The 52,165-nt window shown below is 36.9% G+C and overlaps 2 protein-coding genes across 2 annotated transcripts in view; both read left to right on the forward strand.

The window, feature by feature from the left end:
* Positions 1-15,447, forward strand: part of LOC140230698 (uncharacterized) — a 38,181-nt gene extending 22,734 nt beyond the window's left edge. Inside the window, exons 12-19 of the mRNA XM_072310839.1 lie at positions 28-177; positions 1,978-2,091; positions 6,067-6,160; positions 7,159-7,364; positions 7,906-8,049; positions 10,244-10,324; positions 11,349-11,420; positions 12,054-15,447. Of these exons, the coding sequence (XP_072166940.1) occupies positions 28-177; positions 1,978-2,091; positions 6,067-6,160; positions 7,159-7,364; positions 7,906-8,049; positions 10,244-10,324; positions 11,349-11,420; positions 12,054-12,104 (912 nt within the window). The 3' untranslated portion in view covers positions 12,105-15,447. The remainder of the gene's footprint in view (positions 1-27; positions 178-1,977; positions 2,092-6,066; positions 6,161-7,158; positions 7,365-7,905; positions 8,050-10,243; positions 10,325-11,348; positions 11,421-12,053) is intronic.
* An 8,790-nt stretch (positions 15,448-24,237) lies between these two features.
* Positions 24,238-36,078, forward strand: LOC140230701 (uncharacterized). Its single transcript, XM_072310841.1, has 3 exons — positions 24,238-24,595; positions 34,193-34,417; positions 35,714-36,078. The coding sequence occupies exons 1-3, from the start codon at positions 24,238-24,240 to the stop codon at positions 36,076-36,078; spliced, it is 948 nt and encodes a 315-aa protein (XP_072166942.1).
* The last annotated feature ends 16,087 nt before the right edge of the window (positions 36,079-52,165 follow it).

The raw sequence follows: 52,165 nt of genomic DNA on the forward strand, positions 1-52,165 counted from the left end.
TTTCATTTCTTCCAGGAATGACCAAAGTGGAAGATGTCCAAGTCGCAGGAACAGACCAACTCCATGGAGTTCATCGGCAAGAGGAGGGCGGCGCTGGAGCGGTTCCTCAATCGCACTGCGGCTCACCCCATCCTCTACACCGACTCTGACTTCAGAGAGTTCCTTGAAAAGGATGATGTAAGTCATGCTGGAATTCAGAGCTGCCAAGTATCCTGGAGTTTACAGGAGGTTCCCAGGGTTGGGGGGGGGGGGGGGGGGTGTAATTTCTTCATGTCCAGGCAAAAAAAAAAAATCTCTCTGACTTGGAAATTATTTTTGCCAATTGAGATTTACGTAGCATTCAAGTATCTCCATAGTTGTATTATTTTCAAATGTTAGCAACTATTGAATACTATTAGATTGGAATGTGAGTTGATACATGTATGTTATAGGGAAGTGTTCCCATGCTTTGAAAAAACTAAACATGTTCTGTCAGTAGTATAGAGTTCATGAGGGAGTATGCTGATAATGTCGTCACTCAGGGCGACAGACTTCATTGAAGACATGACTATATGCTCCAGGACTAGGTAGAAGTTTGCCAAAAAGCAGTTTCAGACCGATGTATAGCAAGACACTTTGAAATGCAAGGAATATAGTAAAACCAATGAAAACTCTTGTGTGTACATGTAGGAGCTGTTTTTGTGCAAATCAAAAACAAAACAAAACAAACCAAAACGAAACAAAAAATGGGGAAAAAAATGCCATTTGACGCATTTTATTAAAGCCTTCCCACTAATTTCAAATGCGAATAACGCAAGTGATATTTGATCATGATGGATCCTATGTGAATTGAGTTTACATAAATTGGATTTTGCACAGGTTTACAAGTAGGGTAACATGCAGACAGCAGTCAAGATATTTGTGTAAAGCAGCATGTGGCTTTGTAATACTAGGAATGGTTTGCTGTAATCAAATACCGTATGTGTGACCCTGCATCACAAAACCAACAAAAAGTTGCCAGACATGGATTTTTAGTTAAGGGCAGATTCTGAAAGAGCAGATTTTAAGCTTTAAAATGATGTATAACTCAATTGAAATTGACTCTCCTAACCTATCTAAATACTGGAAAGAAAGTACTCACTCTGGAAAAGTGTGTACTGAGAAAAGAGGTTCCAAATAAAGGGTCTATTTAAGCGTTTAATCCTCGCAAGCTGTGCTAGCTGTGCAATAAATGGGATTAAAAACAGGATGTAACACACCCTATCAACAACAATGAAGAGATTAGGTATCAGATTAAGCTGAAATTGGGCATGCTTTTACCACATTCCACATTCAATCCATTACTAATACCAACTTTCAAAGCAGTAGCTTCTTTTTTTTTTTTCAAAAGTTATTAAAGTTGAAAGTGAAGAGCGTATACAAGATTTTTAAGAAATGAAAAGGGGCCTTTAAGACATGTATACAATATTCTACAAAATAAGTGTTCTAGAAAAAACTGCTAGAAATGCAATTCCCATTCGTTTTATGATCCCAAACTGTAGAGCAATGTAGAAGAAGAATTGTTCTTTCTGAAAATATGAAAAACTCAAGATTGACTAGGTTGACCCATTTCACCTATTTTGAGTCTTCTTGTAAAACGAGGGTGTGCGACTTTTTGTTGGTTTTGTGATGCATAGTCACATTTGATCTTTATTGCTTGTTTGTATGTTTACTGAGAAAATAACTGAAATGTTTTACATATTCCTATGTCAAATATAGTGGCCAACATAAAAGAGGAGGAAAACTTAGCATATATGAGCCTGTGTAGACAAGTACACTGTACACAAATAAGATAAGAAAATTATTGAGGCTGAGAAAGAGGGAGAGAGAACATATAAGAGAGTATAATAAATAGTACAGCTTGTAAGTTCCTTTGGGAGAGAATCAGAAGTCTTTGTTCAGATGCTGTGGTGCATGGATCAAGTGATATCTCTCTTCTCTACTCTTTGTGATCCCCAGCTGCCCAAGGCCACCAGTACATCGGCTCTGAGCGGTGCTGGAGTCATGAGAGCTTTCACCAAGGTGGTCGACAGCGCCTCCAAGGTTGTCTCAAGGATGAACGAATCCGATCAGGCAAGCTTGCTCTAGAGAAGACTTTTGTGTTCATGGGTTATGTGGAACTTGTATTTATTACTATTACCTCCTCTTTAAGGTATTGTATAGTTTTGGTTGAGACCTAATGTCAGGTTTATAACATATTTTGGTGAGATAATGAGAAACCTCTTATGAAATGTGAAAGAGCATGTAATTCCAAGAGGGATTCAATGTTTATTTGATTGAAATTAGTATTGAAATGGCCAAGATATCCAAAAAAGGGATCCTAATAAAATCCAAGAGGCCACATCTTTTATTACGATCTCTTTGTTTCACCTTGTTTTTGAATATCTCAGTCAACTGAAAAACTGATTTTCAGCGAATAAACTTTTGACTCCTCTTAAAATTGTATGCTCTGTAACATTTCATAGAGTGGTTTCTAAATATCTCGCAAAACGTTATAAGCTGAATCCTCATCTGTGTAATCCCTTTATGGAGGTTAATGCTTTTGACAGCATTAAATTGTTTGTCTGTCTGCAAAATAACTCTAGACTTTTTTAAACAGATTTGAATGAAATTTTCAGGAAAGATTAATATTGACAAAAAGAACAAATGATTGCACTTTGGTATTGACCGGGATTACTATATGGATCCTGTTGGTGGAAATGAGCTCTTAGCGGAGGTCTGCACTTTTCAAGTGCTAAAGTCTTAGTGAGCACTTTGATAATGACCTATAATGTATATTTTACTTTGGGTGTATTGGAGTAGATTGTGTAGTAGAAAGAGATGTTATTTGGTTCTTTGTCAAAACATTTATCTAGAAGTACAACTGTATGTAACAAAGTTTTGATAATTATATCATTGACCTCAAAGTGAGTAGTTTAAAACAAATCAATGATTGAAATTTATTCCATGGACTAAAACAAGACAGTGTATGATAGGCATGCCTGGTACACACATTTGGCAGGGTGTCAGCATGCCTTGATTATCAGGGGTGGTATTCTGAGATCGTTTTATCTCTGTTGTAAGTCTGTTGTAACAAATCGGTATTCTGAACACCGTTTTATCTCTGTTGTAACTTCTGTTGTAACTTGCGTTTTATCTCGTGCTCTCTTTGCCTGCACATATCATTGTCTTGAGGTATCCGCACGCGCGTAATTTTGGGCGCAAACCTATGCACCCATTAGATTACACGGTATTCTGAAAACTGTTTTATCTTCTGTTGAAACTCTCACCACGTGCAAACTTATGCTTCTGAGATAAAACAGGGTGGAAGGTGTTGTAACTCTGTTGTAACTTTCATTTTAACTTCTACTAGATAGTGAGATTAATAGTTTATTTACTCAATGTTGTATGCGAGTTCAAAATAAGCAACAATTAACAAAATATAAACGCAATGTACAGTTCAGCTAGCGATCAAGTTCCCCCTAGATCGCGATCATGGGCGATCAGTGATCGCATACGCGATCATTGATTGTATGCAATTCGGCATACTATCAATTGATTGCGACATATCGCGTATGCGATCACTGATCGCCCTTGATCGCGATCTAGGGGGAACTTGATCGCTGGCTGAACTGTATGTACAAAATGGCAAAATGTAAACTCATTTTACAATACAAAATTTTGTAACAGTAAACTTGCATGTACACGCATAGCATTTATGCACATAGGTAAAAACACAAACACATGGATGCCTACAGAAAGGTTACAGGCATTGCCGGCAGTTTATCTTAATTATAAGCACTAAAACACAAGCTTATATGCAAAACTTCCGATACCATGCAAAAGACATTCTTTTAGAAAGTTTCCTGTGGATTATACTCAATTTTTATATAAAAAAGTAAAAGTCATTTAACTCTATTTATGAAACCGTTTATGATTATTCATCTTTCAAAATATTTAACAATTTTTACATGATTTCATAATACAGCTGTATTTACCAACACGAATTCATTTTCAGTACCCTTGGGTGTTTCAAAAGGTATTTAATAAGCGCTTGTTTTACGTGAAATTTCAAAAAGCGGACATTGGACATTTTCCCAATTATCAAGAACTTAAATCAATCTTCTGAATGCTGTGAGTGCCGTTAAGAAACAGTGAATAGTTAGCAAAACACAATAAGCGTGACAATTTCCCATCTGTCTAATGGACAAGCCTGTACAAAAAACAAAACAAAACAAAACATAGCATTGCAAGTGCCTGTTTTAATTTTGAAGCGTCTAGTTCCCCATAAACCATGAAATTTGGATTCCTCTCATGAGGAATATTTTATTATTATTTAAACAAAATTCCAAATTAAAAAAAAACAAACTCAATCTGAGATAGCTTTTCAATCCCCCCCCCCCCCCCCCACAGCAACAACCACATACGTGAAAACCGGTAAGAAGGCACGAATGATCAAGCTGTTGTAACTTTTTGTTATATTTTATCTCTGGCTCTCTTTACCTGCGCATGCCATTGTCCTATTGTGCGCACGCCAGAGAATGAGCGCTTGTTAGAACGCGCATAGTTAAGCAAGGCGCGTTTTGCCCAAGGGAGCAATCTTATTGGTTGACATGTCTCAGATGTCACTTGTAACAATATGTGACCCGCTACAACAAAAGGATCCTAAAGTCGCTGACAGGTGAGCAGAGAAAATCGAGTTTGAAGTCAGATCATCAAAATCCGTCAAAATGTTCAGATTTCTGTTTTTGACATAATTTTGTAGCCTAATGTATCTTCTATCATCTGCCAAAATTTGGAAGCTAAATGATTAAAGAAAAGGCAAGAAAATAGCATTTTTCTGGGCCATGATTTTCCGACTTTCAACGGAACAGAAACCCGTCCGAAGATTTGGATTTAGTGCTGCAGCTACAATTTGTAGGCTCCGCCCCTAGCAACGAGGGAGTGATCTCATTGGTCAGTGCGTGGCATCCTGGTTACTGATTGGTCGTGCGTAGACCGCTGGCGCTAAGCTTGAATGAACATCACGGCGGTTGCTAGGAGCGTACCTTCTATTGTCAAACGATGAAAACTGTCTAGCCTCCCCTTGATCATGATAGCGTCGGAAGGAAAACTTTGAAGGTGGTTTTCTCGAAACGCTGATTTCTTAAACCACTCGACATGCGCTGATAAATCATCAATATCTCCGCAACCAAGTACTTTTATTAGTCATGTTATATATGACATTAAAGTGGAAGAGTAAGGGAATAATGTCATGTCATTTTTAGAAAATTGTCCTCCCCCGACTTTTGGATCCTTTTGTTGCAGCGGGTCACATATTTCCTATTGGATATGATTATTGCGATGGGCGTGGTTATCATGACTTACAACACCATTAAAACAGTTTTCAGAATACCATTTTACAACTGTTTTAGCGGTGTTGTAACTCACAGACTTACAACACAAGTTACAACAGAGATAAAACGGTGTTCAGAATACCACCCCAGATGCTCTTTGCATAATATGTGAATTGCCACATGCATATATGTGATTGAAAGATTGATAGTCGAACTAGATATGATGTGTACATGCAACTACCTGTACCTTTGTGAATTGAAGAAAAACTTTCCTCATTGTTCTCTAGAGTCTGATCTTTAAAGATGTCCACTGTTTTACAATGCATTATCTTTTAAAGAGCTGTATGTGGCAAAATGACAAACTAGGAAGGTCACACATAAATAGATAGCTGTTGAAACTGGCACAATACAAAGGAGCAGAATACAGTAGATAATTATGACCATGTGAACATAGGGATGTTATGCAAGTTGTTTCCCATGTGCTTTTCAAAAGGGTATTCTAAGTTTTCAGACTGAGGGATTTATTCATCTCATTAGAACCTCTTTCATTCTTAAAAGGTCATCTTTAACCAAAGTAGACTCTTACGAAGTGCTTTATTTGTAGCTATGCTCAAGCTTAAGCTTTGTCACTGTACTGTATGAACGAAAGGAGCTCTGTGGTAGAAATTTTTGCTTTATATTCTATTTAGTGTAATCTGTAACTGTGTTTGTGTTTTGTGGTTTCAATTGTTAGTGGTTTGAAGAGAAGCAGCACATGATTGACAGCCTGGATGCCCAGCTAAAGAAGCTTCATGCCAGTGTGGAGAGCATGGTCAGCGGACGGAAAGGTGAGAAGTTCAACCAACTTTTCTGATCCTAATATGCCAGGTTTAACTAAAAGAAAAAACAAACAAAATCAAATCCATCTGGATTACAGGCATGCATGGAATTGGGAAATTAAGATCCATGTAATCATTTGAACAGAATGTGTGCCCACATGCTAATAAGAAAGTCCTACTAGTACCTGAATGGACTCCACCAGGCCATTTGACTGAAGTACAGAGATGTGTACAGAATAAAGTGCAGAGCAAGAAACTCTCTGTATTGTCAGGACAGTAGACTTTGTTGTGAGAGATATACAGTCTGCTTTTACTGATGGAGTTTGAATTTGTTCTTCATGTCCTTGGCAGTGTTGCAGCACCTTTGCTTGGAAATGAACATCCAAGCAAATCTGATTCCCCCCCCCCTTTTTTTTTCTATCAAGATCAGACTAAATGTATACCTGCTCAATCTTGCATTTGTGTAGAGTCATGTCCTCTCGTTCTACACGGTAGCTCTTTCTTTGTTTCATGAGCTGTTTGTGGTTGACCTCTTGCTGCACCTTAATTATTATAAAGGATGGCTTTGACCTGTTTACTATTACTATTATAAGTATCACATCAAGGGGTTCGAAAGGAGGGGAGAAGTTAGAGCTAGAGATAGCTAGATTGAACAGTCTCTCCAAAGCAATTCAGAGACATTTCTTTGAATGTTTTACATGATGATCCTCTCTTCTTTGATTGTGATGTAGGAATAAACTGCCTGAGCTAGAAGTGCAAAGATTTTTCTCATGACAATTGGAATGTTGCTCCAGTGAAGACAACATACGTGTATAATTTTCAAACTTATCCAAAGGTCAACTGGGGTTATGCCAGTGTGTATTATTTGTTTCATGCTGTCACATAGAGACGTGGAAATGAAAGGAGCAGTCAATATACAGTCTATGGCCCTTTCCTATGCTGAGAGGATTCCTTCTGTGATTACTTAATTTGCGATATCTCCCCCCCCCCTTCTCCATTTCTATCAGAGCTGGCCAACACCACCTCAAGCTTTGCCAAGAGTGCAGCCATGCTGGGCAACTCGGAGGAGCACACAGCCCTCTCCCGGGCCATCTCCCAGCTGGCCGAGACGGAGGAGAAGATTGAGGCGTTGCATAGCAACCAGGCGGCCACAGACTTCTACGTCCTCTCGGAGCTCCTCAAGGACTACATTGGACTTCTTGCAGCAGTGAGGGTGAGTATAAGGCTGTCCCTTTGAAATTTGCATACATGTAGCTTCCATTTGGTTCATACCTGCACCTTCTTTTAGGGGAGTTTATTTTGTTATGTAAAGAGGGGCCAACAGCGCATGAAGTATTTTGCTTGATTTCTGATTAGTAAAATTTGATTTGATTATCCCTGTTTTTCAATGCTGTGTTTGAGTATTTTTGCATTTTTTAATGATCTTGTAACATTGTCATATTACAATATCTGTCATTATTGTCGTGAGTTGTAATTGTTGTCATCGCTATAATTGTCTAAATGTTATTTTATGTCTTCTCTTTTCTGAATTTTGTATTTGATATATTCAAATGGTTATATGATTTATCATTGTGCTCATCTCTGGACAAGAGGAGCAATCAGTCATTCCTCATGCTGACATGAATTGCAAGAATGAAGAGAAAGCTCTTTCCATCATTTCTTTTATCTCTTCTATTTTTTTTTCTAAATCCAAAGTAAACATGTACCATTTCTGTGTGACTGAATCCAATCTCACTCATATTTGTAAATCTTAGGAGGCATTCCGTGAGCGTGAGAAGTCTTACCTGACATGGCAGAACGCCCAGACAACGCTGTCCAAGAAGCGAGATTTGGAGGCCAAGCTCAAGGTCAGCGGCAAACCTGAGAAGCTTCAGCAAGTCCAGGAAGAAATCAAAGATGTAAGTTTTTTTGTTTGTTTGTTTGTACATTTTTCCTTTCTTTCAGTACACAAACAAAAAATTTGAGATGAATACAAATTGTATCAGTACTTTCAATGTAAGTGTAATAGTGAAATAATTCAAAATGTTTGTTTTCACACTGTCTGAATACAAGTGATTCATTTGTACATATGTAACTTTCCAGGGATGTGATTTTTTCCCTTTTTTTTATGCCTCCGTCCGTACGTCCGCATTTGTTTATGCGATAACTTGAGTAATATTGACTGGAATTTTACCAAACTTGGTCCAAGTATAAAGTGTGATGGGGCAATTACTTGATTAGATTTTGGGTGAAATCGGCCAAAGGTCAAAGGTCATGGTCAAATCATGAAATTGTATCTGTTTACATGATAACTCAAGACTGGATTAAGCAAATTTCACCAAACTTTGTCCGAGGATGATGTATGGTGGGACAATTACTTGATTAATTTTTGAGTGAAATCGGACAAAGGTCAAGGTGAAATCATGAAATTGTATCTGTTTACGCGATAACTCAAGACTGGATCAAGCAAATTTCACCGAACTTTGTCTGAGGATGATGTATGGTGGGACAATTACTTGATTAATTTTTGAGTGAAATCAGACAGAGGTCAAAGGTCAAAGATCAAGGTCAAATCCGGAAATTTATCAGTGTACGTGATAACTCAAAACTGGATGAAGCAGCTTTCACCAAACTTGGTCCAAGGATGATGTATGATGGGGCAATTAGTTGAGTAGATTTTAGTGACATTGGCAAGAGGTCAAAGGTCAAAAGGTCAAGGTCAAATGCTAAAAATGTTGCTATTTTCCCCATATCCATGCAATGCCGGAAGGTATTTTCTTGAAACTTAGTGTAGACATGTACTAACTGCATACCAAACATTCTCCAGAGAGATTTTCGTGTCATAATTTCACTTTTCTCGCAAATGGTTCAATGTATTATCATGGAACTTGGTACATACGCATGTACTGACTGGCAGGGATTATCTAGGGAATTTAGGGGTCATGGGTCAATAGTCAGGGGTCAAGGGTCAAGGTCAACTCTTCAAAATTTTACTATTTCCCTTATTTACTAGTATATGCGATGCTTGCATTATTATTTTTAAAACTTTATATACATGTATTACCTAATGGAGATTCTCTTGGAAATTTCCTGCCAAAAAGTCAAAGGTTAAGGGTCAAGGCCAGTGGCCCGTTGCATAAAACTTACCATTGAATTTCAATGGTAACTACCGTCAAAATTAGGCGTCACAGCCAATCAGCATCAAGGATTATAAAATTTACCGCTAATTTGAAGACTTACCGCTAGAAAGGAGCGGTAAGTCCAGCGGTAAGGGTTTTATGCAACATGGCCCAGGTTTAAATGCAAAAAAAAAAAAAAAGAATCTATTTTACACTGTAATTACACTCTTTCTTCATACCTTGAAAATTACTCAATGCATAAACTTATAAAAGGGTCAGTCAGATTCAAGTAAAAATCCTCAATTCCCCAAATACATATACCTGCACTCTTTAATAGACAATTATAGCAAACCTAGTTCAAGGAAAGTGAACATTCAAGATATTTCTGACAAACCTGTCATTTCAATGTTTTGCCAGTTATTATGTGAAACTGTCATCACACATTGTGAAGACATTGCACTATACACCTATTGGGAGAATCATGCATTATGGCGGAGGCATCAGTCGCCATAGCGAGATTTCTAGTTTTCTTTTTGTTTTAACTCTGTCTGGAAAGGAGAGATGCAATCTGTGATGAAGCCTTTCTGAACAAATATCATAAATACTCTTGTATAATGTAGTCATATTTGTGTTTAGAGTGCTTTGTGATTTATGCCTTCATAAAGGTAAAAAAAAAAAATACTGAAGATGAGTCCATCAGAAAGAATGCTTTAGGGGATGATTGTAGCATTTATTTTATTGCAAGTCCCTTTTCGTATTGCTAAAAGGGAAATAAAATAAGAGAGAGTGCAATATGAGCAGGGGAAGTTCAGCAATAGTGCTCTAAAATCTATCATTATCTCTGTATGGCCCTGCCATTTTTTGAAAGGTTAGTATACCAGATGGCAGATGTCAATTGACTGTGTGATAAAAGAGATGACTGTCAACTAACACTTTGTGTGGCTGTTAGTAGTGTTCAAAATTCTTTTGCTATTGTTTTTTCTCTCACTTCCAGTGGACAAACAAGGAGGTGAAGGGTCAGGAAGACTTTGAAACGGTTTCCAAAACACTACGAAGAGAGATCAAGAGGTTTGAGGTAAGGTTGCCATGAACCAATCCATCAGCTGTGCCAAAACTCATTAAGTGATGTACAGTAAAGATTTTAGTTAATTTTGCTGTTATTTACAGAGAGCGTCCATTTACCAAAATCTGGGCCCAATATGCAATGCTTGAAAACTGAAATATGAAGTTACAAAGACTCTTGAACACATGCTCCTGACTTTTCAATGAATTAAAATCAGTAGCATTCGACTGAAGATTTGACCAAGGAAGAATTCTGATTTAGTATAATGAGTTTCTGTGAAAGCAGGTCAATTTCATCAGACCATAAATGTAGTGTTTTTGGAACCATTTTTGCTTTGGCTGAGTTTCTGCACCCTAGTTGTGCAATTGTCAGTCCATTGAGGATTGTTATTTATGCCCGAGATTACTTGACATATCCACTTAACATAATATCTTCATGTACATCTTGAGTACTAGCTGAAACTGTGTCACCTAGATGCCTTAAAAAGATGATGACTAGCATGGGAGAGAACACGTAGAGTGATGTATTGTAAAGGTGGATATTTTTTGTGTAAGTAATTTTTCGCGCTTTCAGGTATTTTTGATTTTGCAGAATCGAGAAATGAACATACTGGAGCATATAGCAAGCAAGAATATTTGCATGCTTTTACTTTCGGCAAGTTTCTGGTTGTGCAAATGCGATAAAATTCCAACACGGAGAAAATTTACACTATGAAAAGTATTTTTATATGCTATTGAGGAATGTTACAGTTGCAAAGTCCAGAGGTAATTACATGGGGTTTGCAATCTTCCCTGAATGTACTTTTCTTTCAGTAACCCATGTAATATGCATGTACCTACTTGTAATTTGACCTGTCATTGGCAACTTCATTTAGTACTAGGTATGGATAAATAATGTAGAATTAAGAATTCTAAGTAGACTCTGAACATGAAATTCACCCATGTCAGTCACACCTGATGGTATGACTTGAATGATGTGAATTACCTTGTGTACACTCCAAAAGTAACAATTCTTTTCTGTCTGCTTGCATCCTTAGAGCAACCGTGTGCGTGATTTCCGTACAGTGGTCATCAAGTACCTCGAATCACTGATGAACCATCAGCAACAGGTAGGTGGTTCAGATTGGTCTGAAGATGCAGCTCTACAGCATGTTCAAATTAGCTTGATGAAATAGTGTGAAGTAGAGCACTAAAATAATAGGTGCTTCCTCAAAATCAGGCTAAATGCAGAATTGATGGAATTTTAAAGCTGCTCATATATTTTCATGTGCTGATGTTAAAGTTAAGCACAGATCTTTAAAATTAGAAAAGGTTATAATGTCATTACCTAACAAGCCTGCCATTGAACTGCATGCAATCCCTACTGAATTGAAAACTTGACTTGTCACATCAAGCGTTTGTGAAATGCAAGAACTTTACAATGATAAGTTTTAAGGAGAATGGGTTACAACTGCTATATCAACCCAAAACATGAGTTTTGCTTCCAACAATCTCCCAACATGAAGTCTCATATTTACCATAGTGTGTGATACTGAATTTCTGCAGCCCGTGCTTCATTTGTCCTGTCTGTTCACAGTTTACTGGGGCATTTCGAATGGATTGATGTTCTGTGTGACAAAACTTTTATCATTTTGTTACAATGCAAATGTCAAAGTAGTTTGATATAATTTGGCCCAATACAGCTTTCTCATACTGTAAAACTCTTTTTTTTTTCTCTCTCTGTCTGTTAAATTCATCTCTAGCTCATCCAATATTGGGAAGCTTTCCTCCCTGAAGCCACAGCCATCGCATGATTGAGTCCCACCTGGCAAGGCCGAGTTGTGCACACCCTTTTTTCGTAATGGAAGAAGCCGGAGACAACTTTGCACAAAGTGGACAGGAGTGAAACTGGACACATCCATTTCTTTCATGGGGGAGGGAAGGGGGTGGGATTGCCATCATAGTGAGTAATATAATGCTCACAGCAGTGTTTTCAAGGACTGCACAGTGCAGAAAAAGCACCTCACTTTACCATCACCAATGTATGAAAGACAGGTTGCAAAAAGAAAAATGTTTCCAATAGAATTACATGTGTCTTTGTAGAATGATTCCAGGAAAGGGACATTGATTACTTGTGCTGTAACTCTTGAAAATCATTTCTGTGAAATTGCTGTGGAGGAAAATAACAGAAAACATATCCTATGTACATATCAGCATTGAAAGATAATTATATTCTTGCATTTTTTATTTACAAGTTTCATTTCGATTGTAGTCTCTTTTTTCCCCTCCATTTTTCTAAAAGTAGCTATGGTACCTTCCACACTCACACAAGTTGTCTATATTACCTGTGAAAATAATGTGTGGTATTTTGCCTTTCTGTAATGTAGAGGAAAATTAAATCTGCTCTGTAAATCACTTGAATATTTCTGAATTTGCATGGTCCAAGGAGAGGATGTGTATTTTGTGGAATAAATGTGAATCACTGAATAAAGAATTATTAGTATGTCACACATTTCGCCTTCAAGTTGGTGATACTGTTTGGTCACAAAATAGTATGGTAGGCAATATGTCATATACATAATTGTGGAAACACTTGTCACTGTTATGTGTTCTACAACAGTCATAAATTATTGCATAGTGGTTGTATATGCCAAGAAACTAATGTATGCTATGACTGTTAGGTGGATCACATATTCATAGCCTGACGTTTGGGAGGAAAAGTAGAACAGAAAACCTGTAGTTCAATTTCATATCTAATCTAAAGAGTAGCAAGTCTGTTTATTAGTTGATTTTTAAGATGTTGATAGCTTTTGGAGGAAGAACATGACCTATGTCCACCTTTAATTGATGAGTATCCATTCCAAGGCTGTAGCTGTCTGCAAGTGCTCTCTACCATGTTCTATTTCTTGCATACACCACTTGATTCACTCACCAGCATGCAAACTTTTTGAATAAAATGTCCTCTTAAAACCCTCATCATGAATGGATAGTGCATGATTCAGTAGCATGATGCACAATAATGATATTGCTTTGTATCAGTCCTGCGCTCTTTTCTCATTCCTTCAAGCGGAGCATGCGATTTGAGTTGACTGAATGCCAACTGCTTTTTCTGCAATAACTCGGCAGTTTGGGAAATTCATACATGTACACTGTACCCCATTATTCACGAGGTAATGTGGCTTATAAAAGAAATGAAGACGACAAACGAACGCACACATATGCACCACACTCACATGTATGTACACAAACTCTGATATGAAATCATGGTCATGCACCAATTACACATCAATAGTCCTGATCCACACAAAATGTTAGGGGGCAAACATTCTGAACTGACACTACACTGGTCAAATTGAGTGCAAGAGTGGAGATCGCATGAACCTAGGTGTAATGAAGTTCTCATGTGTTGGAGTTTCACTGACAAATACACTGAATATATCTCTTTGCCTATAAAGTGGAAGACGGAGATGTTTACATACGCCATATTTTTTTTTCTCAGACGTGTTTCCTTTGCATGTTTTGTGAGTGCATGTTTGTATGCATTATGTCTTTATTTTCATCTGATTTTCTTCCCTCAGTATGTTGCTGAGAGATGTTAAACAATCCTGTATGTGTTCATGTGAATGTGACCAGTTGGTGAACAATTATTAATCTGAACATGCTGTTACAATTCTGCTTGTAAGCAGTAGGGCACAGTGAGGCAAGCTTGTGTGGTAGATAACAGACCATTTCTGTCCTGTGTGCAGGCAGTGCTTGTTTGACAATTGTGCCGGGCTGTCTGCTCCAGTCTACTGTTATGTCTAAGAATTGCACTGAGATTTCCAATCTGGAAGTGCAAACGTAGCGTAAATGCATGAATAGATTCATTATGTAACATCAACCCTCCCACCCAGTTTTGATGAATAAGTGGAAAACGACCATGTGGTGTACTGTTCTCTTTGTGCAAAGTCTTTATGCATTTGTGAAAGATTTCTGTTTACACAGGTGGCAAGATAGTTGCTTCAGTCCAAACTGATTTATATATTCATACTTATTTGATGCACCTCACTATGAAGAATGAATTGAAAAATGAATGTTTCTTAAAGATTTCCACACCTCTTTTAAGGACACACACATATTCACGTGGTCTCATTTATAAGTCTAGGGAGAACCACTTCACACTTCAATATTCACACTGAATCACAATTTCTTTAATAGAAGTAAATCGTGTCCTTTGAAAGGCTACATTATTAACTGTGTGATATCCTGTATAAATCTAAAAGGTTCCTTATTGCCACACTGTCATGAAATTAGATCTAGATACATTTGTAGTTTTCTGTTTTAAAATAATTTTTTTTTTACCACATTCCATCATTATTCTCAGTCACATATTATTGAACACTGAATTCTGTGTTTTCTTAATTTCGTCTGCTGCCATCCTAGTTCTGTTCAAAACCCATTTTTGTTTTGATAAGACAAAAATGCATTATGATACATGTTTATATTGCATACTCTTGTCTGCTCATTTTGAATTTGATTTTATACAATTCATGTTTGTTTTTTTTTCCCACTGATGCATTCAGTTCCATGTATGTTCCATTCTGTGTATTTTTTTTTTTTTTTGTCTCTATTGCCTCAGAAATTTTCAGACACACAAAAAGGGAAGAGCAAAAGCCGTGTCAGTGTTTGTGCAAATAGGAACTTTTCATCCCTGTAACGTTGTAAGTAATGTCAAGGTGGAAGTGCTCAAAAGAATACAAATGTCAGATTGTTTTAAGAATTAGCTTTGCCCTTCTGATACTGGAATTGCAGACACATTTCAGGACATAATATTATGTCAAATTTATACTTTGTCTCAAGATTATGTCAAAGTGTTTTGTAGTTAAGTAGATAGTTATTGTATGGTTATTTTTTTTTTTAGTTTTATTTTGCACATATCTTGTAAAGGAAGAGGAAAATGTTTATGACAGAGATTGAAAACATGTTTTTGCTTATGTAGTAAACTTTGAATAAACTGTGGTAATACCAATGTTGTGCATTGATAGTTTAATTCATGCTTCCTTTCCTTTCCACATTATGGAAATCCCGTATTGCCTTCAATTGTGTATTTGCAATGGCATGTTGAATACATAATGTAGCAAGTTGGTAGACTAAATCAGATGTTGAACTGTTAAAATATCAATCAGTTTTAGTGTATTATTGATGTGTATCTTTTATGTAGCATGCATGTGTTGGGGTGCTTGTGAGGATGTGTATACATGTGTGTGTGTGTGTGTGTGTGTGTATGCGTGAGAGAGAGAGAAAGAGAAAGAGATAAATGCATATTGATTTCTTTCTTAAGAATTTGAACTTGAAATTGAGTAGATTTTCAGCATTGAAAGATAGCTATATTCTTCCATCTACACTCAGCCAAAAAAAAAAAAAAAAAAGCAAGAAAGAATGTATTGTAAACACTTTTCGAGTTCATAATTTTCTGCTTCATAGAAGATTTAATTGAAAAGTAATGTATTATATACCATATCAAAGGTAATTTTATAGGCTGTCAACCTAGTAGGTCAAAATAGGGCCTAAAGAGAAACTGTACGCATGAGGAAACACATTTGTTTTTGTCCTCCAAGGCACAAAAGTGAAAATTGCAAAAATTGACATACACTGTATTGTCTTTCATTTGCAAATCCTCTTTAAGATAATAAGAACACAAGCCCTGTTTAACACAATGAGAGACATGAATGAAATAGCAAAAATAAGATTTGGTTCTTTCTATCTCTTTATAACCTCAAACAAAATCAAAGTGGGAAACTTAAGGGGGGAAATAACATTCTGTCAACTCGAGCTTCAAATGACAGAGTAAGGGCACAAAGATGATTAAATAAACAATATCTTTACATCATGCTTCAATGTAGTAATTTAAGAATTCATTACACAAATTCAGGAACCAAGTATTTTTTGAACAATCTTCCTAGTTTGAGAAATCAATTTGAAATGCTAACGATTTTGTTAATATTGGTTCTTCTCTCATTTCATTCGAGTTTGGATTTGACAGATAATTCTTCATTTTCTTGCGTTATTTTTAGCCTTTGTTGATCTTTTGGACTTTAAAGATATAGTGATCATAGGTTAATTTTTGCCACTGGATTCATGTTTTTTTTTTATTGTCTTTTGTTCTTATTGTTAAATGGAAGAACAATTACGCATCAATGACTTGCTCATTTTAGCAATTTTTACTTTAGTGCCTCGGAAGACAAAGACAAAGGTCTTCACTCGTGCGTAAAGTTTCCCTTTTATTGAATTTAATACCCCAATCAAATTCCCTTAAATTTTGTATTATGTTATGTAATACATTAACATTTAGCCCGAAATTCTATAGTATAAACTTGAAAAGGTGTTTACTTTTTTATTTATTTATTTATTTATTTTTTTTTTTTTTTTGCTGAGTGTATTATGTACAAGTTTCATTTCATATGCGGTCTCTTTCCCCCCCCCCCCATTTTTCTAAAAGTATCCATTGTACCTTCCACACTCACACAAGTTGTCTATATTATCCATTAAAAATAATGTGTGGTATTTTGCATTTCTGTATTGTAGCGGAACAAAAGTTAAATCTGCTCTGTAAATCACTTGAACATTTTCTGAATTTGCATGATCAAAAATAAGGGATGTGTATTTTGTGGAATAAAGAATTCTGGCGAGAATTTTGGTCACAAAGAGTTTGGTTAGCATGGAAACACTGTCTTGTCACAGTTTGTGTCTTCTTCAACAACAATCATATTATCATAGTGAAGTTTTATATACCGAGAAATTCTGTGTGCTTTGGGTGTTTAGTAGTCTCATATTCAAAATCTGATGTTTGGAAGAAAAAAAAGCAGCAAAACAGAACACCTGTCATTCGCTTTCAAAATAATTTGAAGAGTAGCAAGCCTGTTAATTGGTTGTTGTTTTCATACCTCCACCACGAAATGTTCCTTGAGGCATTATGTTTTCGGGTTGTCCGTCTGTCCGTCCATATTTCCGTCTGTTCTTCCGTCTGTCCGACCGTCCTTCCGTCCGTAATCAATTTTGTGGATATCGTATCTTACTAAACTAGAAATGTTGCTATGGCGACTTGTATGCCCCGGCCATAATGAATGGTTCTCCTAATAGGTCTATAGTAGGCTACAATGTTTTGACAATGTGTGATAACAGTTTCACACAATTGGCAAAATATCAAAATAACAGGTTTATTGTCACAAATGTGTTGAATGTTCACTTTCCTCGAACTAGGTTTAATTGGATAAATGGCTACATTGTCTGAGAGTGCAGATATTTGGGAATTGAGAATTTTTATTTGGCTATTTACTAATTTAGTACATATATTCGGATATTTACAAGTTTAAGAAGTGAAATTTAGCACTTTCACTTGACCTTTGACCTTTGACATTATTTTGAGCTATTGGCAAGAAACTTCCAAGAGAATCTCTATTACATACTTGGATGCACTGAGTTTCAAGAAAAATCCTGCAGGCATTGCCAAGATAAGAGGGAAATAGGGAAATTTTGTGGAGTTGACCTTGAACTTTGACCCCATGACCTTTGACCCTTGTCCCCTAAATTCCCTAGATAATTACTGCCAGTCAGTACATGCATGTGTACTAAGTTCAATGAAGATACTTTTAACCATTTGTGAGATATGGAGAAAAGAATGAAATTTTAAGATTTTCACACAACCTTTGACCTTTGATCTCACGACCCGAAACTCTCTCTGGAGAATCTTAATTATTTGGTAGTTCATGTACACACTAAGTTTCAAGAAAATATCTTCAGGCACTGCATAGATATGGGGAAAACAGTGGAACTTCAAGCATTTCACCTTGACCTTTTAACCTTTGACCTTGAGCATGTGCGCTCTAAAGTTGATAGGCAGAACTTCACCCACTCATTATTATAAATGCTAAGATTCAATCGGATATCTCAAATTTTTTGTCGAGCCCACCGGAGGTGTGGGGAGACTAAGGCATCGCCTGCGGCGTCTGTCCGTTCGTCGTCCGTCCGTCCGTCGTCTGTCCATAATGCCACAAAAACTTGAATAACTCTCTACTGAGGATTTTAATTTCAATCAAACTTGGAGGGAAGAGTGGTTATACAAAGTTACACATTTTACCAAACTTGAAGGGCACCTCAAGGTCAAAGGTTACAGGCAGAGGTCAATGAACTTTAGGGCCCAATGTAAAGTTTTTAGGGCGCGTTTCGTTTAATTATGGCTCGTAACTTTTGATGTATCTGTCTGTTTGTGACCAAACTTAGATGGTAGATGTCCCTTGAGAAGTCGAAGGTTACCACAAGGTCAAAGGTCACAGACAGGGGTCAACGAACTTTTAGGGCCCAATGCTATTTTTTTTATGGCACGTTTTGATTATGGCTCATAACTTTTGATCCACGATCAAAACATGGCTCATAACTTTTGATGCCTTTGTCCGTTTGTGACCAAACTTGGATGGGAGATGTCCCTTGGGGAGGTGAAGGTCATCACAAGGTCAAAGGTCACAGACAGGGGTCAACGAACTTTTAGGGCCCAATGTTAAGTTTTTATGGCGCGTTTCAATTGTGGCTCATAACTTTTGATCCCTTTGTCCGTTTGTGACCAAACTTGGATGGTAGATGTCCCTTGGGGAGGTGAAGGTCATCACAAGTTCAAAGGTCACAGAAAGGGGTTAACAAACTTTTAGGGACCAATGTTAAGTTTTTATGGTGCATTTCGATTATGGCTCATAACTTTTAATCCCTTTGTCCGTTTGTGACCAAACTTGGATGGTAAATGTCCCTTGGGGAGTTGAAGGTCACCACAAGGTCAAAGGTCATAGGCGGGTCAATGAACTTCTGGGAGGTAGAAAAATATTAATTTCTTGTACGCGAATGGGCGAGACACAATTTGGCACTTGCCTTGTTTTAGTTACGCTGTCCACAAAATCGATTACAGACAGAAGGACGGACGGACGGACAGAAGGGCGGACGGAAGGGCGGAGGGACGGAAGGATGGACGGATGGACAGACAACCCGAAAACATAATGCGACACTTCGTAGCGGAGACCTAAAAACTGTTTGAGGTACCCTAATAAAACCTGGCATGTATATTTATGAGTGGGCAAAGTTGTGCCTATCAACTTATGAGCGCACATGCTCAAGGTCAAAGGTCAAGGTCAAATGCTCAAAATGTCTCTATTTCCCCGATATCTCTGCCATGCCGGAAGGTATTTTCTTGAAACTTAGTGTATACATGAAATACCAAATAAAAATATTCCGGAGAGAGTTTCGGTTCGTGAGATCAAAGGTCAAAGGTGAAGTGAAAATGTTCAAATTTCACTTTTTTTTTTCCAAATCTCACAAATAATTCAAGGTATCGTCATGGAACTTAGTTGTATATGCATGTAATGACTATGGCAGGGATTATCTAGCCTAAGGGAATTTAGGGGTCATGGGTCAAAGGTTAAGGACAACTCCTCAAAATGTCACTATTTTCCTCTTTTCTATGTAATGCCTTCAGGATTTTTCTTGAAACTTAAGAGTATGCATGTATTACCAAATAGAGATTATCATGGAAGTTTCTTGCCAGAGGTTCAAAGGTCACAGGGTGAAAGGTCAGGTGAAAGTGCCAAATTTCACTTCTTCCCTAAACTTATAAAAGGGTCAAGTGTCAAATAAAAATCTTCAAATCCCCAAATACCTGCACTCTCAGACAATGTAGCCATTCATCCAATTAAACCTAGTTCAAGGAAAGTGAACATTCAAAAAATTTGTGACAAACCTTTATGATTTTGATATTTGCCAATTATGTGAAACTGTTATCACACATTGTCAAGACATTTTACTATAGACCTATCAGGAGAACCATTGATTATGACCGAGGCATACCAGTCGCCATAGCGACATTTCTAGATTTTCATATGCTTATGACTATTGGAGGGAGAACATAATGGCCTATGTTCACCTTTAATTAACTATAGTGTCCTTTCCCAGGCTGTAGCTGTTGCTTGTGCACTTTACCATGTCCCTTTTCTTGCATACACCACTTGATTAACTCACCAGCATGTTATCTTTTTGAATGAAATGTCCTCTAAAACCCTCATCGTGAATGGATAGTGCATGATTTAGTAGCATTATGAACAACGATGATTATCAGTGCTTTGCTTCAGTCGTGCTCGTTGTGATGCGATCTTGACCGCCAACTGCTCTTTTCTGTAATAATAACTCGACAGTTTGATTTTTTTTTATCCGTTCGGTGTACTATGTTATTTAGTTTAATGTGGAATGCGAAAATAATAATGACAACAAACACACACAACACACTATACTCACATGCAAGTACACACACTCTGACATGAAGTCATGGTCATAGTCCTGTTACCATACATGTTTTATTGGCAAACATTCAAAAGCACTTGCCACTTTGAGTGTGAAAATCGACATTGTAGGTGTTTGAGATTACCATGTCTCGAGTTCTACACCCCCCCCCCCCCCCCACACACACACAGACCAGGGAGGTGGACCTCCCTGCACAGACATACATGTACATACACACAGGTCACACACACGCGCGCGCACTTCAGATGTCTCTTTGCCCAATTGGGAGAAGGAGATTGTTACATCTGGGCCCCATTTCATAAAGATGTTAGGACGTCAACTTCCAATAGCAACAACCAATCGAAAGCTTCATTCTTTATTGTTACCATGGCAATTACCATTCCAGCAAGAGTTTCTATCGTATCAACTTTTGATGACATGGGGCCCTGACATTCATATTTTCCTCATATGCAGACATAATTATTGTGTCTATTCGCACTTTTTGTATGTGCATATTTGAATGCATGCATGTATCTCTGTTCTCGTCTGATTTTCTTCTCTCAGTACCGTATATTGCTGAGAGAGATACAACAATCCAATTTTGATTGTGTGAATGTGTGTAATTGGTGGATAATTACTATTCTTCACATAATAGCACAATTTTGCTTATAACTGTATAACCATCTTCACGTGATAGCACAATTTTGCTTGTAAGCAGTAGGGTACAGAGAGGCAAACTTTAGTGGGAGATAACACAGACGTCCTGTATGCATGTAGTAATGGTAATGCTTGATGACAATAGTGCCCGGCAGTCTGCTCCAGTTGGGGGCTCCAGTCTTTTAATATGTCTGAATAGTACAGTGAAGCTTTCAATTTGGAAGTGCATTGAAGGCATTGGATATAAATGCATGAATGGTTGTGATATGTATCATCTACCCCCACCCAGCTTTCTATAGATGAATGAGTGACAATAATATGGTGTACCATTCCCTTTGTTCAAAGCATCACGCAGTGATTTGTGAAAGATTTCTTTGTGTACACAGGTTTACTCGAGTAAAAAATGCTTAACATATTAATTATTGTGAGCACCTTCGAACGAAGAATGAAGTCATCCAATTTCCTCACGTCTTTGAAGGTGACATACACACATTACGTTCACTCTGTCAAATTTGTCAGTCCAGGAAGGCCCGTACTGCACACCTCGATATTAACACTTATTCATGAAGGCCCTTTCACACTTTCGTAGAAACACATCATGGCCTTTTACCGGCCGCAATAGAAATCATTTGATAATGTGATACAATTCTTTCTAATGGCTCCCCATTGTCACACTGTCATGAAATTACGTCTCTTCATGTGTTTGGAATTTTCTTTTCATTTTTTTTTTCAACCACATTCCATCAATATTCTCAGTCACATATATAGTTGCATACTGACTTATACAGTATTATATTTTCTAATTTTTTATCTATTACCATATTTCCATTCAGAGCCCTTATTTGTGTTTAAAAGGCAGGCAAAATGTGTCATGATATTGCATACTCTTTACACAGTTGAAATTGATTTGATGCCATTCAAGTTTTTCCCCACTCTGCATTCAGTTCCAAATGTATTATGTTCGTTGTGTGTTGTTTCTCTTTATTGCCTCTGAAGTTTTCAGATGCATAAAAAAGGAAGAGCAAAAGCTGTGTCAATCTTTGTGCAAATTAATATGGATTTGATATCCTGTAACATTGTAATTAGAATAAAAGCATAGTGCACATAAGAAGATAAACATCAGATTGTTTTAAATGGATTTGCCCGTCTGATAATTGCAGAGAAATTTCATGATATAAAATTATGTCAATATCATACTTTATATAGTCTCAAGATTACGTCTATATCAAAGTGTTAGTTCAGCACAGAGGCTTTATTTATATACTATTATGAGGATTTCTATTTTTTGTTTTGCGTATAATTATCTTGTAAAGAAATATAAAAATGGTTATGACAGAGAATGACAACATCTTTTTACCCATGAAGTAAATTTTTGATAAACTATAGTAAAACTAATGTTGTACATTGGCAGTTTATGAATTGATACATCCTTTCCTTTCCACATTAATGGAAATCCTGTAATTACCGCCACATTTTGGTTCTTCGTGTTTTCCAAGATGCTTGAAAGGATTATTTATAAACGAGTGATAACATTTCTAGATAAAAATGATATATTGAGTAGGAATCAATTTGGATCCCGTATCAAGTACTCAAATCGATGACAATGATGGTTGATATGTGTGATATATATCACTGTATATAACACGATTGTGGGTACATTTAAAGAGAACTCCTTAATGATTGGTATTTCCATAGATTTATTAAATTCTTTTGATACGATTAATCTCAGCATTATGTTATCAAAACTGAGACACTCTGATATGGTATTCGTAAATTATTTATGATTAGTTCAATAGTTATCTCTTAAATCGCTTTCAGTATACTACGTTTAAATCGTCTGTTTCAAATCCAAACAAATTTCCTGTGGTGTTCCTCAGAGCTCCTTAATTGCTATAATATTGGACCTTTCCTCTTCATTTTATACATTAACACTGAGGATTCATTCTCAGTGTTTTCGTTTCTTCATTATACGCAGACGATACTAATTCATAAAAACAAAGATTTGAATGAGCTTCAAGACAGGCAAATGACAATGTGCAAGAGTCGAGTGTATGGTTTCATGCCAATAAACTGTCAGTTAATCCGAAAAAAAAAATATAACTACATGATATTTAGTATTGTATAAGATTTTATGATTTCGATTACATTGAATGGTGTAAGAATACCTATGATTGAGTACACCGAGTTCCTTTGGGTTTATGTATACTCAACACTGCTCAAAGTTGAATTGGAACTATCACATAAGAAAAGTAAAGAAAAAGGTATCAAAAAGCAGTGGTATTTAGACTCCGTCCCATTTTGTATCGAAATGTCTTGCGAATGTTGTATTGTACACTCATCACCCCCTAATTCTCTTACTGCAATTTGGTATGGGCAAACACATGCCCGTCGCACCTTAAAATAACTAAGTGCCAAATCATTCGAATAATTGGTGCATCCCCTTTTATAGAAGTAATGCAATAATATTGTGCAGGCCCTTACGTCACCATTTTACATGATTTTCATCCTTTACAAGTCGAGATTATTATGACAAAAACAGTTTACCTTATTATTGCTTTCATTTAAGAACACTGTATAAAGCTGTCGTGTTCCATGTAAATGTATCTTTGTATTTCTTATTGATCTGAGTGGAATACATGTAAATGTATCTGAACTGACTTGAGTTAAATTAAATGTGGTCTAACGAAATAATGTTCATTTTGAAAGATTGATATAGAGAAGAGAAGGGAATAAACACTCGATATTATGCATCATGCTAACCCGACGTTCGAACAACACGTCTTCAATCCCGAGTTTCGAGTCTGATTTAAAAGGCATACTTCGATGTCTCACGTATTCATGTCTATGATACTGATAGCTCAAAGGTCATATTTGGCAGTTCTTTCATACCGAGCGGGAAGGCACTTGCCTATAAACTATTTTCATTTCGCTCTGCTGCATTTTTGTCGTTTAAAGATCGGTGTACTACCTCATGCACGGTCTAGGTTGCAGCTAAAAATGTATATGGCATCGAGCAGAGAAGAAATCTTGGAACTCCGGGATGAAGTGGAAACTTATAAACCAGGCTGCAGTGTTGCCTGCCCAGACACAATTGAATTTCCTGACAAGGTATTCATTGGTCTGTTTGGGAGGACGGGATGTGGCAAGACGTCACTAATAAACTCCCTGAAGTATGCAGTGCACGGAAAATTGCGGCGGTCGAAGTGGCTGCAGGTTGCAAGCCAAGAAAACGCCGGTGGTCACACAATGCATCGCAAGCTCGCGGACCTGACAAGGTCCATCTTTGTCATTGACAACCGTGGGCTGGACAATCCGGGCACAGTACAAGCAAAGTCGGAGATCACTGCCCAGCTTGGTATGATCAACTCTGTCAACGAAAGTGACACATTTTCATTGTTCGGGTTATTCCTATAAGAGAAAAGTGAAATTCCGTTTTTGACCTGCGCTGTTCTATAATTTGCAAGCATAGACAATTCATGTGTACCATTATACAGTTTACCGCATGCATCGATAAGTTATTATCTTATCTTTGGTATAAAGTGTAAATGGATATGATTGTGTGTATTGAAACTTATCGTTATGTTTTGTATTCTTGACCATTGTGTCGACTTTGTGAAGACACGAGTAATCAAGAACTGTCTACAGTGCAAGAAAGCAAGAAGGTCACTAAAAAAACTGACGTGATATTATGTTGAATGATATGGTATCCAAAAGGGAAATCAAAGCTCTTGATCTCAAACTGATTGTCATAAGACAGTGGCAGTCATACTTTAGTCTTGGAATCTCTTCCCTGTTTAGCTCTTCGGCGGGTAAGAGAGAGAAAGAAAGGTTAAGGGTTGGTCTTATACTCAGTATAAGACCAACCCTTAACCTTTATCACAAATTAAAGATCAGGGAAATAACGAAAGAGAAGAGAAGTTTTTGCATGTTTCATGGGCAGATGGAAAGTGTGTGTGTGTGTGTGTGTGTGTGTGTTTTATAGAAGGCTACATTTACATTTGATTAGTGTATTCATTATACATGATATATGTCATGCTTTGCATATTAATTTTGCTTGAATTTTGTATGCCTACATAATTTCATATACATATATTGTAGGCCTACATATACATCTTCTTTTTTCATGATTCAAGTTCACTTCTTGTTCAGAATTTTGATTTTGTATAATGAAACATTAAAGTGGAATTTATATAGCAACGAAAGGGAATGAAATAAAACAAATATTAGGCAAAAAAAAAAAAAAAAAAACAGTTAACCCCGTCGAGCTGAAAATCGCCTTACTAGAAAAAAAAAACACAAACACATACACACACACACACACACACACATACACACAAAACATGGAGAATGTAATCACCCCAAAAATACTAAGACTAACTTGCTGAGTCGAATTTTTAAATGAGTCGGAGGAAAAGTTCAATCCCATTCACTTAGAATACGGAAAAATTCAATCACACATGAGTCTTGTTGTAAGATAATTGCGTCACAAAACATAGCACTATATGAAGATTCAATTAAGTTTTAAAGTGGGTATATTTATGGTCGTATATCACGATATTTTGCATTTTCATTGTTTTCTGCAATTGTAAATCTGCAATTTTAGTCATGAAAACATCAGTGTTCATAATGGTTGTGGTAATAACTGATGAATTGTGACAACTGGTTATGGTCATCTAGCAACTAGCTGTCTGACCTTAAACTCTGGCTGGCGACCAGCAATGATCCGCAATGGCATACGCGTGAGGCCATAATGGATTTACTTGGATTCGATAATACTTTGTTTAGTTGTAGGTGCCTATACAAGGAAGTGTTTTTTCCATCCAGTCAATGTAAGTCTGTGGAAAGTATTCACATCAGTTCGTGAAAAAAACCAAACATGTTTAGTCGACATACATTGTAGATATGGACAAACATATCCGTCTTTGCTTCTTTAATACACACGTATTAACATCACGGAGTGAATAACTCGAAGTTTAACATCGCGTTTGTCGGGGTCAGGTCGAATTTCGCGAGGAAAAGTTGATTTCGCTTGAGAAGGCTTACTCTCTTCGATCCCCGGGACTTCGACGCTTTGCGACTTTACTAATATTACGTTATCATGTGCATGTACAATCGTCATGTAAACATGTTCACTGACACATTTGTCGTACGTCTAAAACATATCAAGTTCAAGTTCAAGTTCAACTTTATTTTCATTTCCATTAATAAGGAGAAATTATGTTCAATGCATAAACAAAACAAATTTGTAGTAATTTCGATAAACGTACATCAACAAGATACATGTGTTGATGATTAACGACGTAATTGCATTTATAAGGTACTTTTGTATATACATATGCATATTACACGGATGGGAATGGAAATGGAGGGTCCCACTAAAAAGCCAAGCTTGTACAATATGGGACCCTCAGAAATACATAAAAAGCAAATAATGGCTTCATGAAACTACAAACAAATATATGATACAAAATCAAAGAAACCAATGTCAACTGACATGAAATGAAAAAACAGGAAAGAACGAAAATAAGAGAAAAGGGAAACAAAAGAAAATGAAACTGCAACACACGCCATCGTGGACACAAGCAAACAGATTTCCAGGATGTATAGGAGTAATAAGACGCACCCTTGAATGATATTGTGAATATAAGGATTGGGTACATGACTATACCCGAAAAACTACAAAAGAGCGGACATATTAAAAACAAAGAAAACAAAGAATAGACACAATGATGCATTGTTCGATGACTGTCATATTTAAGGAGAACTTATATTCGACAGATTATTTTACTCTCATGATAGAAATAGTTGATGTGTAATGATTAATGCATATATATATATATATATATATATATATATATATAAGATAAGTGATAACTTAATTGAGCTAATGACACAAACCTAGTCCGGTAATATGTTATAAGATTTCAATAAACATTATTTCTATTTATTCTTGAAAGAATTCAAAGTTCGTGCTGTTACAATATCATTAGGAAGTGAGTTCCAAAACTTTGGCCCATCGTAAATAAAGGTGTTCTGAGCCAGCAGAGTTCTGAAAAAGGGCAAATGAAACTCATTCGAACGCCTTGTTGGGTAATTGTGAACGGACTGATTTCTTGGAAACATTGTTTCAAATATATTTGGAAGATTTTTTTTTATCAAAATTAAACATAAATTGTCCTAGGTTATACAGATACAAATCCTTGATTTTCAATATTTTGTTTTCAAAAAATAACGGGTCGGTATGAGACAGAAATGCAGTATGACATATAATACGGAGTGACTTCTTTTGTAATAAAAGTAATTTATCTAAGATTGTTTGATATGTATTTCCCCAAGCAAGAATACCATTTTAAGTACGGCAATATGAGAGATGAATATAATGTAATAAGGGACGACAAAGGAAGACAAAATTTAACCTTGTTGATTATACCAATATTTCTTGAAATAATTTTACATATACTATCAATATGGAATTTCCACGAAAGCTTATTATCAACTGTTATTCCCAGAAATTTAATATGGGAAACAATTTCCAGTGGAGTCCCATCAAAAACAACGTCAACAGGTGGTTTCTCTATAGAATTGCTAAAAAACATATATTTTGTTTTTTGAAGATTGAGAGATAATTTATTTGCCTTTATCCATTGGGCGACATTTTCTAATTCAGAGTTTATTGTATTTACAAGAGTAAGAGGATTATTGTGCGAAAAAAAATAAATTTGAGTCATCCGCAAAGAGAATAAAGAAAAGAACATCTGATGACCTACAAAAATCATTTATATAAACGAGAAACAAAAGCGGACCTAATAAACTTCCCTGTGGGACCCCACATTTGATATTTAACATTTGTGAATTATACCCATTCAAAGAGACATATTGCTTCCTGTTCATGAGGTAGCTCCTGAACCACTCCAAGGCCTTCCCACGCACTCCGTAATGATGTAATTTATCAAGTAAAATATCATGATTAATGGTGTCGAAGGCCTTGGAGAAGTCCAAGAACAAACCTATTAGATGCGAAGATCTGTCAATAGCGTGTGCCACTTTTTCTACAAAACTTAATAATGCATGTGTTGTGCTGTGTTTTTCTCTAAATCCGAACTGAGAATTTGAAAGTATATGATTGAATTTTTAAAAAGTAATAGTTCTTTTATGAACGATTTTTTCAAGAATTTTGAACAATGTACATAACAAAGAAATCGGTCGGTAATTATTAACATCTAATTTGTCGCCTTTTTTAAACAAGGGAATGACTTTTGCTATTTTCATGCTCTCAGGGACAATGCCATTGGAAAGAGATAAATTGAATATGTGAGCTAAAGGATCCGCAATTGAAGATATTACCCCCTTCAAAAGAAAATTACTGATGCCATCATGTCCAGCACTTTTTTTAGAACTAATATCTGAAACAATATTAATTATCTCCTGCTTATATGTTGGACTAAGACACATTGAACTAGAATTTGGTGGACCTAAAAATTCAGAAAAATGTTTCGTTGAATGGGGTATATTGCTTGCAAGATTTTCCCCGATTAAAGAAAAATGATTATTCAAAATATTACAAATCTGATGAGAATCTTCAATGATTTCATCTTCAAACCTAATTTTAGTAATACTACATTTATCATTTGATATATTCATTGCTTGCTTTAAAACCTTCCATGTGTTTTGCATATCGTGCCTATACAAATATAACTGCTTGGTATAATATTTTCTCTTTTCTATGCGTATAATTTTCGTCAACGTATTTTTATAACTAGTACATTTAAGTTTCGATTGCTCAGTAGGTTTCATTTTGAATTTATAATATAAATTATTCTTTCTGTTTATTGAACGTAAAAGTGATTTAGAGATCCATGGGAGCCTAGGTATTTTTTTATAATCAGATTGTTTTTGTCTACGTTTTGGAATATGGATATCCAAGAGTCGAAGAAACTTTTGCATAAAGTATTCAAAAGACAAATTTACATCATTTGTACTATGAAAGATACAAGACCAGTCTGTCATGTCTAAACTAGCACCTAGACTGGCTATATTTTCATGACTGATTCTTCGTCTCAATAAACAACCATATTTATTATCAATAGTATCATTTAAAGAGAAACTAGTAGAGATGGGGAAATGGTCTGTTATGTCTGAAAGCAGTATAAGGGAATCGGGAGGAGGAAGAATATTACAAAAAATATTATCAATAAGGGAGGCAGATTCATTAACTATTCGTGTGGGCTTAGATATCAAAGGCAAAAAAGAAGCAGATAAAAATATTTCCAAAAAATCTTGTGACATATTATTTTGTTTTTATAAGTCTATATTGAAATCTCCCATTATGAAACATTTTTTGTGAAGAAAAATTGGGTTCTTCACCAAATCCGAAAAATAATCTAAAAATGATTTAGTGTTTGCATTTGGAGGTCTATATACTACACCTATGATAATATTCTTACTGCCAGGAACGGATATTTCAATAAAAAGAGATTCAATCGAATCAGTCATGCTGTTAAGCTCATCACGAACTACATAATCATACATTTGTGAAACGTATAACGCAAGATTGTAAAGATGTATTACTATTACGCTAGATTATAAAGATGTATTACTTTTTTTTTTTTACCAGCAACAGACATGATAGATGACGCAGTTTGGAGATGATAATTATGACATATCTCTTCATTACTCTCTTTTAACTGAGTCCTTGCATTTTCCTCTTTTAAGATGGCAGGAGAGGATTTTGTGAGTGTGTGCGCTGGGACGGATACTCGTCTGGCCAGGAAGATTATGATGAACGCTTTGCGATAAACTGTGCGGTACTTGTCGTGAGGTATATTAAGACTTCTTGTTTGTAAAGATCACTTTATGTCCCTTGTTCATGTTGTTCACGTTTTGAGTGCCTACATGATTTAAAGAAATAAGCAAAATAATGACTACGGACTGTATTAAAGGCATATATAATTTCCACATGAAACAAAAACCCAGTTTTGTGCCTTGAAATATAGTAATGCGAGTTAAAAGGAAAGAAACAATAAATGTAAAAATTTGAAACAGCATAATTACTACAAAGTATTGTTAAATCTGCATAATATGAACAATACTTATGATAAAACTGTTTCTAGGCTAACCACAGTTGTTTAATGAGAAAAATAATGATATCTCCTTATATTACAGGCTGTATTGCAAAATGTTTTACGTGGTAGGGTGTTTTGTGATACAACTGACCCACACATATGCATTGAATGTGATGTCTTAACTTTGGTCACTGCTCCCAATGATAAACACTACGACACCTCATTTAATTCATATGCCAGTAAATCAAGTATGCCACCTATGTTTTACAACCTAAGGTAAGCGATTATTATCGAGACTAGTCATTACGTAGACAAAAGACCATGAACGTGAAATAGACCAGGGATAATAATTTCTAGACGCATTGGTTAGTAACAAAATAATGATGCACAGGACAGAGTGGATCGGTGAGAATTGGATGCGCGAATTTAACTTAGGGACTGTTTAAAAACCCAAGAGCGCAGGGAGTGGGTTTTAGACTGTTCCAAAGTTAAACGAGGGCATCCAATTCTCATTGATCCACGAAATAGCCATGTGCATCATTTGTGTTATGGGCCCCTAAATTCATGAAATACAACCATTTCCCCCATCATGCGTCTGGTGCACCTACAACACTTTACAAGACTTTGAGCCATGCGTTTGGATTTTAACGGACGCATGACTTAAAGGCCTTTTTACACTTTCAAATTTTTGCTTAGTCCCGTATCAACGGTGGGGCTTAGCCCCACTACCGGACTTTCCTTAGCCCACTTTCTGTTTACACTTGTTTTTGCCAAAGTGGGCTAGCCCCACCGATAATCCCGTACTATCTGGTCCTGCAAAAAAGCAGGGTTAGCACCGCAATTGCGGTGCCAAGCAAGCGAGTGTAAACAGAACGAAAAAATAATCCGGGGCGCATCCGGGGCTAAGCGAAGGGGACGAAGTCCGACCCCCCACTGACCAGTCAGAAACGAGGTAATCAAGTGCTGCCGGTGCGTGCGAGTACTTGTACAGTGCACAGCGTAATCATGAATATTCATGTGGTTTGGAAAGGACGGGACTAAGAAATACGAGTGTAAAAAGGTCAGTTTTCTCCTTAGCCCAGAACAAGAGCTTAGTACGGGATTTATTGGCGAGTGTAAAAAGCTGAAAAAAAGATTGTCTCTGGGTCAGAGAAAGAACGGGTTAAGAAACACAAGTGTAAAAAGGGCTTTAGTGAGGATCAGTAAAAATTAATGCATACCATTGACCAATCAGATTGCAGAGATTCTAAAGCCCATGTTAGAATTGTATTTTCACTCTTTCCGAGAATCTCATAATGTTGTTATCATCTGTAAGATGCATTATTGATAAAATTCACATTTCTTGTTGTTTCATGATATACCTATAACGAATGTATACCTTTCATTAAATGAAAATTAAAATTTTTAAAATAGGTTTTCTCGGCCAATTTCCCACGTTTGCCAGTCCAATTCCTTATTGCTACATTCAATTTAGCAAAATTTAGGGTAGATGACACGTTTGGTATTACAATTTTATGATCTCTTCATTCAAATTCATTTTGGAGCATTCAAATTACCTTTAGAGTCATTCTAATTAAGACTTTTTCAATTAGAATTCGTAAAACAAGCACCATTTCCTTATTAGTGCATTCAATTTAGAGTGATATAGTCACGTGGTCACGGACATGCTGCGCTCATTCATTCGAATTCATTTTTGAGCATCCAATTTAACAACTTTTACCGTCAATTTAGCACTCAAGTTAATTACCTTTTTTTTTCTTTCTTTATTTTTTCCAGCATAGTTATTGATTAGCAAGCATCATTACGTTTCATATTTTTCGTATCTTCAATGTGCTTATTGAGTCTCCCAGTCCAAAGATATTGCTTGTGGCCACAACTTATCTGGCCGTTAAGCGCATTATTCCCAGTGTGTCGGCCAGTTCTATAGGAAGTCAAGGTTATGATCATCAAATGTTCTTATAATTCTTTTTCTGTCTTCTTGAAATATACGTCTGTATCTATCTTGTGCTGTCATGACTGTAAGAAGATGAAGTTAATCTGTAGCATTGGCACATGTAGGCCTAAAATGACATGTTTTGAAGAAAGGGGGCGTTACAGAACAACAAACTCGAGTCATAATATAGGGTGAAAGATATGACACTTTTACTGCTAAACAGTGTATGAATGAAACAAAAAGTCACATACAAATACTCCTTTAAATGTTCTCACTTTCTCAGAAAAAAAAAATAACATGACGTTAAGTTTTGAATGGAAATGTTTAAAATTTGACAGCCTATTCGCAAAATTGAGTGATTCAAATACGCTTTTCGGCGAGTGGTGGCAAATTTGAATGAATGTAGAATACCAGCCAATTTGAATGCCCTTTTTTACGAATTCGAAAGCCACATGTGCAAATTTCATTAATCGGAATGCTAAATTGAACGCACAAGTTGCAATTTTGAACGTCAGACTGTGCAATAACGAGGGGTTTTGCTAAATTGAATGAACCTTCTTTCAAATGGACTGACAAAAGTGCAAATTTGGCCGGGAAAACCTATATCTTTCCGCACTTAATGCAATCTACTTTGTTTTACTTTTGAGATAACTATCTGATATATTTACAAGTTTTTGTTTTAAATTTACAACTATACTTTTGTTAATCAGTGGTTGTTAGTCAGTTCCTTCTCCCGTGAAACAAACAGAAAGAAAGATAACAACTGGGCAACTGTCGACTCAAGAAATCGTGTCTGGAGAATTGCCCTGATTTCGTTGGGCTGTATTATTTATTTTTCAGCTTCATTTTTTTTTTTTTTTTTTTTTTTTTGCTTTTCAGTGAATTTCTGTATTTCTTTACTTAGTACCTGGGTTAATAATCAAACTATCGTTGCTGTTCTTTATTTATGATATTTCATGGATCTGAGAGTGTGTTTCCACGTGATGACCTCGTAAATCAAAATTAATTTTACAAGATATTATAATGCAAGAGGAGCAATAAATATGTGTGTGTTTTGTCACTAACCATATCTTGTGATATCGATATAAAGAGGATGTCAGTTTATGTTATTCCATTTGTGCTAGTGTATTTTTCATTATATGTGGAATTACATGAAATGCGGGAATATAAGCATCATGTTAAGCTCTTGTGCTGAAACTGATTCATGGTGAGGAAAATTTCAAATATCCCCCAATTTGGTCATCAAAATGTCTCTCAGAGAGAAAGACTACAACCATGCACAGCTGGTTTTTCAAAACATCAGGGGAACTCACATTTTCAAGCATATTTGTCTATGTTATATAGCCTTCGTTATACGTCACTTATGGGAGGGGGAGAACGGAATTTCATTCTTAATTCTTTGCGCCATGTAATTATCTCATTTTCTACTAAAGTGCGGTTCATGATATCGACATGAATGATCAGCCAGACATCATCAGCTTTTTCCGCCAACATCAAGGTATGTGCAGGCTCAATCACGAACTTTTGTCGTTCATTATAGAGCGTGTTTATGCTTGGGCGTGTCACTGCGCATGTGTGTTTTTATGCACACGTTTGTATTCTACCTAATACTTTAAAGAACACGCACTTTTCTTTTAATTGTTTAAATCAGATCATTATTATTTTCCGAAACCAGAAAGTCCAGTTAGCGACTAAGTTTAATCTTAATGAAAGGGTTATCGCGCAAGTACTGACGGCTCATGATTGTAATTTTATGCATGAGAACTTGTGAGCCTCATTCATGTTACAACAAAATTTGAACAGCATTCCTGTAGATATTTACAGAAAAGGAAGATAGGTCGAGAAAGAAAAAAAAAAGCGAAAATAAGAGAAAGAAAGAAAAAATGAGAAAAAGAAAATGTCGAAATTATGATCCTTAGTTTGTTCTTAATTTGTTTAATTGTTCTTAATAATCAAGGTCGCTATCCACTAGCGGTGATCACACACGTTGATGTCGCTAAAAGGCAGTCAGTGGAAAATTTGGCAGCCGTCCTCCGGACATCCGGGATAAGATACATCTACGAAGTCGCCAATATCACCCTTGATAAACCGCGCCTAGAGGAAGTCTATCAAGTGAATCTTCTGTCGCTGCTTCAAAGGTGTATGAAACACAGTGACGATAATATGATCTTTAGGCACTGCCGTGCAAGAGATGGAATGAAAGCGAATGATGTTATTTGGATGTGGATGTTGGATGAAAGAGAGAGAGGCGAGTTCAGGAGGGAGAGAGAACAGATGAAGGAAAAGGAGAGAGAACAACGTCATAGAGAAGCAATAGAGCAGATGAAAAGGGAACAGGCAGAGAGAGAGAAGAATAAGGAAGAGGAGAGAGAACAACGTCATAGAGAAGCAATAGAGCAGATTAAACGGGAACAGGCGGAGAGAGAGAAGAGTAAGGAAAAGGAAAGAGAACAACGTCATAGAGAAGCAATAGAGCAGATGAAAAGGGAACAGGCAGAGAGAGAGAAGAATAAGGAAGAGGAGAGAGAACAACGTCATAGAAAAGCAATAGAGCAGATGAAAAGGGAACAGGCGGAGAGAGAGAAGAGTAAGGAAAAGGAAAGAGAACAACGTCATAGAGAAGTAATAGAGCAGATGAAAAGGGAACAGGCGGAGAGAGAGAAGAGTAAGGAAAAGGAAAGAGAACAACGTCATAGAGAAGTAATAGAGCAGATGAAAAGGGAACAGGCAGAGAGAGAGAAGAATAAGGAAGAGGAGAGAGAACAACGTCATAGAAAAGCAATAGAGCAGATGAAAAGGGAACAGGCGGAGAGAGAGAAGAGTAAGGAAAAGGAAAGAGAACAACGTCATAGAGAAGTAATAGAGCAGATGAAAAGGGAACAAGCGGAGAGAGAGAAGAGTAAGGAAAAGGAAAGAGAACAACGTCATAGAGAAGTAATAGAGCAGATGAAAAGGGAACAGGCAGAGAGAGAGAAGAATAAGGAAGAGGAGAGAGAACAACGTCATAGAAAAGCAATAGAGCAGATGAAAAGGGAACAGGCGGAGAGAGAGAAGAGTAAGGAAAAGGAAAGAGAACAACGTCATAGAGAAGTAATAGAGCAGATGAAAAGGGAACAGGCAGAGAGAGAGAAGAATAAGAAAGAGGAGAGAGAACAACGTCATAAAGAAGCCATAGAGCAGATTAAACGGGAACAAGCGGAGAGAGAGAAGAGAAGGGATGACGAGAGGGAACAACATCATAGAGAATCCATAGAACAGATTAAACGAGAGCAAGCAGAGAAAGAGAGGAGGAAGGAAGAGGAAAAAGAACAACGTCACAAAGAAGCCATAGAACAGATGAAACGGGAACACGAGGAGAGAGAGAAGAAAGGGAAAGAGGAACGGAAACGATACTTAATAGAAGCCATTGAGCAGATTGAACGACAGAAGGAGGAGAGAGATAAGAGAAGGGACGAGGAAAGGGAACTACATTTCAGAGAAGCCATAGAGCAAATGAAAAAGGAAGAGGCCGAGAGAGAGAAGCAGAAGGAAGAGAAGATGGAACGAAGTCACAGAGAAACAATAGAGAGGATCAAAGGACAGCAGGCGGAGAGGGAGAGAGAAAGGGAAAAGGAACGGGTGGAGAGAGAAAAAAGGAAGGAAGAGGAAAGAGAACAACGTTATAGAGAAGCAATAAAGCAGATTGAAGTGGAGCATGCTGAGAGAGAGAATAAGAAGGAAAAAGAGAGGGAACAACGCTTCAAAGAAACCATAGAGCAGATTGAACGAGCGAAGGAGAATGAGATTTGGAGAATCATGGAATCTAATCAGCAATTCCATGATCATGATACGATCACAACCTAGTTTTGCGAGCAATGACTGCAGCGTCATCATTGTCTTCTTGGAAGCTGATTTTCATATCATCATGGAATTCCTTGTCATTGTGATTCTACTGCGGTTTAACGTCAAATAAAGATCCACTTTTTTTGACTGAAACTGAGATCCATCAATCTGGAATTAAGAGAGTAAAGTTAGAATCCCCAGACAGAAAGAAAGCCTAACGTTTAATATTGATCAAACGCAAATTTTGTCATTCTATGATGGAATTAGAATAGTCTTTGCATTGTATTGGCATGATGCATATTATATTTACAACGAAATGTAAATAAAACTAGGGGAACACACCGAGAGAGCAGACCTCCGCCAAGCAGACATGATGAACATATCGCCATTTCGTAGGCAGTACACTTCATACAAACATATAGATGTACAGTATAAGGACATGCATCTAAACTATACATTTGGTGAAAATCTGATTATCCATTGTGGAATTAATGGGAGATTAAGCTTATATGACCTTTATGACCTCTTTGAACTTGAACAAAATCTAATTGTTTCTCTCTTACTTGACTATGAACACTCCCTGCAAGTTTTGTAAAAATCCGATAATCTGATCATGAGTTATAAGGAGATTAAGCTCATTTCTGTCCTTTATGACTGTACCTTTGACTTCAATGACCCCCACATTTCATTTCATTGACCTCCAAAACCTCATTATGAACACATCCTGCAAGTTTGGTGAAGATCCGACCATTCATATCCTTTATGACCCTATGACCTTCGGCCTTCGACATTTTGACCCCCCCCCCCCCTTAATGATTTCTTTCTTACGTCGTCATAAACACAACCTGCAAGTTTGATGAAAATCCGATTGTCCGTTCTTAAATTAGAATAATTACGGTTTGAATAACGATGATGTATATGTATTTATCATGTTTTGAGTGATCCATGTACTATACAAGCTTAGCTCTTTAGTGGACCACTCTTTTTCCTTACAGCTTTATTGTTATCCTGCAAAGCATGCCTATAGGTAAATGTTTCAATGTACTACCTATATTGTCTTATTATATAATTATGCTATGCTACTTATTTTTCGTTTAGTATTTCTGTTTTCCGTGATTGAAATTAACCAACTGTGTGGGGTTTTTTTTTGCATGCTCATATCATATTTATATTTTGTTTCACTTCTTGTTTAATGGAAAAATAGACTGAACTTAATTGAACTAACTGAATTGAACTTTGAAGGATTGTACGCTTTTCCAAGTGACTGAATGCAGTATTGTCGTACCAAAGTGTCTTGCCAGAGGAACTAAATTTGAACAAGAAGAAATATTTAGGCATTTGATATATGAGAGTTGTACCTAGTTTACAAGGGCAGGGATTGAAACAGCCGAAACCGATAATTTTTTTCTTTTTTAAAATTTTTTCAATTGTTATTATCAAGGTTATGTGTTTGTGAAAATATCTAGTGGAGATTCTTATGATGTGATATTATTTATTACTTTACCCTTTACCTTGCAATAAAATGAAATGATATATTTCTGTCTTTGTATTTGCCAAATGAAACTGATCACTTTTAAACATATTTTTTTCGTATTTTATAACGTTCCACTTTCGCTAATGTTTGATTTTTTCCTTTTCTCCTTTTTTTCTAAATTCATTTTAATTCATTTTACCTGTATTACGAGCTTGTGTTAATAATGGTTTTGTGTACGATGTGTGTGTGTGTATGTGTGTGTGTGTGCTGTATACATAATTTCATGTTTTAATGTACTGTACGTAATTTGGTTTATTCGTTTGCGCTTTTAGACTATAAAGTATTATTGATTTCATTAACGGACCCATTGAAAAACAGCTAATGCTGAATGGGTCTTTCCGTGTGTAAATAAATAAATGAAATTTGAATTGCCTGAATTCAGTATCGTTTTGTCAGTCATGCATATCTAATCTTGATGATGATGTACAAATGAGAGGGAGGCATACAGAGGAGGAGAAAAGAATTTTTCGTTAATAATAATCTTGAATTACGATTTTATTCCATTCTCCTGGAATTGTCTGTATCGTTTGTGTTCATGTGTGTTTATATTTATGTCTTTGTGCTTGTATGTATGTAGTATATGTGTGTGTGTTTTAATTACATTTCCATTACGTAATATCCATTTTTTTCACTCAATGTGTGTGTATCTTAATTTAATTTCCTTTGCGTAAAATCCATTTTTTTTTTAATTACAACATTGTTTTTGTCACTAAGACAAGTTTATTTCGTATATAGGGAAATTATAAATTATGAAATTATTAATGATGAAATTATGAATCTATTACACTAGGTGTTACAAAAAACATTTCCCACTTTTGTTCCTTTATAATTCAAAAACTATATATCAGATAACACTAACATTGATATGAGCAATAGTTGAATAGTGTACAATTTTGTTGGAGGTAGTTTGAAAATGAAAGCATGATTCAGTTTCGTTAAATTCAACATTAATTTTTCAGTTAGGTTTCAGATTTTGCTCTATTTTCAACCCTCTGTACAAAACTTCAACTTTGCACAGGGGTTATTGGTGTGTACAGGAGTGTGTTGTTGATAACCAGACAATGGTCCTGGACAATGGCCAGGATTGGAATATTCTATTACATATTTACGAGGAATTCCACTATCACAGCTAGTCTTTATTCATTCTGACATGTGGTGTATGCAAGCGCATAGAAACATGTGCTCACATTTTTCATGTGCATGCATTTCACCCTGTCTCATGAATTCAGACAGTACTCAGGGCTATCCACATGAATAATTGATAAAGCATTCATGTGCCTTGCAGCAGAGCTCTGAACAGGTGGTAGCCATGTCCATTGTTCAGGGTCATTGAAAGCACACACTCACATACACATCATTGGTTCCTGTGTAAAGTTCAATTTTTGTACAGAGTTAAATTTTGCTCAAAAATTGAAATAAATTATTGATTTCATGAAAATGATATAGGCTTTTATATTCAAATTACCTCCTACAAAATTGTACACTCTTCAGCTGTTACTCCTAACAATGAGTTTTATCTGATATATAGTTTTTGAACTACTAAATATCAAAAGTGGGAATTTTTTTTTTGTAACACCTAGTATAAATTTATGAATTTCGTTCGCTAATTAAAACAATGGTTCATGAGATTTTAGTTTTATGCAGGCCTTTGTGAACTGTCTTTTCATGTATTGTGTACATTTTATGCAGTTAAGCATAAATATGATGAGTTTGATCAAGTTAATCAAGGTGGAGTTTTGTATTATGACATTTTTGTTATTATGTATCACTTTATATATATATATATATATATATATATATATATATATATATAGCAGATGAATTTGCATTAACTAGGCCTGTTTCATAGAAAAAAAGAATGTGTGTGTGTGTGTATGTGTGTTTGTGTGAAATGTAATAATCAGTATTTTTGATAAGGAGACAGACTGCTAATAACAACTGGAATACAGTAGACCCTATCACTCCCTCAGTCGAACAAACGGAATCCTTGTTCAGCTTGATGTTGGTGATTCAACTTAAAAAAAGTCGAGGGTAAAAGTGTAAGGGATAAAATATCAAGGGAAAATATTACGGCTAAAATGCCGGTGAAAATTTGTTACGTGTAAGTGAAGGTATTACTATTATTATTATTATTGTTATTATCATTATTATTACTATTATATTATACATATATATATATATATATATATATATATATATAGGCCTACCACAGGTAAGATCGTCCTTAAATTTTGAAAATCACCTAAGATACCAATCAATAACGCTAAAGCAGTGATATCTGATCTGTGTGTATAGTTCAAGGAAGTGATATTTTGAACATATTTGGGAACAAAGGTTTCGGGAGTGAATCACATGACAATAATTATCCAAGTTTTATTGACCAAGTGTTACAGATACGTTGACATTGTAAATAATGGTATCATAGGCGTAGCCAGGATTTTTTGGAGGGGGGTGTTTAAGATTAGATCTATTCTTTATTTTAACTGAAAATAATTGATTGACAGGAGAAGCGGGAACGCTTTGGAAGTATGGCGGAGAGAGGGGGTGGGAAGAAGCTCAAAGGAGTTTTGCCGATAAACATGAAAAATGGTAATAATAACGATAATAATAATGACAATAACAATTATGATGATAATGTGAATTCAATCAATTCATCGTTTATTGTCCATATGGGAATTTGTTCTCTTTACATGTAACTCAATGGAAATTACATATTCAGAAGATACAGAGACATGTAGACATAAAAATAAAACATGCAAATAATGTATGAAAGTGACATTAACAGGAAACAAGGAAAAGAAAATGTCAGATTTAATTATTTCATAATCTTAACTATTTCTGTCATTCTGTTTAGTATTATTATTATCATTATCATTATCATCATAATCATTTTTATTATAATCATTATTATTATTATCAATCATTATCGTTATTATTATTGTATTGTATTGTGTTCGTAGTGATCTCATCTGAAATTTCATTAACTTTACTTCTCTTTTTTCACGGTATAAAAGTGTGATTTCGTCACCAAAATTCCCTGTAAGCCTATAAGATAATTCCATCACCTAAGCTATCAGCCGAATATGACTCTGTTTGGGCACTTCGCTTGCCGTCCGTAACCATTCTGCGAGCGAGCGACCGACAAGGAACTTTATTTTCTTTAAAACGTAGATTCGTCATCAAAATACAATACGTGGTAATTGATTTTTATTAAGTACATCTTCATGCCGCATCCGGGGATAGTTACCCAAATATTATGATATTCCGGCATCACGCTACTGGAACGCTACTGGAAACCATCTTGTTTCTAGATTTTACGAGCGATAAAAAATTGGAATTTTGTATACTGAGAACAGGGGGGCATTTCATGAAGGAACTTGTCGGATAAAATATCTGACAAGTAAATTATATCCGACAAGTTTTGAGAAATTCTTAAGTCTGATTGGCTGATTCCTCTGAACTTGTCGGATATAATTGACTTGTCGGACATTTTATCCGACAAGTTCCTTCATGAAACGCCCCCCCCCCCCCCAGGTTCTAGTGTATTGTTTCTCCATTCTCATGATGGTGTATATTTTATCGGCATCTTCCGTTCTCATAGTGGGTATGATAGGAATATTTACGTCGATGTAGGGCAATTTGTCAATCAGTTGCAATGAAAACATCTCGACGGAAGAACTTCATAAATTTGAATAACAAAGCAGTACCCGCTGCATGCTATAAGGATTAGAACCAACACTTGCTGTCGGGCGAAAGCTCGGTGGTCTAGTGGAGATGACGCCTGTCCGGTGATCAGGAGGTCGTGGGTTCGAATCCTGCTCGAGTATGTACACGCCCATGATTTTTTATCATGGCTACTACTAAAACACTGATCAATTCAGTGCTTATTTACGTCGATGTAGGGCAATTTGTCAATCAGTTGCAATGAAAACATCTCGACGGAAGAACTTCATAAATTTGAATAACAAAGCAGTACCCGCTGCATGCTATAAGGATTAGAACCAACACTTGCTGTCGGGCGAAAGCTCGGTGGTCTAGTGGAGATGACGCCTGTCCGGTGATCAGGAGGTCGTGGGTTCGAATCCTGCTCGAGTATGTACACGCCCATGATTTTTTATCATGGCTACTACTAAAACACTGATCAATTCAGTGCTTATTTACGTCGATGTAGGGCAATTTGTCAATCAGTTGCAAGGAATAGGCTATTGGTCACAGACCATTATCCACTGAAATTCATCTATTTTAGGTCAACCTCCGCCCGATTGCTTGCAGTTATATTATATTATATATATATATATATATATATATATATATATACTAAAATTCTTTATAAGTAAAAGAATAATATGACATTAGATAGAAACACAAGATATATACAAACCAATTCCCTTTTATAAGAACAGTAATTATTAATATAACCTGCATTGCTTAAGATACTTAAAATGCGAGTGAGCGAAGGGAGCGAACGCTTCCGGGTATTTCTCTTCCACTTTCTTTTTGTTTGCTCTTCTTTCCTTTCTCTTTCATTTTCTTTTCCCTTCTTTTCCTTTCCTACTTTCGTAAATGTTTTGTTGTGTTTTTTGACCAGCCAATTTGAGGGGACATGTGCCCCCATGCCCCTTCCCGTCATGCCCGTAGTTATGCCAATGCGACTCATGGGCAATATGAACTAGAAGGGCCGTCGAAGGCGGCAAACCCACGCCTCTGCAGTGCCAGAGCCCTGTTGTTACGAAGGAAATTTATCTTGATTCTTTTTCTTACGAGTTACATTGAATTTTGCTTTAACTTATAGATGTAATGGTATTGTAGTATCCCAGAAAGTCACTGGGTTAAACATGCAGAGGCGTCACCAGCTTTTTTTCAAGGGGGGTGCGTTTTGACAGTAAATGTAAACTGTGAGATTTTTTTTTTATTTTGATTTGGTTTATTGGCTCCTGTGTCATCATGAACATTTACACATGCTCTATATTATGTACATATCATACATGTAATTGTATACGTATACACGAATCTTTCGCTATGAAGGACTATACGGGGGTACATGGATTGTGACGGTGTGAGATCCTCGGCGATGATCCGTTCCACTCCTTCAGTGCGGAGGGTGTGGGAGGGGGATACCCCCTCCCACGGTAGGGACTTTTTGTAAAGACAAGAGTGTAAAAGTTGCGTTTATTAAAAATAGAGCATAGTGAAAATAAAAATAGGCCTACTATGAAGGACTATTACGGGGGTACATTATGTGACGGTGTGAGAGCGGGAGAGGGTGTAGGAGGGACTTTTTGTAAAAAGAAAAAAAAAGAGAATTGCATAACAATTAATCCGTTCCATACTGAATTCTAAAATCTCCATAGACTTGGTACACAGGCCGCCAGGTTCCCGTTATGGAATGGGTTAAATACGAGCGAGCGGAGCGAGCGAGCTTGAAAATTTTGATATTTTACAATCCCCCAAACTGCTGTTTGTAGCTATATTTTTTCGCTTTGGAAATGAAGGGGGCGCACCGGGCGCAACTGCTGGCAATTCCTGGCAGCAACATGAGGATAATGGCATAACGATTAAATGCGAGCGAGCGGAGCGAGCGAGCTTGAAAATTTTGACATTTTACAGTCCAAAAAATGCCGTTTTTAGCTCTATCTTTTCGCTTTGGAGATAAAAGGAGGGTGGCGCATCGGGCGCAACTGCTGGCAATTACTGGCAGCAGCGTCAGGAGAATGGCACAACGATTAATGCAAGCGAGCGAAGCGAGCGAGCTCGATAATTTGGCATTTCACAGTTTAAAATATGCCGTCTTTAGCTACATCTTTTCGCTTTGAAAATTAAGGGGGAGGGGGCCCCGGGCGCAACTGCTGGCAATTACTGGCAGTAACATCAGGAGAATGGCAAAGCGATTAAATGCGAGCTAGCTTGAAAATGTTGACATTTTACAGTCAAAAATTTACCGTTTGTAGCTATATTTTTTTCGATTTGGAAATTAAGCAGGGCGCACCGGGCGCAACTGCTGGCAATTACTGGCAACATCAGGAGAATGGGACAACAAAAAATGCGAGCGAGCGGAGCAAGCGACCTTGAAAAATTTGACATTTTACAGTAAAAACAAAACTTCCGTTTGTAGCTATATTTCTTGCAGTAACATCAGGAGAATGGCATAACAATTAATGCGAGCGAGCGGAACGAGTGAGCGTGAAAATTTTGGCAGTCAAAAAACTGCCGTTTGTAGCTTTTTCGTTTTCAAAATTAAGGAGGGGGGGGGGGCGCACCGAGCACAACTGCTGGCAATTACTGGCAGCAACATCAGGAGGATGGCATAACGATTGTATCGTCTGTATCACTTCAGTCAATCAATTCTCCTTACAACGTTTTTGTTACCCCAAGGTTCCACAATATGTTTTCTCAATTTACTTTGTTTTGATTATGCAACCTTAGGCCTATTGTATGTTACCAAAGAAAGTGAAATGTTTGTGTCCTTTTCGAAAAATGAAATAACGTTTGAATTGAATTGAATTGAATTGATTAAAATGCGAGCGAGCGGAGCGAGCGAGCTTGAAAATTTTGACATTTTACAGTCTAAAAACTGCCGTTTGTAGCTATCCTTTTCGCTTTGGAAATTAAGGAGGGGGGGGGGGGCGCACCGAGTGCAACTGCTGGCAATTCACTGGCAGCAACATCAGGAGAATGGCATAGCGATTAAATACGAGCGAGCGGAGCGAGTGAGAGTGAAAATTTTGACATTTTACAGTCCAAAAACTGCCGTTTGTATACCTATGTTATTTTTTTTTCGCTTAGGAAATTAAGGGGGGCGGTGCGCCACTGGTAGTCAAGGATGTAGGTTTATGTTCATGATTGGGGGAGGTATAGACCAGCGTGGGGGAGTCGAAGTGACCAAGCGGGGGAAGGATGGGCAAAATCTCACTTTAGAGCATCTCCTAATTGTATGTGTTTGTGTGTGTGTGTTTTATACATGGAAAAGTTAGGAAATAGCCCAGGTCAAGGCTTATTATTGGCAATGCAAGGCCTTTTAATAAGTATTATAGACTATATATAATATAGTATGTAAAGTAACACTCAGTGATCTATAGCTTTGATATAACGAAGTGTACGGTACAGAGATGTACATTCTACATCACATTGCGCAACATTGCAGCGACTATTTGCCGTTCGGATGTTCTGAGTACACTGCTCCATCCTGCTTATCATTCAGAATGCCAACCAGGAATCACGTTGAATCACAATCTTTTGTCGGCTCCGGGCTTTTTGAACAATGTTTCACACTATTGATGCCGCTTTAATTATGGTTAAAAGAAATCTTAGAGAAAAAAAAATTCTTGCTCACCCTTTCATGTCAATTTCAAAAGCAGTTTACTAACCCTTGAATTACAATTTTGATATTTTTTTTTACCAGCGAATGGGGGGGGGGCACCGCCGCCGCCCCCCCCCCCCCCCCCCCAGTTACGCCACTGATTGGAGACCTATAACGGGGGAGAGTGTGGGCGGGGTATCTCCATCCCATGCGACGGAGCTTTTGCATTTTCTGAATTGATAATCCGTTGCACAATGAATGATACCGTACCTATTACGATCGAAAGATAGTAAACACTGTATGTATAGCATCAGTGCTGCCAGATCCGGGGTGCGATTGTTTTTGTTTTGTTTTTTACCTCCTGGTGCAAAATATAAAAAAAAAAAAATAAGAAGAAGAATAAAAAAAATAACAATTATTTAGCGTCCGGCGTTGAGGTCGCTGGCAGACTGAAGCGTTTTTTTTTTTTTTTTTTTTTTTTTTTTTTAAGGTTCAGAAGGGGGGTGCGTTGCCCCCCCCCCCCCCTCCCCCTGGTGACGCCCATGATTGAGTAGCAAGTAACTTGCTACTCCCAGACTCATTACAAAACAATATTGGATTAGCTTGTGCCTAACTGCTAGAGCAGCCGCTGCACGTTGTGCGGCGCGCGCGGTCCCCGGGCTCCCCTCCCCGGCGCTAGCCTAGCCCCGTGGACCGCGAGCACAGCGCGCGTGCGGCGGCTGCTCTCGCAGTATGCCTAGGTCTAACTTTGATATGTCACCGAACTACCGAAGTACAGTATTGTCAGTTTGCTGTGTTAAAAATCATTATGCGAATTAAGTTGAAAACCATCGTATATAAACAGAATTAGACCTCTAGTAAGTTAGCTTACCTTGAGATTCTGTGAAAACGGGAAAACGTGCTTGAGCTGCTTCCAGTAGGCTACTAAACTGCCTGTACTTGGTATTTGATACTACTAACTTAGCATGCAATCGCATTGTGCCTATAATACATACACATCATACACAATTTACGGTACCGCGTACGGTATAATAGGGAGCTTTAGATTTTAGACGCGCGGACGTTCAAAGAGAAAAAAACATGATCTGAGCGTGCGCAGTAACTTGATCCGCGCTACTGCGCACGCTCAGATCATGTTTTTTTTTTCTCTTTGAACGTCCGCGCGTCTAAAATCTAAAGCTCCCTAATACCGGTAAACAGTCAGACCGCAACGCTGCTGTTAATGAGCTCAAATCAAAAATTTATCGTACGCGCAGGTTTTTGCGCATGTCCTTCTCAGCACCCGAGATTTTGCGAGATAATTCAGAGACAAAGTGCATGGTCTACGAGATTCACTTATTGACGACATGAAGATCTACTATCCGTGACTAATTGACATGGTATGTGAATATTTGAAATAAATCACACCTTTTAATGCTTACATTATACAAAATGAGCTTATGATACCATTATTCATACCTCTGCATTATATCGATATTTTCCAAACGACCCTGAGACAAATTAGAACAAGGCTTTCTATTTATTGCCAACCCGACCCGTTCATAGGTTGAATCACCACATGAATGATAGTCAACGTTTTAGATATACCTGTTATGATAGCACACTAAGAACTGAATTGGTCCCTCGCTTAGAAAACAATAAAAATTGAAAGTCTCGTCGAGTAAAAATCATAGTGTGGCAATTTGAGATACATGCGTTCCCAGGGTATCATTAGATAAATTACTCAGCGATGTATACAGTGGATTAATAAGGAATAATTATTCTAATACCAAAAAGAGAGCCCCAAAGAACTTATGTGTGCAAACACAGTGCTAGATCTTTTATCATTGATTTGTATGCTATTTATTAATGCACTCTACTCTTATCTAGTTGTGCCGGCAAAAAAAGTTCAAGCCAAAGTTGAGCTGTCGATCAGAGTGGAGTGTTGTTCTTGTTGTTTACGTGGAGATCTTACACCAGCTGCAGTTGCCTGAACCTGAGCGCGTATACACACATTGTGCGCGCGCGCACACACACACACCATATAGGGTCCTACACTGTCATCTACACACAGTGTATTACTGTTATGTAGAGTACACGTTTACTGTCATTCCGCGAGGTGCGTTCAACTCTCCACTCAGAGGGAATTAACCAATCAGAAACGCGTATTCGCGGCAAACTGAAATCTCGTCAAAAATTAACTGTACAACGCAATGATTTATTCGCCAACCTGACCCGTTCATAGGATCAGTCCACATAAAGTCATTATGTTTTCATAGAATGATATTTCCTCTTTCATTTTATACCTCTTCCATTTTGGTCCTCCTTAATTTCGTCGGTCTAGTGTACCCCTTAAGAAGAATGAAAAATATGCAAATTTTGTGTTTTATAATTTCCTTGTTCAGTATGTTTTATATGTCATAACCTTTCAAGTGGTCAAATTTCATCAAAGTACAACTCTTCAGCTTTTTATCGATATATAAATCATGAAGATTGATAATGTCGTTTAGATTTACAGACACTCTAAAAATGTGGTCTCCCAACTCATTACGTATTCATGTCCGCGAGGTCCATGCATACGCGTACGATAAATGCGAAGGCTTTTCAGGACGTTGCGGTCTGACTGTAAACGGTGAACATTATGCGCAATGTATCTTCGCGATTCGGCCAGAAAGCAAAGCAGGGGAGAGGGAGAGAGAGAGAGAGAGTGAGAGAAAATGAACACAAAAGAAAGGAAAGGCGGAATTCAAAACGGAAATAAAAGCGGTAAAGACAGCTTTTGTTTCATTTTTCAACATCTAAACATTGTTGAAGAGGGGTGTTGAACAGCTCAAACACCTCCCTTTTGCCCAAGGGAGGTGTTTGAACACCTCAAACACCCCCATTTTGGCAAAGGGGGGTGTTTGAACACCCAAAACACCCCCCTCGCTACGCCCTTGAATGGTATGGATCAAAGTACATGTGCAACAAACCCCGTACAGAGTATGCTCGTGCATAGTCATTACAAATTGTCATACAATATCAATAGTCGATCTCGGAAGGTTTTCCAAAGGGGAGGGAGGATGTATTTTCGATTATCTTCTTGTTTTTCTGTCAAAGTTGGGGACTAAAAGTGTGTGTTGGGGGGGGGGGGAGAGGCGGTAGCCCCACAATTTCGTAATACCCCACACTCATCTGCATTCACAATATTAAAGGATAATTACAACTGTCGAATATCCAACATTATTCCTCACATTTATAGAGCTCATTACATCAACATTGCTCTACCCGGCCTGCCTATTAAATACTCTGCACTCAAAATGCCCAACAGCGCTCGAGCTTATCACAACGGGCGTGACACATCAGAGTTACAAAACGATAATATGCAGTTCTTTTTCTCTCAGCACATCGTACTTGATGACCCTTCCTATACAAAGTGGAAAGCATTTTCAAAGTATGGTGTCTAGGACCAGAGATTTGGGAAACAGCTTAATATTTCAAACACTTTATTTTACTCTTCTTTTATTTCTTTCTTATAATATTTTGCATTGCATGGCAGCATAAAAGCTATATGCCTAGTATGGGGGAATGTGCATTCCAATCATATAGTTTTGTTATCATATCATTATTTTAGCAGTGATTGAGAAAATGATGTTCTCGACAAAATCTTGGTTTGGAAGGTCTTCTGTGACCCTATCCAAGTACATTGTAATCTGAAGAAAAATAGAAGAAAAGATATGAAATAAGTAGCATGTGTTAAGATATTCTTTTGGACACTAAGAGTAATAGAGGATATCATAAACTACATTTTATGTTACTTACTATTGGTGTTGCATTTTTTTTAAACAAAGATAATACACATTGAAGATTTGAAGGTACAAGGGTACATTTTTCATTTTGATATCGTTAATCGTAACATAATCCACAAATTGTCAAAGTCAGTAATATAGATTGCATTTTTCTATGTTCTCCTTACACACGGGGTTCAGGGGGTTGACACAAAGTGCATCTAGATCATCAATCAACACAAAGCAACATTGTATATGCGTGACAAAGGTCCTAATGACATCTTGTCCACTAAGACACAGTCAGGTGACATAACAAACAAAAAATGCGTCTGAAAGCACTTGCATGCCACATGCTAATATTCAAACTTCATCAGTCTCGATTCTAAATTAGAACAAGCATTTAATCAGGAAGCTGCTGAAGGTAACATTGCGCCTCTTCAGGTCAATAACATCCTAAATGGTACATTAAAAGTTGGAACCTTGCCAAATGACTTTGCCCTGGAAGGCTATAAGTTATATTCTAATAGACTTTTGCCTCGCTCAGTCCTATGAACTCCGCCACGAACGATGGAGCCCAGTCAAAGCTTGGATCGTAGCAAAGTCACAATCGGTTTTCTCTCTGTGTCGTTAGAAATAGACACAGTTAACTTCATTTCCCATGTTCAGAGGGCGAGAACTGCCCTAAAGTGTACATTTCAGGAGCTATCGGCGTGTGATTGTACCGATGAATACCTGTACCATGAAGCCTTCGATGCTGTGGTGCTCATGCACGCCATCACACAGCGTCAGGACTACACAACTGTAGTGGACGGTATAACGGTTAAACTGCAGCACCTCAAAATGAAGTTAGGTGAGTCCACGATCCAGTGATTCTCTGATTCCCGTACACCTTCTTTTATTCCTCTGCGTAGACTCTATATACATAATATCATTAGAGCCACTATGCATATAGGTTCACAAATGTCTTGAGATAGCATACAAAAAAACCAGTGAAAGTCATATTAATGCAATAATTACTGAATATTGTATGTCAATGTCCAAGACACTTTTCTTATTTGACTCCAAATGACCCCATGTGATGTGATTAATGTTATTATGAAATAGACAAAAGAAAATGATATTATATAGGCCTTTACATAATTATACTAAGTTCAAGACAATAGGATTCGAATGAATGATAAGTAAAGTACAGCGATCTTCGTATACATTGTTGGTCATAAAGTTGGAATGTTATTTTCCATATTTTTATATATTACAATAATGATGTATTATTATTTGGCTCAAGAGCGTATGATGGAGCACATAAAAAGTACATGTTTTCAAGTTGTTAATTACGCACATTTGATAGATTGATGAAGCGACAAAACAATTATTGATATCAAGGATCATGACACATTTCTTTTTAATCTGCATGAATTTTTCTTTGTGTGTGTGTGTGTGTGTGTGTGTGTGATTTCATGGATCAATTTGCGTCAAAGTAGAGTCATTGTTGTTACTCGTAATATTATGGCGGATATTTCACGTCTTTGGATGCCAGTATTGTATTGCATACAAAGGGGATAATGAGCTTAGAAAACAGTTTCGTTCAGCGTACGTTTAATTAGAGAAAGAAAGAATATCTTGCATGCAATGACTTTCATGATATGGTGTTAAACAAAATATATTACATAATAAACTTTTTTTCAATGTTTGATACCACTTACCTACTGTAATGGGGAAACGATCATGAGTCATGTAATTAAACTATCTCTTTACCTTTTTCAAACGTAGTATATGAAAATACAAAAGAATAACAGCAGTGTACAATACAAGAACAGGAAAATTCAACAAAAATCATTGTTAAAACGTGAGAAATGATTTAAAACACACACACACACCCACTGGATTGTGCATTTGTGGCAGGGAAATTGAGAACAGGTACATACCGATCCAAGACAGGCCTGGGAAACACAAATGTTGGAATACAGGACAATTCAAACATATTTCCTGTTGTATTTTGACGAATACTAACAGTATAGCATATCAAAGTTTGTTTTCATGATTTCTCGGCACAATGCAATAAAAAAAAAGCGATAAGGAAAATGCACATATTCTTAAAAGGTTTGATTTGACAACAAACAGCGATTAAATTCTGCCTTAAATATGTGAACAAGGATGCTTCTTCGAAATAATATAGTTCTTCATGATAGCATTATGATGGATTAATAGTGATTCAATTAAAAAAATTCAAAACAAACCTTTGATTAACAAATCAATTTGGAATGTAATTGTTTCATATTCGATCCGCGAAGCATTTAGTTCTGTGAAAGACTGTCATAATAAAAAAAAATAGTTACTTTAGGTTATACTCTCCTCTCTCCCGTTTAGTTTGCTGATGCAGACGGTAACAACTATATATTTTTTCTAACCATTCAGGACCCAACCGAGTGGGAGTGATCTTTCACTCCATACCAAGTTTCGACCCTTCTACCAAGATTACCTTGCAACCAACAATAATTGACTGCTCTGCCTGCGTCATCCAGTGTGGCAAGTTAGCAGAAATGCACGAGGAAGACTTCAACAGATTGGTTGAATTTCTCGACAATGTGCAAAATCATCCGCTTCCCACACCAGGGGCATCCCTTGATAACCCGGAAGAATCTAGAATAGTCCCAAATCCCTCTTTAAGTTGTCAAGAGACCACAAGTGATAGTGATCATGAGGATAGGTCATGTGAGGGCGGTGTTGCTCCTACAGAAAGTCACGATGCAGTTCTATCGTCTGTAGGGAAAGAAAACAGTAAAGCTGCGATCAGCCCGCCAAAGACGCCTCGAAATGATTACACTCTTCCAGTTGCCTTCATAGACTTGATGAGGCCTGAGCTGAGAAGTCATTTACCAATCCGTCGTTACCTGTCGGGAAGAAGTATGATACGCTCTCCTGATCTTGACATATTTCACAAAAACTGGCATCTATTTGAAATCTTCATCGTACATGGTACAGAATTGCTAAGCGGTAAAGCGAATGGGAAGCCGATTGACTTGATTGTTCAAACCATCACGGAAGAGCTCATAGGTATAATATACGTGTTTTGTTTTGTTTTTTCATTTCTAAGGAGTAACTTTTCACAAAAACACTGACGAGGTTTGATATGGAATTAACACACACACACACACACACACACACATTCACACATATATACACATGCGTAATATGTTATGACGCATACATACATTTAATAATCGTGATAGCTGTAGACACAGGTACATGTACAAAAAAAAAAGTCAGTCTTAAATTAGTCTCATATCTTACCATTATTTTGGCTGTTACGAAATGAAATACCGAGTATTTTGTTTGTGTGTCTAATTTAAGCTCGCCAGAGACAAGTAAGATTTTCACAATGGCAGACTGAACATTTCCAAGTTTCTCTAATGTACCTTCTAGACTTTAGCAATATTCTAATCATACCTATGCTTGAGATTATGGTATCACAAACCAGAATCTGGAAATAGTTGCTAATGTAAACATATAGCAACGCTGCAGGTTGTTGAA

This window comes from Diadema setosum, chromosome 7 (genome assembly GCF_964275005.1).
Source record: "Diadema setosum chromosome 7, eeDiaSeto1, whole genome shotgun sequence".
NCBI lineage: Eukaryota > Metazoa > Echinodermata > Echinoidea > Diadematoida > Diadematidae > Diadema > Diadema setosum.

Excerpts from the sequence above, each read along its gene's own strand:
- LOC140230701 (XM_072310841.1), top strand. The coding sequence starts at position 24,238 with ATGTATATGGCATCGAGCAGAGAAGAAATCTTGGAACTCCGGGATGAA. Across the intron at positions 24,596-34,192 it reads GGAGATCACTGCCCAGCTTG|GTCGCTATCCACTAGCGGTG; the intron begins GTATGATCAACT and ends TTAATAATCAAG. Across the intron at positions 34,418-35,713 it reads TATGATCTTTAGGCACTGCC|AAGCCATAGAGCAAATGAAA; the intron begins GTGCAAGAGATG and ends TACATTTCAGAG.